General features: G+C 29.6%; 6 protein-coding genes across 25 annotated transcripts; 3 read left to right on the top strand and 3 right to left on the bottom strand.

The window, feature by feature from the left end:
- Positions 1–760: 760 nt before the first annotated feature.
- On the top strand, positions 761–3,901 carry LOC111300287 (RAF-like serine/threonine-protein kinase 20). Its single transcript, XM_022895922.2, has 4 exons — positions 761–877; positions 993–1,140; positions 2,991–3,113; positions 3,551–3,901. Exons 1-4 carry the CDS (start codon positions 834–836, stop codon positions 3,680–3,682), a joined length of 447 nt encoding a protein of 148 aa, XP_022751657.2. The 5' UTR covers positions 761–833; the 3' UTR covers positions 3,683–3,901.
- Positions 3,902–14,874: 10,973 nt separating this feature from the next.
- LOC111299003 (homeobox protein knotted-1-like 4) lies at positions 14,875–20,029 on the bottom strand. The gene is made up of 5 exons (XM_022893841.2): positions 19,490–20,029; positions 16,755–16,875; positions 15,764–15,957; positions 15,560–15,691; positions 14,875–15,462 (listed from the first exon to the last, which is right to left on the bottom strand). Exons 1-5 carry the CDS (start codon positions 19,808–19,810, stop codon positions 15,328–15,330), a joined length of 903 nt encoding a protein of 300 aa, XP_022749576.1. The 5' UTR covers positions 19,811–20,029; the 3' UTR covers positions 14,875–15,327.
- A 20,058-nt stretch (positions 20,030–40,087) lies between these two features.
- LOC111299002 (uncharacterized) lies at positions 40,088–40,666 on the bottom strand. Its single transcript, XM_089747035.1, has one exon. It carries the CDS (start codon positions 40,529–40,531, stop codon positions 40,223–40,225), a length of 309 nt encoding a protein of 102 aa, XP_089603161.1. The 5' UTR covers positions 40,532–40,666; the 3' UTR covers positions 40,088–40,222.
- Positions 40,667–42,299: 1,633 nt separating this feature from the next.
- LOC111299001 (uncharacterized) lies at positions 42,300–54,808 on the top strand. 3 transcript variants are annotated; one of them, XM_022893838.2, is made up of 9 exons: positions 42,300–42,485; positions 42,567–42,767; positions 43,082–43,215; positions 43,973–44,924; positions 45,963–46,054; positions 52,161–52,235; positions 53,506–53,567; positions 53,648–53,717; positions 53,899–54,808. In XM_022893838.2, the coding sequence occupies exons 2-9, from the start codon at positions 42,569–42,571 to the stop codon at positions 54,631–54,633; spliced, it is 2,319 nt and encodes a 772-aa protein (XP_022749573.2). In that variant the 5' UTR covers positions 42,300–42,485; positions 42,567–42,568; the 3' UTR covers positions 54,634–54,808. The 3 variants fall into 3 exon arrangements, with proteins under 3 accessions (XP_022749573.2, XP_089603148.1, XP_022749574.2); XM_089747022.1 differs by lacking the exon at positions 42,300–42,485 and having other exon boundaries at positions 42,516–42,767; XM_022893839.2 differs by lacking the exons at positions 42,300–42,485; positions 52,161–52,235 and having other exon boundaries at positions 42,516–42,767.
- Positions 54,809–56,912: 2,104 nt separating this feature from the next.
- On the top strand, positions 56,913–59,476 carry LOC111299000 (transmembrane 9 superfamily member 11). Its single transcript, XM_022893837.2, has 2 exons — positions 56,913–57,037; positions 57,171–59,476. The coding sequence occupies exon 2, from the start codon at positions 57,192–57,194 to the stop codon at positions 59,154–59,156; it is 1,965 nt and encodes a 654-aa protein (XP_022749572.2). The 5' UTR covers positions 56,913–57,037; positions 57,171–57,191; the 3' UTR covers positions 59,157–59,476.
- Positions 59,477–60,775: 1,299 nt separating this feature from the next.
- On the bottom strand, positions 60,776–66,725 carry LOC111298998 (putative E3 ubiquitin-protein ligase RZFP34). Of its 18 annotated transcripts, none has more exons than XM_089747024.1 (14): positions 66,541–66,725; positions 64,278–66,438; positions 63,887–64,164; positions 63,547–63,802; positions 63,352–63,439; positions 62,986–63,045; positions 62,829–62,861; positions 62,535–62,612; positions 62,325–62,368; positions 61,886–61,926; positions 61,703–61,785; positions 61,523–61,614; positions 61,320–61,431; positions 60,776–61,100 (listed from the first exon to the last, which is right to left on the bottom strand). In XM_089747024.1, exons 4-14 carry the CDS (start codon positions 63,756–63,758, stop codon positions 60,990–60,992), a joined length of 954 nt encoding a protein of 317 aa, XP_089603150.1. In that variant the 5' UTR covers positions 63,759–63,802; positions 63,887–64,164; positions 64,278–66,438; positions 66,541–66,725; the 3' UTR covers positions 60,776–60,989. The 18 variants fall into 18 exon arrangements, with proteins under 18 accessions (XP_089603150.1, XP_089603151.1, XP_089603154.1 ...); XM_089747025.1 differs by having other exon boundaries at positions 64,278–64,766; XM_089747028.1 differs by having other exon boundaries at positions 66,569–66,725.
- Positions 66,726–72,089: the final 5,364 nt, after the last annotated feature.

The raw sequence follows: 72,089 nt of genomic DNA, 5'->3' as shown, positions 1-72,089 counted from the left end.
AAAAAAGGAATTAAATATAAAAAAAGAATTAAAAAGAAGGAATCCAATGACACGTGGTATACTATTGATATTAAGTAGCTCTCAAAACAATTAAAATCTAAAAAAATATTTATAAGATATGTGAAAAATTAGAAAAGAAAAAAAAAGTAAAAAAAATGCAAATATGTGGCATACCCATAGTATCAAATGAGTCTTAAAAAAATTTAAATCCCTGAAAAATATTAAAAATTAAAAAAAAAAAGCCAAGTAAAAAATAAAAGCAAAAAAAAAAAGATGTTTGGTATTAGTGGATCTCACACATAAAAAAGCAAAATTATTTTTAAAATATTTTTTGGTATTTTTTAAAAAATTAGTTAAATATTGAAAAAAATAAATAAAGGAAAAAACCATTTTATGCGATTTTATGTTTTTACTGTTAACCTCTATTGCCCATTAACTTAGTTAAATGTTCATTTGGCAGATTATAAAAAACAGTGACCTTGAAGAGCTGCGAGAGCTGGTTTCTGGTACCTTTGGTACTGTTAACCGTGGGAAGTGACGTGTTACTGATATTGCAATAAAACGAATCAATGATAGATGTTTCGCTGGAAAACCTTCTGAGCAAGAACGCATGGTTTGGCTCTTTCTTTTCCTTTTGCAAGCTTCTATTTTCTCCATATTAGTTCCACTTTGTAATTTCACTTGCAAACAACTTGTTTTGTGGTAAATGCATATGATCAGATAGATGATTTCTGGAATGAGGCCATTAAGCTTGCTGTCATCCTAATGTTGTGGCTTTCTATGGTATTGTGCTCGATGGTCCTGGTGGCTCTGTGGCAACAGTGACTGAATACATGGTTAATGGTTCTTTAAGAAATGCTTTACAGAAGAATGAGAGGTACTAGTAATTCTAGTTTTGTTTTCTATACTGTCTAGTGTATTACCTTTCTCCAATAATTGTGTTTCAATTGTACATTTATCTGAATAGTTATTGACTGACCTGCTGTTGCTAGGAATCCTGATAAGCGTAAGCGACTCTTGATTGCCATGGATGTGGCCTTTGGAATGGAGTATTTGCATGGAAAAAATATAGTGCACTTTGATTTGAAGAGTGACAATTTACTTGTCAATCTTCGAGATCCTCACCGCCCAATATGCAAGGTTAGTTATTGGGCCTGAGCTTTATTGCAATCTCATACCAATGCAAGTTCTAGGGTGGGAAAGCTTTTGATTATTTATTCCAAGCATCCTAGATGAAACTGGCGTTTCTTTAGATTCACTCTAGATATAAATGGATAGATACGTAAATTTGATTCCTTGTTGGAGCATGTTAAGTTGGCATATTAACAAACTACCCTTGTCTTGAACTCTGAAGGAGATTAATTTCGTAACTGAGTTGATTGATATATAAGATATTCAGTTACTATTGGCTCAGGATTTAGGGATGGGATTGAGGTTTACGAAGCTTTTATTGCAGATGCTCGTAAATTATGCTTGGTTTAAGAATAGCAGTCATTAATAGGATATAAGCAGAGCAAGTTCTTGTGTGGATATTTATTAACTTGGAATGAATGTTCCTGAGATCTTTAACTTAATCTCTAATTTTAGTAGTAGCCTTTTAATTTCAACCTGCTGTATAACCTTAATGGAAAGTATTATCTCAATGCACGAGCCTTAATTAGTCATTATAGTAGTTTGCTAATTGCACTCCATTTGCCTGTGGTTGTCTATATACTTTATAGTATGGGATTAATGTCTAACAGAAAATTCTACTTGCTTCAAAAACAATCTCATCCAAGTTTTATACCTTGATTGATATTCGTTAATAAATCAACATGAACCATTTTGTTAGTCGTTATTTTCTTTGCCTAGTTGTTTCATGTTTATCTATTTCTTAAAGGTAAGCTTCCGTTTATTGTTTGTTTTTGGTTGGGGAATCACAAGTTGTCTATTAGTTAGAGATCAGCTTGCTAGAAATTTTGGGTCTTTGTTGTCCATGTTAATCTACCGTTTTCTAAAAATTCTGGGCTTCTTTATCCTGTGATTTTTTTTTTTTCCAACTTTAACCCATGAATACATTTTATAATTCAAATAATATGGAGTTTTGCTCTCTTGTTTCTGTTTGACGCATGTTTAATGGCTATAATAGAGTGAGCTGAAAGCTGTCCTCTTCCATTTGAGCATCTTCCCTCAAAGTAAAAGAAATAATTTCCTTATGGTTTAATGAGTTATAATCTTTTATATTTACAGCTTACCACTAGCTTCTTTATTATTTGTTTGCTTTCAACTTGCTTCTCTTAATGTGAGGGTGGTAACTTAGAATCTGTATTCCTTTTCAGATGTTTACTCTTTTATATACTTGTAAAATATTAATAAGATATGACTAGTGCCTAGTGATTGATTTGAGCATTTCTGGGGTTAACTCAAATCAGTTTCCATATATTGGTCGATCATATTTGAAAATACTCCTTTGCATTTTCTTCTCATTTTACTGCAAAATACGAAGCATAATATGAATTATGGATTTGTAATGAAGCATGAAAGATTTTATTCTACAGTTCTACTCTCTTTTATAAGGTCCATTAGATGTCATCTGCAAACTTTCTAACAAATTGGTCTCAATGCACTTTCTTGTTGAGTTATAAATATGAATAACTGATTGATTTAGACTTGAGACATTGACTGGGAAGTTTCAAATGGTTTTATAGAAATATTAACCCTTCAATATGTGCAAAGACTGCTTATATGGATTCCGTTTATTCTTGAGTTGAGGACCTCGATTGTCTCAACATAAAAGTATGATATATGATATGATCAACTGTTGAGACAAAAGTGAGCTGCCAATTAATGGGTGATTGCATGGTACTGTAACCTCTAAGATATTGCTGTTATACATTGTTTCTCTTGAACTGATACCTGAAGGTTATCTTGTTTTTGCTTATTGGTTTTATTGTTTTAATTTCTGAACTCATTAAATGGATTCAGTTTTCACACCTAGTTTTTGCTACCAGGTTGTTGATTTGGGCCTATCAAAGGTGAAATGTCAAACTCTGATCTCAGGTGGCGTGCGCGGAACACTTCCATGGATGGCATCAGAACGTCTAAATGGCAGCAGCAGTCTTGTCTCAGAGAAGGTTTGTGCTTTGCACATTTTCTAGTACCCTCTATCATTTTATTTTGAGATAATGTCACGAATGGCTCTAAACTATAATAACATGTTTAATGTGATACTTAAATTTTAAAAATCTCTAATGTAATATTTGAATTATGAATATATTAATTAAGATGTTACTTGAAGGGTTGTCTAGCCACCATTTGTCATCATTTGGAGCTAAGTTAGGGATAAGTATCATATTAGTTAATAGACTTGATAGTCCTGATAACACATTAGAGATTTTTAGAGTTCAGATATCAGATTGAATATTTCATTATAATTCAAAAGCCATTCATAACATTAACCATTTTATTTTCTTACCGCCTCTCAGTTATTTCCTTTATAATCATGAAACTTTTTTTTCTACTATATAGTTAATCATGAGATTTTATTGTTTTGATGTTTCCTCTAACTTAGGTAGACGTGTTCTCATTCGGTATTGTGATGTGGGAGCTTCTCACAGGAGAAGAACCATATGCAGACTTACACTATGGGGCTATTATAGGCAATTGTGTTATTTGTAAATGTAATCATGAATTCTGTTTTTGATGGATCACGGTTTGTCTCACTGATCATTTGCTTGGAATTCCATTCAGGTGGTATTGTGTGAGTAATACACAACGCCCACCAGTTCCAGAATCATGTGACCCTGAGTGGAGATCATTGATGGAAAGATGCTGGTCATCTGAGCCATTAGAGAGACCGAACTTCACTGAGATTGTGAATGAGTTACGCTCAATGGCTGCAAAAATTCCACCTAAAGGACAAAACCCACAGTAAACAACCCAAAGTTTCAAAATGATTTTGGACAATCTGGTCACTGTTGGCATCTCCTGTTTCATTTGCATGGCAGTTGGGATATACATGGTAAATGTGCTTGGCGTGAATATAACACAGGGAACTAAGGTTTTTTTTTTTTTTAATTTAATTTCTCCCCACTGTTAATAGAAATTATTCTTGCTTGATTGTGTTGCACTTAAAATTCCATTTCCATAAAAATGGTATTTATAAGCAATTTATTGGTTAATTATTTTGAAATCTTACATCACCTGTCAACCAAACAGCCTGTTGAATTGTTTGCAATTCCAGTTTCTTCGACCTAAATTCTCTGTTCTCAAGCTTATAAATGTGCAGCATGGGGGGCGAAGGGGGTATGGTTTTGACAAACCAATGATTCTGAAGATTGGCATTTAGTTTAGGACATCATGCCAGGAACACCAGCTGGCTCCAGTGGCGTATGGTACACAGCTAGGTCCTAGGGGGATCTTGCAAGCTGGTTGCTAATTTATTAACCAACATATAATTGATTTAAAGGAGTTATATCTACTTTTAGAAAAAAAAAAAAAAAAATAAGAGATTAGAAAAAATTGGTTTTGAGACATAAAAATATTTTTTAAAGGTAATTTTATCTTTAGAATACCATAAAATTTAAAAATTTTTCAAGCAAAATTAGTATAAATGATTATGCATAAAGATCTTTATTTATAGTTGATAAATAGATTTTTTTTAATAACCATGTCAATTTGTTTAAATAGTTATAATTCATTTTGTTATATAACTACTATAAATAAACGTTTTTATTCAAACATAATTATTCATTTAAGAGTTGTATTCTTTTGTTTCATAACTATTTTCAACAAATGTTTCTTATTCAAATATAATTATTTAAACTATAAATAATTAAAACAAATACTAAATCTATTCACCAATGCACAAGATTCTAAACTATCAACAATTTCTTACTAATTTGAAATGTTAGTACATAATTTTTAATCTTTTAGATAAATGAATATTATAAATCAAGAAGGTATTTCTTAATTTAAACTTTCAATTAACATATATACTTTAGAATTCTAATGAAGTTGATGGTGTTTATATACTAAACTTCAACTCTTAGTATTAGAATTAAAGATATAATACATATACTACTTATTCTTCTTTCAAAGGTTTATAGTCGGTTTGATATTATTATGGCCATGTGCTTATCCTAATAATAAATATTTATAAGAGAGACTGCAAATTTTTTTATTAAAGCGACACCACTTTTATGTTTATATAAGTAGAGTTTTTATAATGTCTCAATTGTTTTAAACATTTAAATAATAAACTTCATTAAGAGTATAAAAACCCAACATCCTCATAAAATGGATTACACTAGCTTTTAAATTTTGAATAAATTTTACTAATACTTGACAGGCACATAATAATAACTTGATTTACGTATTAAACTTTGTAATTGGAGCTTATTAATTCACAATTGGGTTCTCATTATTGTTGTCTAATAGTAAGGTTTAAATCCATTCTACTTGTTGTACTAATAACCAAAATTTTCTTTTATAATAATTATCTTCACTTGAGATTGAATTTTTAATATAATCACTTTCTAGGCTAATATGTTTAAACTTTTTATTTTATATATAATTTATATGCTCTAGACAGGACCAAAGCCAGGTTTTTTACTTTTGAAGGCTATATAAAAGTAAGGTGAATTTATAAAAATCTAATAAGAAAAATTAATGTTAAATAAAATAATAATGTACTTAAATAAAAAGTATAGATTTCTTTTTATAATTAAAAGAAATTTTTTGGATATTTAAAGAATAATTAAAATCTAATTAATAATTTTTTGAAAAAAATAAAGAATAAAAGTAATGTAATAAAAGGTTGAGTTTTAGAAATGAAAAGTTTGGTAAAAATAAAAAAAATTATAATATACAATTAAATTTGTAATTTTATGTGCACAATATATATAGGTAGTTAAATTTTTTTGCCTATATAAAAGATATTTGATATAATAATTAATGTCAACATGCTTGTTTAATTAATTGAAAAAATTTTATTTTAAACAATTAAAAAATTCAACGAAATAATAATTATTACATTAAAAAAGATAATTTTTTTATCGAAAAAGAAAAGAATATCGAATTATTTATTGCATTTACAAGTAACGTTTATAACAATTTATGAAATTTATCATATCATTACAATTGTTCCTATGCAAAATATATATATATATTTTTTAGAATATGATTTTATCATTTTTTGGATGAAAATATACTTATCGTAAAGTAATTTTAAGGAACCAAGGGGCTAGGCCCTACCAACCCCTCTCTAGATTCGCCTTTGGCTTTAGATATTGTTGTCTCATTTTTTGTTATTTTAAAAAATAGTTAGTATTGGTTGGGCCACAACTCTATACTCATTAATATAAAATTTTCAATTATTTTATTTCTATATTTTTATTTTTATTTAATACAATTATTTTTCTAGTACAATTGAATAAACTGAATGGATAGACCAAATTATTTTAGTACTTTAAAGATATTTAAGGATCTTTTTAATGATTTTCCATTAATAAGTTGTACTAAACTTATTACCTTATATAATTTATGTATAGTAAAATTACACTCAAATTTTACAATATTATGATGATAATTTTTATTTCTTTTATTTAAAATTTATAAGGAATTATCACCTTACGATGTGCAAATATGTATTTTTTATTAAAGAACTAGATGGATTACCTGTACATTGCCACGGGTCAATTTTTTTTTTTTGTTTTATGATTTTATTAGTAAGTTTTTTAATTTCTTATAAAATTTATCTAATTAAAAGTAAAAAAAATAAAAATAAAAAGTTAAAAAAAAGGTTAAATGGAGATGACATGTGCACACCTTCATCAGCCTATTTTCCTCACAAAATTTATTTAATTAAAAAATAAAAATTGAAAACCCAAAAAGTTTTAAAAAAGAGAAAAGAAAGTAAAAAATTAAAAAAAAAATTGAATCTTATTAGGGTGGCTATGTTGGAGTGGTGAAAATGAAAAAAAAAAAAAAACACAATATGAACGTTTTATTTTCAAATCATTTGATCTAAATGTATTATTTTAAAATCAATTAATAGATAGACTGATATATTCTAATAGATTGAAAGAGTAAGAATAAAAAAGGAAAGAATCTATCAATAAGAAGGGAGAATTCTTTTATTTTTGTCTATCAATTTAAAAATAATCTCTTTGTCAATAATTCATCGATTTCAATCCAATGTGCATCTTGCCTTTTTTTAGATTACTTCGATGCCTATTTAGCTAGCAAGACATTAGTAAAAATCGAAAACTCAAAAAATTGAAATAAATGAAAAAATATAAAATAATTTATTTAATTAAAAAATAAAAATAAAAAAAAACAAAAACAAAAACAAAAAAAAAAAATATGAAAAAGAGCTTATAAAGGGTGGGATAGGGATATATCTATATATATATAAACACACACACACACTTGAGGTTGCAACAATTTGAACCCTAGTCATTGGAACCAAGAGTTCTATCCAACAAACCACATGATTGTTGGCCACACAAACATTTTCATTGAGTTTTAAATACTAATTTCTAAAATTAAGGTATTAAATAATAATTACTTTATTAATCTATATATGAATACAAAATTAAATTAATAATAAAATATATTTTTATATATACCCTAAAATGCATTATGACAAATCACTCTAAACACACTTTTGACATAATCTCTTTTCTTTTGAAAATCTGACTTGTCTCAACTCAATATGTAAAAGATTAAAAAAAAAATCAAAATAAAGAAAAGGAAAAAATGAAACAAAAACAAAAAACAAAATATGAAAAAGAACTTATAAAGGGTAACACATGACCACACACACACACACACACACACACATATATACGAGGTTATAAGGATTTGAACCTTGGTCATTGGAACTAAAAGTTTTGGCCAACAAACCATATGATTGTTAGCCATGCAAACATTTTCATTGAGTTTTAAATATTAATTTTTAAAATTAAGGTACTAAATAATTATTATTTTATTAATTTATATATGAAAATAAAAAAAAACTAATAATAAAATTCATATTTTTATATATACCACAAAATGCGTCATGACAAATCACTCTAAATATATTTTCGATTCAATCTCATTTCTCTTAAAAACTTGATTTGTCTCAACTCAATATGTAAAAAATTAAAAGAAGTATAGAAAAAAGTAAACACATGGCATATTGTTGGTATTAAACAGGTCATATAAAAAATTTTAAAATCTAAAAAAAAAATTATTAAATTTTGTAAAAAAAGAAAATTAAGAAAATAAAAGAAGGGTAAAAAAAAGGACAAATTTGGTATAAGTGGGTCTAACACAGAAAAAGTAAAATTATTTAAAAATATTTTTTTAAGTGGTAATATATTAAGAAAAAGTAAAAAAAAAAGAAAAAAAACTATTTCATAAAAAAATATAAAAAATATTTATGATATATATATAAAATTAGAAAAAGAGAAAAGTAAAAAGAAAGAAAAAAAAACACACGTGATATACCTTATATATCAAGTGAGTCCAACAAAAAAATTAAAATCTAAAAATAATTATTAATTAGAAAAAGTAAAAGAACGGTAAAAAAGCAAAAAAGGAAGCATTTTGTATAAATGGGTCTCACATAAAAAAATACAATCTTTAAAAAGATTTATTAATTTTTTTGATAACTTTTAGGAAAAGAAATTAAATATAAAAAATTGAAAATGAAAAAATTAAATATTTATAAAATCTTTTTAAAAAATAAAAATAAGAAGAAGTATATATATATATATATAAAATATAAAACTAAAAATTAACAATAAAAGGAAAAATGGGATTGTGCAACTAGGCACAATGAAGGGGGACTCTTCACCCATTCATGAGTTACTTTTATATTATGGATGGATATCAAATAGGATTATATGAAAAAAAAATTTCAAATATATAAAAATATATATTAAATAGAAAATAGAAAAATGAAATAATAAAAAATATATTTTTAATAATAATATCAAATAAGCCCATATGAGAAAAATGTTAAATTATTTAAAAATATTTATTAAATATAAAAAAGAAAAAGAGAAAAATTAAATAGAAAAAGAAATAAAAAAAATAAAAAGAAGGAATTAAATGGCTTGATACATGGTATACCATTGATATTAAGTAACTTTCAAAAAAATTAAAATCTAAACAAATATTCATTAGATATGTGAAAAATTAGAAAAAGAAAAAAACTAAAAAAAAATGCAAACATGTGGCATACCCATAGTGTCAAATGAGTCCTAAAAAATTTATATCCTCAAAAAATATTAAAAATTAAAAAAATAGCCAGGTAAAAAATAAAAACAAAAAAAAAAAGATGTTTGGTATTAGTGGATCCCACTCATAAAAAAGTAAAATTATTTTTAAAATATTTTTTGGTATTTTTTAAAAAATTAGTTAAATATTGAAAAAAAATAAATAAAGGAAAAAACCATTTCACAAAAAAGTAAAATCTAAAAAATTTATTAAAAATGTAAAATATTAGAAAAAAGGGAAAGGTAAATAGAGTGAAAAATGCAAACATGTGGCATATGCTTGATAACAAATAGATCCATAAAGAATTCAAATCTAAAAAAATTTATTAGTTTTTTTAAAAAAAGGAAAGTAAAAAGTAAAAGAATGATAAAAGAAGGAAAAGCAAAAAAGGAAAATTTTGGCATAGGTGAATCCCACACAAAAATATAATCTTTTAAAAAATATTTATTTTTTTATTAAGTTATGTTTAGGAAAATTAGTAAAATATATTTAGAAAGTAAAGAAAACAAAAATGCAAAAAAAAAAAGAAGAATTAAATATTTGTAAAATCTTAAAATATATATATTTATAAAATTTCAAAAGGATTTGAAAAAATAAAATTTTGGAGTTTTTAAAAAATATTTGAAAAAAATTTTTATAAAATATTTGTTGGTATTTTTTTGACAAAATAGTTAAATATTAAAAAGAAAATGTAAAAAAAAAAAAAACGAAGAAAATGCATTTTCACAAAAAAAAAAAAAAGTAAAATAAAAAATTGTTAAATGTATAAGAAATTAGAAAAATAAAAAAGTGAAAAGAAAAAAACAAACACATGACATATGCTAAGTATCAAGCAAGTCACAAAAAAATAAAATCTAATTTTTTTTTAATTTTTTATAAAAAGAAAAAAGTAAAAAGTAAAAGAAATGTAAAAAAGGAAAAGCAAAAAATGAAAAATATTTATAATAATATTTATTTTTATTGGTAATTTTTAGAAAAAAATAATTAATATTAAAAAACAAAAAAATTAAAATTAAAATATTAAATATTTATAAAATCTTTTAAAAATTTTATAAAATTAGAAAAAATCTAAAATAAAAAATATGAAAAAAAATGTATAAATTTGGAAAAAAAAAAAAAAAGAAACCCCATGTGGCATCTTAGTGAAGAACTATGGCCGTAAAAATTTATAGTTTGGATGTCCTATTCAATTATCTAAATATATATTTTAATCAATTTATTATTTCATTTATCTTGTCACTATTTAATAGTTTTTTTTTATATAGTTAAAGGCCTCAAAATCCACTTTTAATAAAAGATAACTAGTAAATATTTTATATTTTACTTTTTTTTCATAAAAATTTTAAAATTTTATATATTTTAATTCAATATGAAAGTATATATCAATAAGTACGATATCAAATATAATCATCCTCAAAATTATTTTCTTTTAATATACGCATGCTTTAAATTGCCTCATTTTGAAACTTGCATACCAATTCATGGATACTTATAAAATTATTTTATCATGGACACTAAAGTTATATCCACCTTGTTTCATGTCATTAAAAACAACTATAATTTCATGTATAACAACGCAATATTATAAAATTTGTGTCCAAATTATCAAATACATAAAACTTTTCACCCAACAAATAAAAAGCATTTTAACTAGTTATAAAAAATGATATAACTTCTTCAATTAAATTGAAGTTATCTTAGATAATATTTTTATTTTTTGTATAACATAAACAAAATCAACAAGAAATAATCACTGAAACAATATTTTATAAATTAGATAATATGAATCTAGCATTATTCTCTTTTTAATAAAATGTAATAATGGAATATGAATCATAAAATATGATTTTGTGATAAGAACAATATTTACTTCTTTTTCAAAAAAATTTACAAATTCACAATTTTTTTAATACTTTAAAATAATTCTCAAGAATTTTATCATTTTGATTTGATAATCATGGTTTTCCCAAAATATAATAAGGCTATAAAAGATTCACAATCAAAGCTAACAAGTATTCCATGCATATTTTAGGCTTATAACCATTCAATGTCATAATCAAGAAAATCCATATTCATGAATCATAAATTAAATAATTTACTTCAAAATTGAAAAATTAAAAGAATATATAGTTAATATAAAAGTAAAATTCAATAAGACTCAACATCTTTTATGAATTATTAATCATCAATTATTTTAGTAGAATATAAAACTAGAAAGATAGTAACAAAAAACTTATGTTGTGTTTAGTATTTATTTTATCAAGAAACCATTTGGATTATTAAAACTTTCCATGAATGTTTTAAAAGTCAATTTTATCAAATTTACTAATTTTTCCTTAAATTTTTTTCATGCTAAATATGAATTTTATATAATTATCTTTAAATTGTTAGAAAAATAAATAAGAGTATAGAAATATTAGAAATGAATTTTGATTTAAAGATGTGAAAAATATTTTTTAAAAAATAATTATATTTTTAAGATATAATAAAATTTTATAACTCTTCCTGTAAAAATAGTAAAAATGGTTATGTATAAATATTTATTTATAGTTGATAAACAAACATATCCTTTTAATGAATAATCATATCAGTTTATTTAAATAATATAATTATTTTTATTATATAATTATTATAAACAAATATTTTAATTCAAACATAATTATTTATTTAATAGTTATAACTTTTTTGTTAGATATCTGTTTTTAACAAATGTTTCTCATTCAAACCTAATTATTCAAATTATGAATAATTAAAACAAAAAAAATTAAATTTATTCATCAATACACAACATTCTAGATGATCAATATGTACTGAATTATGCAAGTTATTGTTAAATGGTTAAGTCAACAGGTTAAAGTAGATTACTCGTAGCACTGGTTTTGGTGGGTATACAATTAGACTTTCGTATTATATAAATGCCTTTTTTCCTGTTGCGTTGGGGTAATGATTTTATTATTAAATTTTTATCAAACATTCAGTGGGATTCTAATTAACATGTTTATTAAAATTCGAACCTACTTAATTATCGATTCCATGAAGATAGATAATATTTTTTTTTTAAGAATTACAAATTACGAGATAACTTTATTTCTAATTTTCTTCTGTTTTTCATTTTTTTAATGTAAATTTATACATTTTGTATGGAATTGTTCTTTGGTCTATAATGTGGTTCTGATATTTTTGACCGTAGCATTTTCTTGGTTGCCTAACACCCTCACCTCACACCATTTGCCACTTTCCAAGAGCGTGCTTCCCTCCAATGAGATACCGCGTAGCACTGGGCCGGCAAACTCAAAGTCTCTGAGCCCATAATTATCCACTTCCCTGTAATCTGTAATTGTTACGTGTCTTTGATAAATGACCAATACAAATGAGCCACGTAAAATAGTAGAATGAAATATTCTTTTCTTCAGACAGGTGGCAATTTGACATTGGGTCTTGATGATAATATATCCTACTTAAGCCTTCTTACCCTTAGTGTTTTCGTTTTCCACGTTCCCTGACGTTTCCTGGCTTGTTTCTCTCCAACTTGCTCTTAACCTCTTCTAAAATTCATATAAAAGCCTACTTTTATCCCACTCCAAAGCCATAAGCCTTATTTTTCTTTCTTTTGTTTGTTTTTTTTTTTTTTTTTTGGTTTTCTTTTCATTACAGATTCTGAAGAGAAACCAATCTTCATGGACAAGTATTCACTATTAAAGCATCAAGACACGCAAGGAGAAGATGTTGATGACCAAGAAGATGAAGTTTGGGGTAAAGGGTGCGATTGGTTTGGCCTCTTCTGCCTCAAATGGCGGCCAAACGACATCGATGAAACTGATCAATCCTTATTGCACCAGAGAAGAGAGCACAGAGAGACATGGTGTAAAAGTAAACTGAAGAAACTGAAAGAAGTCTCGGAAAAACTAGCAGGACCAAAGTGGAAGAATTTCATCAGGAAGACGAGTGGATATTGTAATAAGCGGAAGACTCAAAAGAACAGGTTTCAGTATGATCCTTATAGCTATGCTCTCAACTTTGACAATGGTGGTAAAGAAGGAGATGATTAGCTTCAGGATATCTCGTCCAGGTTTGCTGCTCCATTTGCAGATGAGAAGCAACGAGCCGGGTCAAGAATGTAATCATACTGGTTTTAGTGATAATTTGAATATCTTTCTATTAAATCCCTGTTAAGCATAGTAATATTCTTTGGTTTATTTTGATTCATTCAAACATGGAACCTAATTATCGTAAATTTAATATCAAGGTGTGGGTGTAATGTCAATTAATTGGTATACATGTAGGGCCTCTGAAATGAAGTTTTAATTGAATCTGTTTTTGTTTGCACCTTGAGCTATGCCTTTCATATATGGAAAACCCGTTTTCAGGCACGGATAAAACTCCAAGCATTCAAGATTTCAATGCAAGATGTAATTAGCAACCTGGCATAGGGGACAAAATGTTAAACTAGACATTCTATTATTGGTAAGGTCTTGAATACTTAGCTTGTAAGATCTAGATTTGAAATTCGCTGTCAGCAATCCCCCTATTAAGTGATCTATAAAAGGCATATATTCATATATACACCTTTAGTTACTTTGCCTGGTTGAAAGATGGCAAGAGATGAGCGATACCTTGATTGCTTGACATAAGAAATGAATATTTTACAACGGGAGACATGAAAATTTAGGAAAAAACACTGGTTTTTAGAGGAACCATATTGGCGAAACTAAAAAGTAGACAACCATGACTGGTCTGTTTACAACTAGGCAACTATAAAGAAAATTTTGAACCATGATATTTCTTATCTTGCCTTTTCCATGGTTTTTGCTCAGCTCTAGTTTGAAACATAGTTCTGCAAACTAAGCAGAAAGAGGGAGACTCTCTCCTTTTGCTTCGGCAGCCAAAGGCTTGGTAAAGTTGATCAATAAAAAAAATAGAGGCATGCAGATTGTGTTACTCAGGGCAAATTGTGTTATTTTTGCTGCATCAAAGAAATTATGTTACTCAGGGCAAATTGTCTCTCAACATTTGAAAATACTTTGCATAATAGACATTTATGTATGCAGCTGGAGACTCCAGGAAAGTTTTGAAGCAGCATTCTGTCTTTTCGTGTTGGATTTTATACTGTATTGATTTTGACTCTACCTTTGATTTTGTTTCTTTGTACTTTCTGCCAATCTTCTCTGTCAGTTTGGTCTGATTCTGCAACACAAACAGGATTTCTTGCTGGCTTTATGATGAACGAAATTTTGCTTATTAAATAAATGCCTGATAAGTACGGTTGCGATCACAAGTTCCATTGCTGATACCCATCGGTTTCTAATTTATTATTGTTGCTTTAAACAAATTTTATCGACCTTGTTTATCCTTATTCTGTCAGACAAACTAATTTAAAAGTGGCAAATCACTGATACAGCACATACAAAGTACAAACAGAACCATGGATCCATTCCACAAAGCACCTGCATCATTTTTCCTTGTCCCTATACTGCGGTCTCCCGTGTATCAAACAAATTTTGACCAATTGAAAATGAGACACCTCAAACCTCATGTCTCTGCCTACAAGTTTTTACACGTGGATGAACCTGAAACCGTCAATCACTTAACCGGTTGAAACATTTTTTAGTATGAACAAGTAGATAATTACATTATAAATACATGACTTACAGTCATTCTTGTCCATAGTTATAAAAGCAAGAGCCGAAAAATTACAGAACGATCTATCTAAGCTACAATAATGCAATGCAGAGAAACTTTTCTTCCAGTCTTATATGTTCTAATTCAAGCATCTGAAACATAGTTACACAGATATCATTGCCTATCAGCAGCCAATCATATGAACAACATAAAACACTTAACCAAAGTTGTCTTATAGCTAGATTTTCCCATTGCAATAGCCTCTCCCTCGGTCAGAAGCGGAATTTCCACCAATATGGACAGAAAGCGAAATATGGAGTTTTCTATGATAGTTTCTTTACAAACATTAAGTGTTCACCGCAGGTTTAACCTGCATTACTTCTTTTCCAAATTAAAAGTGGCAACCAGTTCTCGAGAAAAGCTCCTTTTGATCAAGAAACACATACATCCACAAGCAGCCTACCTCGTACGTTTGCTCTTCATAGGAGTAGAGAGGTTACTATGCCAATTCCTTTTTCTTTGGTTTATAAACCAATTATTAATCTGTTTTAATTGCAATCCTGTTTCCTGCACTAATCTTGCTTTGTCTTCCTCCTGAAACGACATTTAGAAGAGAACTCTTCCTCAGAAAACTGTTGAAAGAACATATTTTGAGGTCATCAGAGTTACCTAGGAAGCATATCACACTCACCGTTGGGTAAGGCCACTTAGAATGTGATTGCCACCAAGCTTTTAAGAAGGAGGTGGTATCACCTGGTAGTTTCCCAGCTCTTCTCTTACGCAGAATTTCCTCTCTAATGTCCACAATTTTCTCCTTGTAACCCTAAATGACAGAAGCATATTTAGCTGCAGTGTACATGTCAAGTCATTTTACTACTAATTTTAAAATTCATACCTGTTTCAGCTCATGCTTCAGTTCTTGCCTAACACGCTCCATTAAGGATCTCTCAGTTTCAGATGGGACAAGAGGACCAAATCCCATGCTGTCAAACCTGTCCAAACTTCCATCAAACAAGCTGGTATCACTATCTACAACTTCATCTTCATCATCAGACATGGTTGCACCAGTGCCTTCACCCGGAGATACACCTGTTCATGCTTCATAGTTTATCTCTAGGTTTTGCCACTTTAATCCTTGGTTAATGCAGTAATACCAAAACAATAAATATAAATAGGGAAGGATAAGTTCATTCTTATGAATTACAGTAGGCAGGAAAGCTAATGTAGAATTCAAAGACTGAAAACGACTTCTATGGATTATGCATGGACCTCTTTTCCAGTTCCAAGTCAATAAATGTGACAAGATCCTAGTTATTGGTATTGCTCTACATTGGCCACAACTGTCTAATTTGGGATTGGCTTAACAATCTACAGCTTATAGCTCGGTAAATCTCAATATAAGGTTCACTAGTAGAGTGCTAACAAACACAATTGTGTATACAATTGATTGAACTCAGGACCAAGAGGAGCACCCAACTCTAAAAGATAGTCAGGAGAAAGAAAAAAAAGCAAATAATAAAAATTATCTAAAGAAAATAAAATTTGTAACACTTAGATATAGAGTGAGCGAGGACCTAGGACCTCTTAATGCATATATTTTGATCTAAATTTCCAAAATATCTGTCGATAGAGAAAAGATAAAACAGGGAAGATTTAAGTAGAATGGATGTGACATGAAAGCATGGAATACTGATCTTACTATCATGGCAGTCATACTTGAATAGTTGGAGCATCATTTACAAACCAGGGACAGGAAAATACATAAATAAATAAAAGATGTAATGATTACCGATAACATAGCTCCGGTAAAATACAAAAATGCACTTGGATGCTACTTTTACATTCTGCTCTGCTACCAAAACTGTTGAAATTAAGGTGAACAATACCTGTTAAACTTTGAAGTAATTGCTCAAGATCCCAACAAGCCATAACTGCTTCCATTGCATGAACACGAACATGTTGTTGCAATTGTTCTTTAAAGAAACCAAGCAGTAGAACATAATTTGTCTACATTAAAGGGAAAAGCGAGAATACTAAGATGAAAGAGGTGTCACTGATCACATATAACATGCCTATATCAGATAGCTTAAAAGAAGGCAAAAGGAAATAGACCATCTCATAAACCTCTTAAGTACTAAATAATCATTCAAGAAATATAATAGCTTATAAAAAACTTGTGGATTGACATAGTCTGTATGCAACTATGGGAAACAGAAGTGGACAGGGAAAATCTGATATCACTTATTCCACAGATTACATAAGGCACGTCGACACTTAAAGATATCTCTAAATGATTTTTAGCAAAAATGGACAATAAACCACTATGAGTTATCATTTTATGCAACACCAACAGTGACATATATCATATCTCATTGACAAGTACTAACCCAGGCCTGATTTCAGATTCACAATTAAAACACCAGCTGAATGCCCCCCACATTTTCCAGGACAAGACACTGTCAATGACTAAACAAAATTTTAATTCAAAAAACTTCATATGAAATAATATCTTCTATCAATTTATGCTAAAACCAAATACCTTAGAATAGGAACGATGCTTATGCAATTACACTTTCATAAAAAATTAACGTGATGGTTCCAACAGTTTCAAGTTTGATAAGATCTTTAATACAATTGTCTCTTCAGCTTTCTTTCTCTTTAAGAATTATCTACATGATTCATTTTGCATTACTAACTTTCAAACGCATTACATATAGTAAAATCAAGGTTCAATGTCCTATCATGAAGTCTAAAAGTATAATCCAATAATCGCCAATTTGAAGAACCAAAGAGGACTCTCAAATAAAAATTCACCCCTGTTATGGAAATCAACCAAGGATTTCACTAGGTGTCAAGACAAGCACATTAAATATTCATGGCAATGAGATCTGAAGCACAACCAATTAGTTTCTGCATGCAATTTCATAGCGATTATCCTCTGTTGAATTCCATAATTGAATAATCCTAGGCCTCATCATAAAGATAAAGATTATAGTGTCAAATATCTTGCTTTGTCAAATTTAACAGATCACTTCCTTTAATTTACATACATCATGTTTAGCTTTTCTTAAAAACAATGCCAGCTCTTAATAAATGGATTACCTCTTGCCCAAACCTCTCTCTAGTCTAATCTAGTGTTATGTCTATTTTCAAATATGAAGCGTGAAATCAACCTTACATGTCATAATTACAAATGTTTGTTGTGGTTGAAACTTTCATTGCTCAGTTAGCATTAAGTTCCTATACCACATAACACTTCCCATTCTATGTAACAATTTACAGAAATGAACATGAACTTTACAAGAATTGTAATGGTGGCTTGTAGGAATGCTTTCTATTGATGATTAAACTCAATATACTTTGAAAGTCTTGTCCAACACCATGAAGGCTGATAAAGGTACTATCCAAGAAACAAAAATAGTTCTGAATAATTAACAGATTTCTAATACTATCAACACAATTTTTTCTCCATGTTACTTGAACTGAGTTAATTTGTTTAGCTGGATCTCCGCAATACTTAATGGAATCATAGGGAGGATATCTGCTATTAAGAAGACCAAATGAGAAATATAGAAGCTTGGATAAAGAAATTAGGATCATTATCATCTGGAGTTGAAAGCAAGATCATGATTCCAGCTACCTCCAACAGCAATTTCATGATTCCAAATTATATGTGAAAAAAGTAGTTGAAACATCAAAAGGTTATGAATTCAATTAAATTTTCCTCACACCATTAAAGGGAAAAAAATTGAACGACTAGATTTCCATTCATTGCTGGTTGGGGACTTGCATATATACAATCTTGATGCTCATCCAGAATCCAGATACAATATGGAAACAGAAATTTACCCAAAATAAAAAAATAAAAAAAAAGGCAGAAATGTGAAGGTTGGTTCTTCACGCAAGAACAAATTCCAGAGCTAGGAGAGAGATTACGACAATCAACAAACAAAGATTCTAGAAAACACTCCAAAAGTTCATTTTTTAAGGCTCTGATGAAAAGCATCATTCCACCAATGATGCCACAAAAGCACATTCTGATTCACATAACAAGGCAAGCCACACCTTTAAGTACCATCCTCCACTAAGAAACTCCTAAGCCTTTTCAATTTACATCATCTTTTTGCTGACACTTATAACAACACTAACATAAAACAACGCAGAACTCCTCTCTTTCTCTCTCTCTCTCTCTCTCTACCCTTTTCTTTCACTAAATTAACATATAGGAAACCACAAAAAATAAAAGGTTTAGACACTTTGATTTAAAATTTTAGCTTTATTGAGCACCAGCAGCATCTATCAGCTAAAAGAACAAAAATTCTTTAGCTTGAAGAGAAATCCATGCCTGAAATAGTTACATACTGTTGTAAAATAAAACCTATATTTAGTAATAAGATCCAACTACTCATTAAATGCAAAATAATTGATAAAAAAATTGTATACTACAAAATGAAAATCAAAACAAAAAACTTAGAATAACCACTGGATCGTAACTAAACAAAGAAAAAAGAAAAAAAAAAGAAAAACCAACCGGTCAATGATCCACCAAATAAGAAGATAATCAAGGACTGAACAAAAAACAAAAAACCCAAATCAAGAAACAAGATAAGAAAAAGGTTACCATGAAATGATCGAGTTCTTCTTCAATAGCAGCGGCAGAAGCAGCAGCGGCAGCGGCTGAGTACTTAGCCAAGACTTCTTGGGACCTAGCCAACTGAGCGTCGATCTTAGCAAGCTGGTCAACAGGCGTGGCAACACGCAGACAAGCCACGTGTGCTTCCAACAACTGATCGTACATGGGGTGTCCCATTATCTTGGCCTTGCATTTGGCTCTTTCCCAGTGGTCGACGTCGGCGGCTGAGGCTGAAGCTGATGCGGGTTCGTTTAAAGCAAGGGTTTGCATATCTATGGTGTGGTCGGAGACAAAACCATCCAAAGCCATGTTTAAGGAAACTGAAAAGAGCTTTAAGTTGATTTTTAGTAAAGAAGAAGATAAGGGGAGAGACTGTTTTGGGTTTGGTGAAAAAGGAAAAAGGCAAGCGCTGTTGTTGGAGGATTGTGTAATAAAGGACAAAGAGGGATCTATGATGCAGGGGAACAACCATTGACGTTTGAGTTAAATTTCTATGTCTTTGGTGGTTGATTTGGTTGGCTTTTTTTTGTCTCTTCTGTTTCACCACTTTACCTACTTTTTAAATAAACTTTAGCTCATTCTAATTTCATCAAAATCATATTAAAGAAAAACAAAAATTACCCCCTCAGTCCTTTTTTTTTTTATTAAGTATCTCAAAAATATATTTTTTTTAATATTTAATATTCTTTTTTTATATTTTAAAATTATTTTTTAATTTTTTTATTTATTACATTAAAAATTATGAAATTTTAATTGTATACAAAATTTAATTTTAATATTAAATATATTAAAGTCGAAATTTTTTTAATTTTTGTAAAAATCAATACATTTCAAATATTTTAAAACAAAAAAAAAATACGTAATTACTAAAAAAAGTAGACACAAAAATTTAAAGTTCACTAAAGTTGATTTATATAATTATTTTAAAAATATAACGGTCATTTGTTTAAATTTTAATAATGTAATTTTTTATCCTCATATTATTTTTTTATATTATTTTTTTTATAAAAAAATACACAGATATCATGTTTTTAAAAAATTTTAAAATTTTTGCTTAAATCGTACAATATGTGGGTTTATCCTATATTTGGACCATGATGAGACAAATTTATTATCTATAAGTACATATAAATGTAACCTACCATTAAAATGACAAATTTACCCTTCTAATTTTTGACTAATTGCTTGATATGTATCCAAAAAGATGATAATATCCTCTCACGTAATCGATAAAAATACTCTTTTGAATGTAAATTACTATAACTTCTTCATTTCTTAAATAAAAATATCTTTGTTATAAATATCAAATTACTATAATATTTTTTATTATTAAATAACAAAAATACCACTCTTCTAAATATAAAATTACTATAATACTATTATGTCATAATTATAAAGATATCTATTTTATAGTATTGGATTGAAATTATTATAATATCCCTTCAACTATAATTATAAAAACTACCTATTATCATTATAAAAAAAAATTATTATAATATTTTTTTATCATAATTATAAAAATATCATTTCATTAAAATTAATCAAAATAATTATAATATTTTTTATTATAATTACGAAAATATCCTTATAATTAGTTCAAAAAAAATAGACGTTCGCCATTTTATTTAAAAAATTATAACTATATAATGAAAATAAACTCATTTTAAAATGATAATGATACCCTTCCAATCGTTTGCTTATTGCTTGACACGTGCAAAACTTTAATGCAATACCTTTTTTTTTTATAACAAACCAAAATTTCATTATAAATAATCATAATGTATTTTTAATTACTCGACAATAAATGCACATGTACAAATTTATTATAATACCCCTATTATAATTAATTAAAATTATTATAATATCTTACTTTTTATAATTATTAAAATATTACAGTATCATAATTGATCAAAATTATTATAATATTTTTTTAGCTATATTTACAAAAATACTTTCCACTTATTATTAATCAAAATTATTATAATGACCTCTTACTATAATAAAATTATTGGTTTTTTCTTTAAAAAAATTAAGTTGAATGGGTGATGATATTTGTGGCCTTTGATTTTGGGCAAATGATTTAAATTTGATAATTAATTAATATTGATAATAGATAAATATTATGTCAGTAAATTGAATTGTCATGTATGTATTATTGAATTTAGATTTAATTTATATAATTTTTTAAAATAATATTCATTTTTAAAAATAAAAGCTAACATCTATCCAATTGTAATTAGATGACACAATTAGAATATCAGTTTTTTTATTTTTTTAAAAGATTATATTTTCTAAAAATAAAAAACCAACAAAATACTAAAAAAAAAATTAATTTATATTTTAAATTAAAAAAATGTATATTCCATCAAAATAAAAAAAAAATTGCAACCCCGGCATGACCGGGTAATTTTTCTAGTATATGTTATTTTGGTCTTTTTTTTTTCCTTAGAAAAATATAAGGAAAAGGAAATATATATAAATGTGAAATTATTGTAAATTCCTTTAACGTTGCAGGGGCATATGAATCTTTCTGGATTTTTTTTTTTTTTTGGATGGTAGAAGAAAGAGGAATTCTTAAAAGAAACACTTGATTTATAAATCTATAGGCGGATATGCACATGATTTTTTTTTTAATTTATTAAATTTATTCATCAAATTAAAAATGTACGTGTGTTAATATATAATGATTTATAACTTTTTTGTGGATTCATATTAAAATTCAATAATTTTAATCAACAAGTTCTTTTTTTTTTTTTTTAATTTGGAAATTGGGATGATTTGTCATTCTTTAAATGAGTTCACGCTTTAAATGCCAAATTGTAAAGTTAGAAGAAAAAAATTTAGAGGTTAAATATAAAAATAATCTTTAAATTATATATTTTTTATCAATCTAGTATATAAAAAATAAAATTGTCAAATTAGTATTTAAATTTTAATTTTATATCACGTTGATACTTCAAACTAACATCATTAATCCAAAATACTAATGTGGTATGAACATTTGATATATGTAAAAAAAAAAAATTAATCAGCTATATATAAATAATACCATGTTAACATAAAAAGAAAATTTCAAAAAAAAAATAAAAAAATTGAAAAAAAATTGTAAAAAATTCAAAAAAATGTTAAAAAATTTAAAAATTGCAATTTTTTTTTAAATTTAAAAGATTTAAAAATTTTAAAAACAAATATTAAAATATTAAAATTTTATAAAAGTCACTAAAAATTTTTTAAAAGATTTTTAACTATATAAAAAATTCAAAAAATTTCAAAAAATACTAAATTTTTTTTATCTAATAGATTTTAAAATTTTCTATAAAATGAAAAAATATAAAATATTTTTTAAAATATAAAAACTATGATAATTTTAAAATTCCAAAAATTATGAAAGTTTTAATAAAAAAATCAAAAATTTTTGAAAAAATGAAAATGTTAATAAAAATTAAATTTTCATAAAATAAAAAAAAAAAAACACAAAAACTTAAAAGACTGAAACTTGAAAAAATCTAAAATTGTTTGAAAATTTTTGAAAGATATAAAAATTTATAAAAAATATGACAATTTTTTAAACAGCCATAAAATTTTTAAAAATTTCTGAAAAATTAAATAATTTAAAAAATCTAAAACAATCTAAAGTTTTAAAAAATTCTAACAAGTTAAAATTAAAAAGAAATAAAATTTATAAAAAAAAATTCAAAATTTTTTTTGAAAAATTCAAAAATTATATAAAAATTAAAATTGTTCGATTAAAAAAATTTTTTTCTAACTTTTTAAAATTTACGATTTTTTAAAATTTTGAATATTTAAATAAAATTTTACACTTTTTTATTTTAAATATTTGTAAGTTTTGTGATTTTTTTTATTTTAATAAAATTTTATTTTTATTAAAATCTTCATTTTTTGAATATTTTAAATTTTTTTGGATTTTTACTAAACTTTTGAGATTATTTCAAAATTTTCAAGTTTCTTTAATTTTTTTAGAATTTTTATAAAAAATTTAGAAATTTTAAAAAAAATTTAGAATTTTTTAAATATTTTTTGAAATTTGAATTTTTGAATTTTTAAAATTTTCTTCTTATTTTTATGATTTTTTTTAAATTATAAAAATTATAAATTTTTTATAATTTTTATAATTTTAATTTTTTTTAGATTTTTAAAAAAAAATTAGAATTTTTTAAGAATTTGTTGATTTTTTTTTTAATGTTGACTTGCCATTGTTGATGTGGTATTAGCTACATTTTTTTACATGTTTCAGTATCTTATAAGATATTAATGATATGTCAATAAATTGACTGATAACGTTAGTTTATACTAAAGTGAATGATGAAATGGAAAGTAGAAATATCAATCTAATTTTATTTCTTTAGGTATTAAACTAAATAAAAGTATACAATTTATAAGTCATTTTTATATTTAATCCAAAAATTAAATAAAATTATTTAGATAAAATTTATGAAATTTTTATTAAAAATTAATAAATAAAAACTAAAATTAAAAGATTTTATTATATATATTAAATGTGTAAAATCTGAAAACAAAATAATAAAATTTGATATATTTTTTAGGTAAGTTTTTTTTTAAATGAAAAAACTTATTATTAAATAAATATAGATTATATTTAAATTAGTAATGATATTTTTAATATTTTTACATATGATTAATTTTTACATTAAATTTTACTAATCTATTAATTTAGATATTATATTTAAATGTTTATTAAATCAATTTTAATTAATAAATAAAATTTATAAATTTCACTTAAAAGGTTTTGTAAAGTTTTGTTCAAATTAAAAAGGCAACAGTACCTTTTTGTTTTTTTAGTTTTGTGTTTTAGCAGATTTAATTTGCCAAAGAAAAAAATTATATATAATAAATAAAATAAAAGCATTTATTGTTTCAGTGTTGAAAAAGGTTAAAAAATTCAGCACTGCAAAATTAATGCAAGCTTTTGACCAGGAAAGGAATCAGCAGCTCAGAACCCAAGGCAAGGTCACTGTGAATTTCACTGCCAGAAGCCAAGAAATACTATGATGATACCATAGCCCATATTCTCCGTACAATTCACACTTGTCGCCTTAGATTTCATTGGACACTGGGAGATCGAACTTCATCTGTACACGTGTCAGTTGCAGGGTAGCCAGGGGACCACGCCACGCAAGCATAAGAAAATGAACAAACTTTTTTTTTCTTTTTCATAGAATTATTACTGGAAGTCAAATTATGAGATTGGTTTATTTATTTATATAAAAATTAAATTTTAATTTTTAACAATAATTAGAATAAATTTAATTATTGTACAAATAACATACTTAAATAAAAAATAAAAAAAAAATTGCATTAATCAGTTGTTCTTATATGTTGCCACGGTCAAATAGAATGAAAAAAAATCATCATTATAGTAGTATATCTCTCCCTTTAATTTTAAAGTATTAGATGCATATGTTATAGATATTAAGTAATTTGACATGATTAAATTTGTAATTTGTCTGCTAGCAACAAGAGTAATAGTATTTTCTTTATCAATTACTAGAAAAAGTAGTGGTGGTAATGGGAATCATTCAAAATTGGACTGGCATTTTCATGTGTTTGCAACAGATAGTGCAGAAATTTATGATTGAAAGAAGCCAAAATGGATTGACAGAAAAAATATATAAAAAATAGGGCAAGGTAAGGGGAGGAGCCAGCCAATTAATCATTCCTTAGTTGGAAACATCAATAAAGTTGATGCAATAAAAAAAAATGGACCCAGCTTGACCTCCGTGCTGTTACTCAAGCTATATAATTGAAACAGCATTTTTGCTCCCAACAACATCCATCAATAATTAATGGAAATTAATTCTATGTATCTTTCGCTACAAGTCGAAGAAAGTATCAGATACACCACCTTCGAATTTGATATACTCAAGATTTTCCCTTTTTAAAGTAAGGGATGACATCCTATCCAATCGTATGTTGGAATGGGACTGGAGAGGCCAGTCCATATTTGAGATACCGTCACATTTTGTAAGATCAAATCAAATAAAAAAAAATGTCTCTTGATTTGAGTTGTAAAATTGATTTTAAATTTTATGAATAAAAATATAAGTTTGAGAAAATTTATTTTTTTTATGAGATTTAATTTAATTTGATTTTGAATTAATCGATGTTTAAAATAATTATCAGATATCAAATGATCTCAAAAAAAAAAAAATCAAATCAAAATAGGACCGGAGAAGAGTTGGATCTCTTGTGGGTAAACATTCACATTTTCTTACTTAATTTATCTTCTTTAAGTTCCCAGTCTCCTTTTGAGATAGATAGTTCAGTTGGATAGAATTTAGATATTAAATTATCTTTTCCGAAGTTATTAAAATAAAAAAATTACAATTATAATAAATATTATATATATATATAATCACTATATACAATGTACGTAAATGCACAAGCCATTTAGTTGGCGAATTCCTTTAGAAGAAACATATACAATGTGCGTAAATGCACAAGGACAGTGAAGAGGGAATATATAGCAATTGTTTCCAGGAACAAATGCCAGTTCCTGTTAAAATCGGAGGAATATGAAAAAAAATGTTAAAGAATTCTTCAGTTTTTAAAAGGCCAAATAGTTCTAGATGTTCATACGGCACTACAGATACCGATCATTATGACAGTAATAGGCAGTTTGAGGTTTTCAGCATTGGCAATATATACACAAGTGTGTTGCATCTGGAAGGATAAATGCAGAACCACATGCTAGAAATGGTATTATCTAAACTTAAACAAAAAATAGAGACCAAAACCTTACCTTCAAGCACTGTCCCGAAAACAATGATGTTATTGTTCAGCTGAGGGCAGGAGCCAGGCCCTGTAGTGATCAAGAACTCATCATTCTATAATCAGAATCGAGCTTAACCCCACCATCATCACCATCGTTCTCTGATAAACAAAGCGACGCTAGCCCTTGAATGTCTAAGCCACAAGGCCTTAGAGTCAACCGTCTCAGTGTTACGAGGCAAGTCCAAGGCATGCATTACTGTAATTTTGATGCATAAGATAATAAATAAGATATGATGATAATTATTTTATGTCAAACATATCATATATGTCTAAAATATTTTATTAAAACTTTGATTTTATTTCAAATAATATAAAAAGTAATTAAATAAGGATAAAATTGTAAAGTGAATAATTTTCAAAATTCAGCATTTGCCGTTATTAAATAATATATTTATATTCAATACTTAATTTTTAACAAATTACCAAACATTTTTTATAATTTAGTACTCAAATTTTAAAATTTATATTATATACTAATAAGTTCTATTTAACAATTTGAATAGAGGTTAACTCAAATAGTTGATGGGATCACTCTTAAGGTAACATTTGATATATTTTGTAAGATCACTACAATAATATAATTATCGAGGTGATCTTATTAACAAAATAATTTTAACATTCGTGATTTAAAATTACTTTATCTGGTTAACAATGATTAATTCTTATGAATTAAATATCACTGTATTTGGTATTACTAAAAATCAAATATTATTTTGTTTAAATGTAAGAAAATAATCATGAATATTGTAGTTACACAAATAACTTTAAGGTTGTTTGAAGATAATAATTTGTAAAATGTTAGTAATATTTATTTATTTTAATATAATAAATATAATTAAATTATCAAATTAATAAATATATTTATTAATAGATAAATTTATTTTATAATATAAATTGTGTAAAAAAATTTAAATTACAAAATAAAACCAATTTATTAAATTTATAATAAAAGAAAATTTAAAATATTATATTATATATAAAATATTAAAAAAATAAAAAATACATAAATTATTTTGAATTTGTTATAATGAATATTAATTTGAAAATATAAAAATTTATGGTATAAAATAATTACAATTTTAAGATGTAACAAGTTTTTAATTTACATATTAAATGAGTACAATTGATTATTGTTAATTTTATATATTAGTTCACCTTGATAATAAAATGTTTCTCACTTTTTTGTATAAAATTAAATTATCCTTTAAAGTAATGATCTAATCACTTTCAGTGATCTAAAATCGCCATCAAATAAGATCATCGAATATTAACCAAACATAGTAATCCAATCACTATGTGAAAATCATCATAATTTTTAAAATAATCATTTTATATTAAATATTAACTAAGCGGTAGCTTTCAACAAATTTGAAATTTGAATGTTAACACCTACGATCTCTTTTCTTATCCTCAAGTTGTGATCACTTTTATAAAAAAAAAAATATATATTTAATAATTTTGTAACATATAAATTAAGGCACATTTTTTATTTATTTCATAAACGGGTATTTAATAAAAAATACAAATTATTTGAAATAAAATAATTTGATATTTTCAAAGTTATTATTTAATAAAATATTAAAAATTATGAAAACTATCTAAAGTGTTTATAAGTATAGTAAATCAATATCAAATTAAAACCTAAAATAACTCCAAAAAATCATGTAATATCCCAATTAACCCCAAAGTCACATGTCAAAGGGCAAAACAAACCCCAATCAAATTATTCATTACAACCATTGACCCCAAAATCATCTTTATGCCTCATATTATTTGACTCAAAATTATGCATCAAATTTAGCGAATGGCTTAAAAGGGTAGGTTTAAAAGAATGAGTTGAGATAGCTTTTATATATAAGTATCGATGTAAAAAATTTTATTTTAAAATTGAAATCGATAACAATTGGAATCCATACAAACATCCGTAAATTCCAAAGGACACTAATAATTAGAATTTAAAATATTTTTTCATACAAAAAATTATAATTTGAGAATATAAAAAAATTTATAAATATTAATACTCAAAATTTAAATTTATTAGATAAATACAAAACTTGAAAATTTATTTTAAAGGTTTCGTTTGAACCTTAAAATGAGCGAGTTGAAGCCAATAGATGACAAAAAGTCAAAACAACTCCCCTTCATTGTTTAGCTAACCAACAAAATAAACAAAATATGGAAGAGGTCATAGCTCAAATAAAAACTCATACAGCCCATATATAATTACACGTGTCGATAAAGGAGAACAAGAGACTCAAATTTCAATTTACCTTTTTTTAGTAGTTCGTCTGTTCAAGTTTACAAAGTTTTTCGGATTTATTTATAGATGGATACGGGGTTACAACCAATCGGGTATTTTCCTTGAGGTTTCTTCCATTTTCTCTCCATTGAATTTTGAGATGCAGACATGAATTCTTTTATCTGCATTCCACATTTCAGGGTTTCCCTTTTGATTTCCTTGTAAATGGGAAAATGGATAGGAGACTGAAAATGAGTGATTCCATCCTTTTGTCCCTGTTGGGTCCCTAAATCCTAATCACATCATTATGCATTGTCGTTTTATGCCGACAATTGTAGTTTATTTATTTATTTATTTCTCACGAACCCATGTAGAATCAATATATAACAATAAGAAATCAAGTGAACCATGTGACAGATATTTTTTGGAAATACTAGTAAAAACTATTCTTAACATGAATTTATCATTGATCTTGTTTTTGCTATATCTATTAATTTGTGTATTAATATTATATTTATTTTATATCTAATATGTAAATTTTGAAACATTTTTATTTTTTAATTCATATTAACATATTAAATATAAAACATATTTTTTTAATTTTATTAAATTTATATATAATTTTTATTAAAATTTTATATTATATTATTTTTATATCGTATTACATCTAGATGTTTAAAATTACTGGTTCTAATTTTTTCCATGACAGACAAAGAAAGAAAACAAGGAAACTCTTGCCGCGATTTATAGTTACCGTCCTTCATGTTCTCGAGTGCTACAGTACTCCTAAAACTATCAGCTGCATCAGGATTCAGGAGTCTACCAATGGCATGGACTTGCATGTTCAGCACATTGGTAAAATTGGAATTTGACCCGAAGATTTGAATTCTAAACTCTTATGGCTACAGGCCGAAGAGAATTTATATTTGCACCAAAAGATACAGAATCTGAAAATACAAGGTCCTTCACTCCTTAATTTGTAACAGACAGGCAAAGGAAACAAAAGCAAAAGGTAGAAAGGTCTAGGTGACTTGCCCTGTGGCCTGTGGGTGTTCAGAAAAAGAGAGGGAAGTAACTTTGTTGTAGGCACTTGTTTGTCATAACTGTCAACAATTACTTTCTTTTTTTAACGTAGGAGACCGTAGCCTAAGATATATATATATATATATATATATATATATATATATATAAAGTTTGTAACAAATAAATGATTTAATTTATTAAGATTTATTTTCATCAATAAAAAAATTTTAGATTCAAGTCTTGTTGATGATTATTTATTAAGATCATTTCGAATGTATAATTTATAATCATTTATTTTTAATTATCAAATACAATATATCTTGATTCGAAGAATTAAGTAATTTATTTATTCTTGAACTTTTTTTATCCAAAAAAAATATATAAAGAGATTGTAAGGTTGAGATTTAAGGTCCAAATAGCCACAGGTTAAAGTTGGGTACATGAAAGCTAAGCTACAGCTTCCACAATTACATTAATTGGTATCTGATTAGCTGTATTTTGGCTTTTAGTTGCCTGCAACCTCTTCTAGAGTACAATATTGCAAATTGATCAATGAATCATTGATCTCAGCCTTGCTAAACTAGGAAATACGTGAATTTTTGAAGAAATGTGGGAAATACTATTTCTGAAACCAGATCCATGACCTCATCGGGCACATCACAAATAACTTTTGTGAACTAAGTGCAAAGAAACTAACTCAACACCTGTTTCACATTAATTTTTAAAGACAGGTAGGGAAAATAATTGATACGAAAGTTCTTGAATCCATCTGTTGTCTTCTTTTTGAATTCGATAAATCTCACCAAAAGATTAAAATGAATGCATCTGAGAAGTGATGTACCTGAACCATGGAGGTTTGATTTGACATATATTGTTCAGAACCATGGAGGTTTGATTTGACTACAGTTTGTTTACAATACAATGAATTCAATAGAATTTAAACCTGAAAGAATTTTGATCTAATTCCCCTATCTAGATAATTTCAATATCTTGAGAAGTGATATAGACTAATTTCTCAATCTGCTAACCAGCTTTCTGGTTTCTGCCAAATAGCTGCAATATCAAACCTCTGACAACTTTTCACCATCTATGTAGCCAAACCCCCTTGATGTCTTTGAGTCCATGGATCTAATGAAAGACCCACCAAGAAGAGAAGAATGAGAAGAGAATTGGGAAGTTGCCATGGATAAGGAACAATCAGTCCAGGTTCTTTTCTTGGAGAAGGATATATTCCTTGTGCGAGAACAAGCAGAAGAGCAAACACCCTTCAAGTTGTGCAGAGCACATTTGCAGTTGCGATGATATGGCCTCCACTCGACCTCAATTTCTTGCATCACTAGGCTTCCTTCGAGGACATACCCGAGCATCATCTCAGCTGCTGCTCCAATGGCCATTCTCTCTCTCTCTCTCTCTCTCTCTCTCTCTCTCTCTCTCTTTTCTAAATCTTCCTGTAATGAATGGGGAAATGAATAGCTTCGTTAGAATATTAGATGGCACAATGGCTCGTTTTGGGAACCTTTTATTGCATGAAGTTGGGGTAATTTTCTCATAGATTTTTCCGTTGGTGTGAAAATCGTCCCTTTTGACTGGTGGTTATGAACTGAAAATGAAAATTTAACGGTCTTATTTTTTTGTTTGTGTCAGGCGACTATTTCTATGTATGCAACAAAGTATCCAATTTTCAAGTCTATATGTAATTCGAGGAGGCCTAATATTGTTCAACCAATTTGGTTTTTGTTTTTTATTTTATTTTTTACTTTTATTTTATTCTAAAGCTGACAAGTAAGATTTGATAATTTTGATATGACGATAACAAAAAATAATTAAAAAAATATAAAAATGATATTATTTAAATTTTAATAAAAATTATATATAAATTTAATAAAATTAAAAAAATATATTTTTATATTTGATGTATTCATATAAATTATTACATAATAATTTTTATATTTTATATATATTTAATGTGAAATAAACACCCTGATTATTAAATCTACCGAAAGAGGTGACCTCTGACGGTTTCTATTGTAAATGCTGCATTGAGTTTTCTCGTATTCATGCAACAGACAACAGGTTCAATTTCCTTGGGGCCTTTCTGGTTTTGCCCTAAAACCATTCGATTACGAAGGGGTTTTATATGTGGATCCCTTTTTGAATTACAAAGAGATTCGGAAGATTATGCTAGCTGTAGGAGGGCCTCGTATTGAAACTTTGAAACCCTGAAGCTTTCGATCTCCAAATTTTTAGTCGTTAAAAACATTTGAAAAGACATCAAAAGACTTGATTTTGAATTAAATTTTTTCATTTCCTTTTACTTTTACTTGTACTAAAATTTTAACTTTTGATATAAAAAAAAAAAAAACCCCTGAAGCTTTTGATGTTTTGCCTTCCTCTTTTCGATGGTTGGCACAGACAATCTGGCATATCATCACATGATTGGGTCTTGAACAGTCATTGTCTTTTTGTGTTCTGCCCCTGTGGGCACTGCAACAGCTAAGCGATATGTTTCTTGTCATCAGCATTTTATTTCTTCCCCCATTTTTATTAATTATACAAAATGCTATAAAAAAAAAAAAGTAAGAACTACAGAGCTGCTTATCACCAATCCCAACAAATTGCTTATAGAACAAATATATTTTGTGGCTATTCTCAATCTAAGTAAAATTTTACCAAATTCACGAATTTTGAGAATTGGTTAGGCATGGAATGTTTTCAGCTTCGTGGTAGGAGATAGTGAGCTACAGTTGAAGTATCAATACCGAGGCTGGTTTGGGAATGGAGAACATTGACAGCTGGGTTTTGGATGTATTATGATAAAGCACACGCTGGCTTTAGTTGAATGCAATACCTTTTTTTCTAACTTTTTAATTTATTTTGGGTCGGCTAGGAATCCAGTATAAAGTTAAGAGATAATGAATAGAAATCAACAAACACTTAGATTCATCTAATTAATGTACGATACGCATATATATATATATATCCTGATTTTTAGTATGGTGATGGTAATTGAGTTTGATCTTATCTTCGATTCAATCGTGCCTACTGATCGATGCGATAAAGCATCTTTTTTATGTAAATGCATTGCAGATTATTGCTTAGGCAACAAAGTTATAGCACGATTATGCTAATATGGCACTAGTGAAAGCTTGATTGTCCACCGCTGAGGAAGAGGCGTGGTAAGCCATCAGACCTTCTTTTGGATTCTTTTGTGCTCCTAATATCCTTTTATTACCATTTTACCAAAAGTTGATAATTCAATATATATTTTAAAAAATATTTTATATATTATTATTTTACTAATTTTTAATTATTTTATTAAAAATTTATTATTTGTATAATTTTAATATTTTTAAATTATTTTTATAAATGTCAAATAATTAAAATTTTTTACTACATATAAATGTCAATCTAATGTCTTTAGTAATTTTTTTTCATTATAATTCACCTCATCGTCACTATTACGTTTGCATTCAAATGCATGTTTTCACCATTAATTTTTATCTCACTATTACAATAACTAATTTTATCACTATAGTAATTAATCTCATTTTCACCGTTATTTTTAATCTCACCGAAAATAATTTTACCCATCCAAATAAACCCTTAATCTTAATCTATAAAATTACATGTAGCTATAGACTTAATCCTAATTTATAACATTACAACAACTTGAGTTGAATTACATTTAGATAAGTGATATTACTGAGTCAACTATGGGATAAGATATTGTTGCTGCTGCTGAGGTTGATCCTTTGTAGAGGATCGACTTTGGTGTTCATGGTTTAGCTGCTGGTGAAGTTGTTGTGTTCTTACAGCTGCTGTCACAAGAAATGTGGTTACCTTAGGTAATTGGTGTGAGTTAATAACTGCTGTTTTAGTTGTAGTAGCCACTAATGTGCTGATGTAGTTGATACAATTACTGTTGTTGCACCTGTTGCAGCTTCTGCTTTTGTTGAGTAGTTGGTGTAGTTGATGTTTAGTCTTAATATGCCCTCGCAAGACAATGGAGCCATCATATACACCAGTCTTGGATCGAAGAAGCCAGAAACGTTGTCGAGCTAGTGGCTCTATGATCCATCAACTAGCTGGTCCTTAGAGGAGATGTATGAAACTTGCAAATTACCAGACTGGACTTGTTGCCTGACAAAGTGATAGTCAAAAGCTAGATGCTTCATTTTGGAATGAAAGATAAGATTAGCACTAAGATAGGTAGCACCAATGTTGCATATAGTAACATGGGTTTGTGTTCAAGTCGAAAATGAAGTTCTAGCTGTAGGTTCTTAAGCCAAAGAATCTCAGCAGTTGTGTTAGCAAGAGCTCTATATTCAGCTTTTATTGAGGACTTAGCAACTGTTTTTGTTTGATTGACTTCCAAGAGATTAGATTTTTTCCAGGAAATAAGATATAACCTGAGGTGGAGGTTACGTGATCCAAGTTTCTTGCCCAATCAGCATCACGAAAGGCTGTAAGATTGAGAGATGATGTTTTGTAGGAAATTAGACCATGGTTAATAGTCCCTTTTAGGTATTTAAGAATCCTTTTGAGATTTATCCAGTGAAATGCTATTGGTGCGTGTATGTATGGTGACATCTTGTTGATTGAGAATGCGATATCTGGTCTTGTTAGAGAGAGATATTGAGGGATCCTACTAGTTGTCGAAAAGTAGTGGCATTAGCAAGCACCACTTTCTTGTTAAAGCTTGAGGTGATTACTAGAGGACGATAGTGTTGTTTCCTTGGCATTTTACATCTTAAATCTGCGAAAAAGATCTTGAATGTGCTTGTGTTGAGAGAGGAACAAACCTGATGACACAGAAATGACTTTAATTCCTGTGAAGAAATGTAGATCACCTAGGTCCTTGAGGGAGAATTTGTTAGAGAGCTGAATGACAAACCTATCAATAATGCATTAGTTGTTGCCTGTGATGATAAGATCATCCACATAAACCAAAAAATAGATGAGGTCTGAGTTCTTAGCATATACGAACAAGAAAGCATCCAAAGTAGAGCTGTAAAACCAGACTGAATGAGGAAGTTGCTCAATTCTTGATATCAACCCCATGTGGCTTGTTTCAAACCATTGATGGCTTTATGCAATTTGCAGACATGATCGGGATGGTCTTTGTTGACAAAACCAGGTGGTTGAGCCACATAGACCTCATCCATTAAATTTCTTTGCAGAAAGGCATTATTCACGTCAAGTTGTTTCAATGCCCAACCAAAGTGTAAGGTAATACATAGAACTGTGCGAATGGTCGTTGGTTTTATCACTGGACTAAATGTTTCATTAAAATCTAATCAAGGCCTTTGATGAAAATCTTTTGCCACTAATTGAGCCTTAAACTTGTTAATAGTACCATCAGCCTTTCTTTTGACTCGAAATACCCATTTATTGCCTATGACATTTTGTGATGATTTGGGTGGAACCAGTGTCCATGTACCATTAGTAACAAGTGCATTAAACACATCTACCATAGCTGCCTTCCATTTTGGTAGTTGAATCGCTTCAGTTGTAGAAGTACGGTCAAGTGAAGAGGGAAGGGTGTGTTTAGAAACAAGGTAGATTTTTTTGGGTTGTAAGATATTATTTTGTGAGCACTGAGTGGTCATTGAGTGTGTTCTAGTGGGCTGTGTGTACGTGTCTGAGTTGGTTTGCCGTGAAGGTGATGAAAGGTCTAGTGATGAAGAGGATAAGGCAGTTTGTGGACTTGTGAGTTGTTTGTTATTGGTGTGAGATTGAGAATCATTACTTGATAAGGGATCGACTGAAAGAGTTCCACTGATGAAAGGGGATGGCATAACAGTATCATTAGAACTATTAGTGGCAGGATACGGAATAGAATTAATGACTGAGTCAGAGATATATACTAGATGCTAGACAGTGTCAATAGCTGGTGATGAGGGAAGCACATTATTAACTTTCTCAAATGGAAAACCATACTCAAAAAATCTGACATGCCTAGATATGAATAATTTATCGGTAGATAAATCTATGCATTTGTAATCACTCAGATTACGTGAGTCAACTATAGGATAAAATATTGTTGCTGCTGAGTCGACCCTTAAACTGATATTGTTGTTGCTGGGGCTGATCCTTTATAGAGGATCGACTTTGGTGTTCTTGGTTTAGTTGCTAGTGAAGCTGTTGTGTTCTTACAACTGTTGCCATAAGTAATATGGTCGCCTTAGGTAAATGGTGTGGGTATATTCTTAGCGTATCATATAATATCATCTCATTATAATAAAAATATATAAAAAATTAATATTATTTAAAAAAATTTATTCATTAATGAAATAATATAATCGGATTTACATAATTAATAAGATTATATTATTTGATTCACTAATAATACATAAAAATCTATAATATGATAATATATCAAATATAAACTTATATTAATTTACCTTTTAATATCAATCCATCATATAAGGGTCATTATTATTTTGTTTAATTACTGTTCTTATTTTGGTTACTGAAATTCAAATGTGATTCCCTTTTTATTTTTTAATAAACAAGATAAAATATAACTGCACAATTTTGGAGTTTGTATGCAACTTTAATACCACTTTTACCACCATGTAGAGTATAAAATAAAATTTTTTAAGTATAAAAAATCTTTGAATTAAAATTAAATGATAATTCAAGTTGTTATTATTTTAATATAATTAATTGATTCCTTAAATATGTATTTATGCTCAATTGAACGAAAATTGATTAATTATCAATATCTATTTTTATTTAATTTAGAATTTAATTAAGTGAAATATATATGTTTAAAAATTTAATTGTATGAAAACAAATATTTAAATGTTCAATTGATTATAATAAAATGATAAGGACTTATATAATTATTTATTTTTACTTCAAGAGCTGTTTTTATATTTAAGCCAAAATAAAACCATTTTACTTAGGTTTAATTTGGACTTTCCCATCTAAACTTTAAATTTTACTTAGGTACAGATATTTCCCCTCCCTTCCCTTATGCGTGCCACGTGGCACAATACTTGCTTTTTCTTTTTAAAATTTTTAGATTTTTTTTTAGATTTTTAGATTTTTTCAAAATTTTTGAAAATTTTATAAATATATTTTTAAAGATTGCAATTTTTTTAGGTGAGATTCACTTTATTAATCTTTTTTTATAATTTTTTTTTAAAATTCATTAATCCATTATATAAATTTTATTCCCACACAAAGCTTAACTACCACGCGGCACTCTTCCTTCTTTCTTAATTTTTTTAATTTTTAAAAACTTTTTATTGCTTTTTATTTTTTTTTAATTTTTTAATATTTAATAATTTTTTCCCTGTAATAATTTTTTAAAAGCAGAACTTACTTTATGTAATTTTTTTTTTTGGTTTGCGTTGCTTTTTCTTTTTTTTTTTTTGTAATTTTTTATAAATATTTTTTTAAGATTAAAAATTTTTTTTATGAAACCCATGTGATATAAGAGTATGCTGCATATTTGTTTTTTTTTTTTTTTTAACTTTTTTTGTTCTATCATTTTTTTATATTTAATAAATGTTTTAAAATTTTTAAATTCTTTTTTATGTGACCCACTTTATATCTAGATATGTCACATGTCAAGTCATTTGCTTTATTTTTTTTTTTTAATATTTGATGAATATTTTTTAATATTATAAAATTTTTTTAGTGATGCCCATTTGATATTTATTAAAAATATTTTTTATTTAATTTCATATATATGTTTTATATTAATTAAGTTATTATTTTATAACTTAATTTAAAATATTAACATTTTAAACTTGATTTAGATGTTCATTTTTCATTACAATGATTTCTGTTTTCCTTTTTCTATTTTTTCTCCTTTTTCTTTGCTTATTTTTTTCCTTTTTTCTTAATTTTTTTTAAATTAATAAAGTTATTATCAAATACGTTAATTTAATATATTAATACTTTAAACTCAATTAGAATGTCATGTTATGCATAGATGAGCTTCATTTTCCTTTTTTCTTTTTTTCTTTTTCTCTTTTTCTCTTTTTTTCTTTTTTTTCCTTTTTTGTTTATTTATTTATTTATTTATGGGATTTTAAGTTAAATTAATTTTGTGAAAAAAAGAAAGCCAATAAAAATGTCCACATGGCACCTTCAATTGGCTTTTTATTTCTCATATTTTTTACTTTTTAATTAAATAAATTTTAAAATAAAAATATAAATTCATAAAAATGTTAAAATAATTCGTATTCAATGAGTTTTGATCTATTACGATTCGATAGGGGATGATTTTTTTAAAATTGAAATAGTTGAAACAAGGTTAAGGTTTTTGGAAGAAATGAGATGGGAGCATAAATGTATTTAAAATGTTATGTCTAAGCTTATTTTTTGCATATATAAAAGTATATATATTTTATTTTTAATTTTATTATATATATTTTATATTAATAAAGTTATTATTTAATAGCTTAAGTAATTAATATTTTAAACCCAATGAGAGCATCGATATTGCACCCTCTATACCTTTTATTTTTTTTTTGTTTTTGTCCTTTTTATTTTTTTTTGTTTTATTTTCTTAATTAGATAAATTTTATAAGAAAAGTGAAACCAATTAAAATATCCACATATTACTTCATTTAGCTTTTTTTATCTCCCGTCTTTTATTTTTTAATTAAATAATTTTTATAATAAAAATTAATAAATAAAAATAGAAAAAATTTCGCAACATCGCACAGGTATTATGCTAATAATATATATAAAAGGTAATAGAATTTTTTAGTTACACAACCATACAAATCCTCTTTGATTTCAAAATTTTTTGGTACAAAAAAAAAAAACTTTTCTTTTTAAATAGTGGGTGCACTTTGAAATCTGAATTCTAACCAACAGAAATGTAATTTATGTGTAGAATATTAAATTTTTAATTTTAGTGTTAAGAATTAAATTCTACTAATTCAAATAAAAAAAAGTTTGGATTTTAGCCAAAATGAAATGATAATAAAATGTGACAAAATTCGATGTAACATCCACCAATTTGTACTTATATTATTTTTAATTTGTAAATTTTTTTTATAAAATAAAATTATAGGGTTTAATAGACTAAAACAAATAATAACTCATAAATTGATATGAATTATAATTTTGATATCAAAATCAATTTTGAGGATATTTATGATATATCATTAAAAACGATAAATCTTTATTAAAGTGAGAAAAAATATCATGATTTTAAAAAAATATCATATATCTTACATTGATTGTATATTAAAATTAATTTTAAGATATAAATATTTACCTTCAATTTATAAGATATTTTTAATAAAATAAATACATAATCAATAAATTTATGATTCCTCTCTAAAATCATAACAGCAAACTACATGCTGCCCATATTTTAGTAAGAAACAAAAATAGAAAACAAATTTTCAATTAGTGGGTCATTTGCCTTTGTTTTTAATTCCGTATTGAACCACTCACTCACCCACGTGCCCACTGCCCAGACAGCCCAGCTACACTTCCGTTTTGATTTTTCTTTTGACGTTTTACCTCGAGCTGCGAGAAAGAGAAAAAAAATTTATACATTAATTAATAATTAACTATCAAGAAACCAATTTGTTTTGCCATTATTTAATTGGAAAAAGGTAAATTGAGGAACCCCACTAAGATTTATTTTAGTAGCCTTTCAACTTATGTTCAAATAACATATACACGTCGTTAAGTGGTCAAGGGATGCTTCGAACTAAGTGACTAGGGATCGCAATTAAAATTTGGAGGCAACCATTTTAGTGAAAATTCTCCAAGATACACGCTCTCTTGTTTTCTTGATGCAATTTCGTGATCAACTTGCTTAACTCAAAAGCAAAAAACGTGTTTTAGATAGATTTGCCCACTTGGAAACAACTGCCACGTTTGGTGGGTACTTATCAAATGTCAACACAATGGCAAAAAGATGCTTAAAACTTTAATCAGTTTAGATCTTTATTTAGAACTAAACTTAATTTTGAGATAATCAATCCCTTAACTATCTCCTTAACATGCTATCAATATTCAAATTGAATTGAAATTTTGAATGATTTTTTATTTTATTTTGTGAGTTATTATTGAAGTTTGGACCCAAAATTTTTAGTTTTAAAATAAATTTTAATATCATTAAATTAACAGTCGTGAATTATTAATTCTTTTTTAACCTAAGAGGGAAAACTAGAAGAGTAAGATTTTTTTTTCTAATTAAAATAAAAATTCAAGATTTCTTCTCATATTCTAAGGAATTACTTTCCCTGATAGATTAAAGCAAAACCATGATCAAACATTCAAACCCAACAAGTAAATTAGGAAAAAAAATGATAAGATGTTGTGTATACTCTAAAATTACATTGATGAAAGGATTTTATGTATGAACAAATTTTTACACCCAAGTACAGAGCAGCCAATTTTGATTTAAGACATCCTTAGTTTTCGCAACAATGGATTTACAAGGCCAATTTAATAAAAAAAAATGGCATCAATCAAAATCCTTTCAAATTTTCAATCAACAACTAACAAAATTTTCTTACCTCATCACCCTATGATCTGCAATTATTCTAAAACCAGAACAAAACCATGATGCCAACATCACAAAGGAGCCAAAATTTATTGATTCCCTTTCATATTCATTTTCACACCATAGCCGTTATGGCCAGCTGATTGTCTTCCTCCTATTCTTTATATGATTCCAGTTGCTGCTTCCCAGCCTCATGAACCCCGGCCAAAGCTGGTGACGAAGACGGAGAAGAATGACAAGAAGCTGCTGCCATAGCCAAGCATCCCTCACTCCAGGCTCTCCTTATAGGATAAGACACGTTCTTGCTTTTAGGGAATGCATGGGGACAATTCCCGCGTGACTTGTCATGTAGGGCACAGCGGCAGTTCCGGTGGTATGGCCGGCGCTCGATGCCTTTGTCACAGCCGGAGATGCACCCTTCGTATATCGACCGGAAAAGTCCATCAGCAGCTCCTGCGGCCATGTTCCTTAATTACCGCAACCACAACCTTGGTCTGTTTTTTCTTGCAATGTGCGTAACCATTCAATTTAATGGAAAAATGGTGGCATTTTATAAAATGTAGTTATGGTAATTATATAGTGGGGAAAGACAAAGGGCTAATTTGTTGGGGAGCGGTATATGCGGCAATGGCGTGGCCATCAGCGTTGTGGGAGCCGTGTCTTGAGGGGTCGGTCCATGGATTAATTTTTTTGGCCTTGAATTTGGTGTTAGGGAAGATCAGAAGAACAAAAATTAGGAGAGAAGAATGAAGTACTGGGAAAAATAGCAACAAGAAACATCATAGGTTGCCACAAAATGCAGGCTTTACTTTATTGACTAAAATTTTGTAAGGGAAATGTTTTGGTATGATTCTATAGGGATTATTATGCTATTGAATGTGTGTTCAGTACACTGATCGGTTTGTCCTGTGAATTTGATGAGAATTCAAGGGTTAAACCAATTAAGTTTTAGGATGATTTGGTCGGAGTGGGGACATTAGGTTTGGAATGAATTAATTGGACTGGGTCGTAGGCCTGATTAATTTAATGCAGCCTGGTCCTGATGAACAAATGGCTAAATTGACTGCTTCCTGGTTATGCTAAATATTGTTTGATAGGGCTCCAAACATATTAAATTACAATAATATTAAATTAAATTTTGCATCTCATAATTTTAAAATCAGTTATATAAAAAGTTAAAAAAATATCATGCTATATCGTAATTTTAAATTTTTTTGTGTTACTTATTTTATAACAAAATAATTAATTAATTATTTTTTTAATTTTCATATCATTTTTTATCATTTGTATCTAAACTAAAGTATGAAATTAAGATCTCACATAGTTCATTTGATGCTAATGAGTTACAAATAACATCTAACAGTCTTTTAATCCGTTTGCAAATTAAAACTTCCTGGCCAACACTTCTTGACCGAGTAATTAAAGAAAGATTTGCAACATGCTGTAACGTTTGTGTTCGAGTACTAATCCCTACCTTCAACATATATATATATATATATATATATATATATATATAAAAGAACTCCTGGAAGGAGTGGTACTCCAGTAAAGCATTAGACGTCAAGCCTTAAAAGACCAGATTTTAATGATTTTGCATGATTAAGAATATTGCTCTTGAACAGAAAGATAATATATTATTGTGGTGTTTTCCAGGTTTGGGCTTGGGAAAGAGGGCCAACTTACTTGAACAGCAAGATAAGATTACTTATTTACTTGTCGTTTGAGGAAATAGAAATGTGGGTATCTTCAAACTCAAGATAAAAGAAAAGATATGGGATGAAATCAAGAGAAAATCTGCTAAAGTTTATTGCTTCCATGAAATGCATGGCAACTACATGTATATTTATCTCCTGTTTTTGCTGCTTACAATATTTCATACCTGCTTCACCAGCAAGAGATTGCTTGATAATTTTAGATTCTAGAATTAAGACAAGCATGATGGTTTTAACTTGAATTTATATATCAATTTTCATGACTATAAAAAGAAAAAAAGAAAAAGAAAGAGATTCACTTATAAAAGGTATAAAATTAAAAATTTTATATTTTTAAATCATTGATTTATATTCATGAAATTAAATGGTTTTTTTAATTGAAAAATTAATGTGATTTGACTTTTATAATTATCCGCTAGATGATAGTGAATTAATGAAAAAAATATAAAAATTTTTAATTTTACAAAAAATCTTATATTTCTTGAGATTTAAATATGACATCCAATTTTATTGGGGAAAAAAATTACATCGCTCACTAATGAATTAATCCATTGGCTTGGCACTTGGGAAAAAGCATAAAAGAATCAAACCCAACCGAACGATGATATTCGGTTCACCACGTGGCAGACCGATAGCAGGTACAGCTAACCTCCATTAACGGCCCAGATTGATCGTGGAACACTAAATTGAAAGACCAAAGAGCAGGTAAAGGCTCTCTTCAATTTTCCGTTCCTTGTGTCTTTGAGAAAAAAAAAAAGTTGATTTGATCGATAGGCTTAACAGCAGCCATGGGAGGAGGTGGAAATAAGAGAAGATCAAATAACAATAGAAATAAAAACAACAGCTACAACAACAACAACAACAATAACAAAACGAAGAGTAGCAGAGGAAGATCAAGAACAGACCCCAAATCTTCATCTACTCGAATCAGGAACTCTCTTTTTGTGGAGGGTGGTCTTTTATCTGATTGGCAGTTGGATTCTCGAGGTCCCTTCTCTTATTTTCCTTCAATAAATTTTCTAACTGTATGTTTGGTTGCTAGGAAAATGAAAATGAGAAAAACAAACTTAACTTGTTTTCTTTCTTCATCAAGAATTGTTATTGCACTTCAGAAATAAAATTGGTTTTTTATAAAGTTCTATGAAGGTTAGTTTGGTGTTGTAATTGTAAAAAAAGTTGCTTTTGGGTGTTGAGTTGGACGAAGGAATCGAAGCATCAAACCGGTTGTCTTTGTATTAGTTAATTTCTTTGGATGTAGGGGTGGAATTGTGAAAATTTTCTTTTGGAGTGTTGAATTGCAGGCAGGAATAGAAATGGAAATTCAAATTCTGGGTTGAATCCCGATAGAGCAAAGGCTTCTGCTTCTAAAAATGGATCATCAATGAAATCTGGTGGGAGTTTTATACGATATGAGTATCCTTCACTCGATATTCAAGTATGTTCCTTTGCATATCAAAAGTTTGTTGCTTTATATGATTCGAGTCTTTATAAAGTTGAGTTTTGTACACGTATGTAGTATGTTCCCCTCATTTTATCAGTGTCAAACTGGCATTTTTACTGGGGTTGGTTCTGGTTTCTACTGTATTCAAGAAACTTGGATTTCTGTAAGAGGTTAAATATTGGTTATAACATAATTTTCCTTTGCTAGTTATTTGAACTGAAAGAATCTGTTGCAGAAGAAGATTCACTGGAGTATTTTTTATTGGAAGTAGTTCCAAAACATCTCTCAATAATGCCCTCGTTTTTGAGGATTTAAGTAGGAAAACTTAGTCTAATATGAGCCCTAATTACTGAAGATATCCTTGGCAAAAAAAAAAAAAAACTGTAAATATCCGGTTCAACAGCATGATGAACCTTTCTTTTTCACATTTTTCTTTCCTTTTTTTATTTTCTTGTGAAGGTCTTTTTTTCCCCTTTTTGCTTGTTTTAACTTTTTAGGAGTTTTGTTTTATTTGTTACTTTACTTGAGAATTGAGACGGATGATTAACCTTGATATTTGACAATCATTTTCTCTTCCTTGCCCCTGGTATAATGACGGTAAATGATGAAGTCTTCCTACTCTGCATCGTTAGTTTTATCCTTAGAGCATCTTTCTCTTTTTCTGAGAAATAACTTGCAATGAAGCCAAAAAACCCTAGTCATCTATGCTGAGTAGATTCTAATGATAGTTTTTTATGTGGATTTCTAACAGGATCCAGAATCAAGTGTTCAGGTACATAGGGGAGATAATAAAGTGGATGAGTCACATCCTATTGTTTTGGTTGATTCAAAGGAGACTCAAATCATTGCTTACATGGATCAAAACACACCTCCAAAGCCCAGTCATGTAAATTATACTTATGAATACAGTTCAGATTTTGTGCTAGGTGATAGCTCTCATGGAGGATTGGGTTTTGATGTCGAATCAGAGGCAACCCCCAGTGGAACTGAGTCATGTATGAAGCAAATGGAAGAACAAAAAGGAGCATGTTCTAATTTATCATCCTCTGGGAAGGAAATGGATGCTGATGATAATCATAGTAATAATGGCAAGTTGGATGATGACGAAGAATTGTTTTCTGATGAATTGTCCCCAAAGAAAAATTCAGGGTTTTTGTCAATTGGAGGTGTGAAGTTATATACTAAAGATATGTCTGATGGAGAAACTGAAGAGGACTATGATAGAGAGTCACTAGATGATGAAAGCCCTGAGACAACTGATCAGGAGCAGCAAGATGGAGTATATGGGAGTGATGCCTCCGAAGTTTTGTCTGATGATGATTCAGATATTGATGAAGAGGTTGCAGTTGATTACTTAGAAGGAATTGGTGGGGAGGATAGTGTTTTAGATACAATGTGGTTGGTAGGTCAGCCTTTGGATGAATTGAATGATGATAGTTCTTCTAGCAGTTCTTTTGATGAGACATTAGAGAAGCTTGGTGGGATTGCTCTCCAAGATGCATCTAGGGAATATGGCATTCAGAAGAATCAGTCAAGAAAGAAATACTCTGGAGGTGCTAAAGATGCTAGGTCACCAGCTTTGGATGGTCTTGTGCTAGCAAAGGAACCAAGAACTGTGTCTGCTAAAAAGAAGCATGTTGCCAGGTTTCCTCGCTCTTGGCCTTTACAGGAACAAAAGAGTAAACATTCCCAAAAATTTCCTGGTAATGATTGTTAATATATGGTTATCTCAATCAATAAGTATTTACTCTACACTATGACTATATAATCAATTTTTAAGTGCTTTCTTCATTGTGTCTAAAAAGTCTTTGGATGTGTTTGGAATTGTGGAAAACTTTAAATGAAAGGAAATAAGGAGTTCAAGGAAGTTGAATAGATAGAAATATAAAGCTCCTTTTTTGCTTTTATAGTTACTGCTTGTGATAAATTATATTCTTTGTACCTCAACTACTTGAGGTATGCAAAAGAGAGAGTATTCCAACTTTTTTTCTCATTTACATTAAAGTATTGCTTCCATCTATTTTTCATGAGTTAAAAGAAGATTTAGTTTCTTTTTAAAAGTTGGAATATGATGATATATAGTTGCTTAGATCTGCTAGGATCCTTATTGTGACATGAACAGTGAGCTGGTCCGACTATGTGAGTCAACTACTAGATATTCAGCCACTTGCCCGTGTGTAAATATTTGCTTAACAGGTTATGAAGAAAACATTTTCTGTTCAACTCTTGCTTCTGTTCTAAATGAAATCAAAATCATGTGAAACCCTAACAATTAGAGCTTTGCATTTTAAACTTGAAGGTCTCAGGTTTATACCTTGATATGTGAGGGTGGGGCTTTTGGGAAGGGAGAGGGTCATCTTTCTTTCTGTAGCCCACCTCCGTGTGTAAAAAAAAAAGAAAATGAAATAAATGACAAATTATTTTATATCATGTTTCAGGTACACTTTCATAGTTTCCTTTGTTAAATTTTCTCAACTTATACTAACAGTGTTTTCTCCTTTCACTTGTGGGGAACTGGCTTTTGAAAATTTTCATTATGGGACATTTAATTTGGTAGATGTTAATATCTATTATTTTCTCTTTTTTTCATTTCAAATGAGGAAGTAATTAAAAGTCAATGTGTTGGCTGCTGCAGGCCTATTTAAAAATACCTTGATTTTGCTATCATTGTCTTTGTGGTACATAAATAGATGTGAAGTGCAAATCATGTTATATGTTCTTATGACGCGGTCACTGTTCAGGGGAAAAGAAGAACCATCGTAAGGAAATGATTGCTGTGAAGTGTCGTGAAAGAATGCTTCGTCGGGGTGTTGATCTTTGGCAGATAAATTCGGTAAAACAAAAAACTTTTAAGAGATTTAACAATCTTTTGTTTCCTTTTATTGTAACTCTGATGATTATTGACACAATATTTTTCCTCATAGGATAGTTATTGTGATTTATTTGCATCACACTCTCTAATAAGTTATAGGTTACGCCATGGTGTTAATTTTCGTTGTCTTTTTCCTCCACCGTCTTGTTTTTCTTATACTATAATTTAAAATTGAGATTTTTCATTTAATATCTTAGATATTTCTTAACATTATTACTAGTTATAAATGAATTGCCTTATCCCAACTTGTGCTGCCATTTAAAGATTTAAATTAGGTTAGAAAAGATTTGAAATATGTGGAAAAACTAAGAAATAAAACTGTGTGAAAAACTAAGAGTAAAACTGAATGTATGTGGAAAAACTTCTCTTTAAGAATTATATAAGCACATTAGGTTTATATACAACTAACTAGTGAGTAAACTAAGAAACTATATCTTCCTAAAACTGCTCCTATAATTGAGGGATTGTTTATTCCAATTTTTTGTCCTTAATTCTAGGGATACAAATACTTAATTTTAGAGATAAAATATAAATATACAGATTACAAGATTACAACCAGCTATAAATAAGTGTTTTCCCACATGACCCCCCTTAAGCTGGTGAGTAGGTGTTTTTCATTCTCAGCTTAGAAATAATTTCTTGAATGTAGCACTACCGAGACTTTTAGTCAATACATCTACAAGTTGACCCTTGGTTGATACATACGGTGTGCAAATTAACCATCTAATTTCTCAAAGTGCCGGCTACTTCAATGTGTTTTGTTCTGTCATGTTGCATAGGATTGTGTACGATGCTTATTGCAGACTTGTTATCATAGTAGAGTCTCATTGGTCCATCCCACTTGATCTTCAAGTCTTCTAGGATAATCTTTAACCATAGTAGTTCACAAATTCCTTGAGCAATTGCTTTGAACTTTGCTTCAGCACTTGATCTTGCCACCACATTCTGATTTTTACTCCAACAAGATTATCACCTAGGAAAGTGCAGTAGCCTGAGATTGATCTTTTATCAGTTACTGAACCTGCATAATCTGCATCTATATATGCCTCTAGACCCAGCCTCTAATTTCTTTTAAACAAGATACCTCCCCCAGGATTGGCCTGCAAATAGTGTAATACATGGTAGACAGCCTATAGGTGCACTTTAAGACTATATAAATTGACTTATCACACTCACAGCATATGCTATATCAGGTCTAGTATGTGAAAGATAAATGAGTCTTTTAGCAAATCTTTGGTACATTTCTCTATCCACAGCAGTATCTTCATTAGCTTCTCCAAATTTATGATTAGGATTTATAAGGGTATTTGTAGGTTTACTTGCAAACTTCCTAGTTTCCTTCAAAAGATCCGTCAAATATTTCTATTGTGAGATGAAAATACCATACCGTGAGTAAGCTACTTCAATTCCTAGGAAGTACTTCAATCTCCCTAACTCTTTTATCTTAAATTCTCTAGCCAAACACTATTTTAGAGATTCTCTCTCTTTTTCATCATCCTTGGTTACAATTATATCATCAACATACACTAATAGAACTGTGACTCTCCTTGAATCCGAGTACTTGATAAACAATGTGTGATCTCCTTGACTCTGCTTATATTCCATTGCTAGCATCACTGTGGCAAATCTCCCAAATCAAGCCCTAAGAGACTATAAAAGGCCATATAAAGCCTTTTTTCGCTTGCATATTTTGTTTGCTTCTAGATGACCTCCAAATCCCGGTGGAACCTTCATATTTATTTCTTCTTCCAAATCATCATGTAGAAAAGCATTTTTTACATCAAATTGTTGAAGCTACTAATTGTAATTTGCAGCCAAGGATAACAAAATCCTAACTGTATTCATCATGGCAACTGGAGCAAAAGTTTCTTGATAATCCTCTCCATAAGTTTGAGTGTAGCATTTAGTCACCAACCTAGCCTTATACCTTTCAACAGTACCATCCACATTGTATTTTACAGTGAAAACCCATTTACACCCAACTTGATTTTTTCCTTTAGGCAACTTTATCAGTTCCCATGTCTTTTTTTTCTCTAAAGCCTCCATTTTTCATTGGATAATACCTCGGATAATGTAGTTGGAATAGAAATAACGTTTAAGCTCACAGAAAATTTTTGTGGGATGGTGAGAAATTTTCAAATGACACAAAATTAGAGATTGCGTATAGTGGATGCATAGTACATTCACTAATTCATTTTTTAATAGCAATAGGCAGATCATAATTGCTAGTTATAGTTTTAGGAGATTCATGCACATTTTGAGAAATTGAGTCAGAGACTGTAGTTATCTCATTTTTGGAGTTAAGATCAGGTTCTTGAAGTTGTATCGGTTTAGGGTCTGGAACTTTCTTTCTTGAGTACACTTATAATTCCCTCATAGAATCAAAAAATAATATTATTCTTTGTCACATTTTTTGTGTTTGGAATGGGTTTAGACTCAAATTCAATGTTTGACTTGGACTAAGAAGAAATAGGTTTAGACTCAGAAGAATTAATGGGTGAAAATGTTGAAAAGGAGGATAAGTTAACCAAAAAGAAGTCTTTATCCTTATCTTCCATGAATGAAGTCTCCCCCTGAAGATAAGATTGAGTAAAAAATAGTTTACTTCTTTCAAAAGTGACATCTGTTGACATATAAAATTTTTTGGTTGGAAGATGATGGCACTTATACCCTTTTTGAGTTGATGAATACCCCACAAAAATGCATTTAACTGCTTTAGGATCTAACTTCTCCCTATTATGACTGTGAACATGAACATGAACAAATGATGTACAACCAAATATCCTAGAAGTGAGGTTGGGATAGAATTGTGAGAATAATTCCATAGGAGTTTTAGATCCCAAAACCCTTGAAAGTAACCTATTTATAATGTGTGGGAGTGAGAACAACCCTTGAGTAGGATTTGGATATGTTTGCTTGCAAAAGTAAAGCTCGGGTTGTGGCTAGCAAATGTTTGTTTTTCCTCTCTGTCACTCCATTCTGCTGTCGAGTATTAACATAAGATGACTCATGGATAATCATCCTCTTTTGGAAATAAGTAGATAGACTCTAGTTGAAATAGTATCTTGCATTATTAGACCTAAATCTCTTGATTTTCACTCCAAATTGATTTTGGATTATGTTTTGGAAGCTTAAAAACACAACATTCATATCATATTTAGATTTAAGTAAAAATATCCAAAAGATCCAGGGACAATAATCTATGAAAGAAACAAACCACCTTGCACCTGAAATATTAACAATTGTAGAGGGACCCCATATGTCACTATGAATCAAGTAAAAAGAAGTAGAACTTCTTTTATTGCTAACTGGAAAAGACACACATTTATGCTTTCCAAGGTCACAAACATCACAATGAAAATTTTCGGCATTTAATCCTTTGTACAAAGAATAAATTTTTCAAAGTTCCAAAAAAAAGATGTCCAAGACGAAAATGATAAAGCCAAAATTTGTCTTTATTGGGAGATTTTTCAAAAAGAAATGACAAAGGTAAACTATTCTTGATATTACTTGTATTGTTTGATGTCTCAAGATAGTATAGTCCATCATTCTCTTTGGCAAGTCCAATCCTCTTCCCCGAGCTTTGGTCTTGAAATTCACAATATGGGGGTAAAAAGTCACTTTGCAGTTCATGTCTCTAGTAAGTTTTTGTATAAATATCATATTAGTAGACAATCCAGGAACATGAAGAACATTTTTAAAAACAAATGAGGGATTAATTTGAACATCTCCTAATCTTACCACTGTAGTAAGTGAACCATCTGTAACAACAATTTTCTTATTACTAGGACATAGGGTATATGTACTAAACTTTTATGAGGAATGTGTCATATGGTCTATGGCTTTTGAGTCAATGAACCAAGAACTCGTAATAGGCTTAACTAAGACATTTAATCCATGAGAACCAGAAGCTTTACTTGAACTAAAGACCTTACCCAAAGAACATACCCCAGTAGGGTTTTCAAGGGTCAAGGTTTCTTAATTTCTCAATCTCTTCTCTATCCAACTCTCTTTTTTCCCAATACTTCTGTAGTATTCCAGTGGTTTTACTAGTTGTCACTTCCTCAAATCGGGTAGTAGGGCAGATCTTGTTATCTTTCTCGAGACTGAAACGAGTCTTGATAGTAAAGGTTTAATCAGAAACAATTCTATGCGATGAAGGCCAAAGAAGAAAAAAATAAGATTGAAAGATTTAAGAAGATTTTGCTATGAAGGCCTGAAATAGAATTCAACAATTAATGCTGAAAAAATTTTCTTCCCAAGAAGAGCCTAAAGCTTTGATACAATGTGGAAAAACTAAGAAATAAAACTGTATGGAAAACTAAGAGTAAAACTAAATGTTTGTTGAAAAACTTCTCTTTAAGAATTATACAAGCACCTTAAGTTTATATACAACTAACTAGTGGGTAAACTAGGAAACTAAATCTTTCTTAAACTGATCCTATAATTGAGGGATTGTTTATCTTAATTTTGTGTCCTTAATTCTGGGGATGCAAATATTTAATTGTAGAGATACAAATATAAATATACAGATTGCAAGATTACAACCAACTGTAAACAAGTGTTTTCCCACAAAATAGATTCAGAAAAGTTGCACATTTGAAGAAGTAATGAAAGAAGGGCACTATTTAAGTGATTCATTATTCTCTTCGTACAAGACTAAGAACCAAATTGTTACAGCCTTAAGAGGAACAACTGGAAAAAATATTTTGCTGGTTTTGACTTTTCTTCTATTCCACTCGCATTAACAAATTTAACTGATTGTTCTTTTTTCGTTTCTTTTTAATAGTTTACATTAGGAGAGGTGGTTGTAAGTTTCTGAATAAACACAAAACAACTTAATAAAAAAAGGTGATAGAAAACAAACAATCTATCAATATTATATATTAGGCATAGTGGATGTTGAGAAGGCTGAGAAATTGCATCAAAAATCAGTGAATAATTGAGCAACTCCACTAACATGCACATATTTGCTTCTCATTGCAATCTAGTATATAGGTGTTTTGCACTCTTTGGAGGATTCAAGTAGTAAGCTGAGGTAATTGTAGGTGGTGGAAGATGCTACAATTTTGTTTAAATACATTATCAATATCATGATTGAACAATGGAGAGGAGATGGACAAAATTTAAAAAGGCAGAGTATCTTGTCAGTGGGTTCATGGTATGCACATAATATCTAGATTTAGCAAAAAGTTGTTTATAAGATAAAAAATTGTGAGTCTTTTTAATGCTTTCATTAGAAAAAGAAGGCTTAAAAATTTAACTAGTGCAAAAATGACCTTGCTCTTGATAATCTTACTCGAGATATGATATGGTCTGAAATAGGACACAAAGGCAAAATCTGTAACTGACTTGACATACTTGGTTCGTTCTTGTTGTTAATTAGAACAGAGAAGGATCATGAATGATGATTGGTAGGCTTGATGGAATATTTTAAATAATTCTATTAAAAGTGGATAATGCACCATAAATGTGAGATGGAGGGTAAATGACAAGAATAGTTAAATGATATAAGCTTGTCCTTCTGTATTTATTGGTTTTTTTTTTAGTAGTTGCAGAAATCTTGTGATATTTGTAGGCAAGACTAAGTGTTATTGATGTTTTATATAAAAAAATGAGTAAAGAATTTGTTATGCAATCAATGTGTACATTTAAATTAGATATACATCTAATGTGAACGCTGAACTAGTGCACAAGAAAATAAGAATGATTACCATGAGATATAAATGTATGAGAGGAATCTGGAGATTTGGGGAAAGCTTAAACTTTGACTTTCACTCTTTAGCTTGGAAGAGTTTTCAATGGAAAGTATCTTATAATTCATTTTTCAATTTTAAAAGGCTAATAGTGTAATTGACAAATAAAGTGTGATAATATATTTATATAAATTATTAAATTCGAAGATATGGAATTTTGAAGCTAAAAGAGATGACCCTTATCCTTTCTTATAGAGTACATACAGCAATGCTCTGAGATGAGAGAAACTATTGAAGGAATTATTAAATGAATATTGGATTATCATGGCTGGTTCAAGACATTAACTGCTCCATATTTTGATGACTTGTAGAAATTAGAGCAGATTGTTTTGGATGGGGTCGATATGTTTGCTTTTCAACCCATGCATCATTGGGATTGTTCCCAGGTATGGCCCTATGGTTCACCTTATGCAGTTCAGAATTGATTTTCTTATTCAACCTCCCTTCCCCTCTTGTTTGCTGTATAATTTTTTTTTCCTCCTATCTTATAGGCATGGATCAATTTCTGCTATGAGACAATGCAATGCACTTATTATATGACAATTTTAATTTAGTGCAATTGAATGGCTTTTTTTCATTATTACCAAATGAGGGATGAGGTTTATTTGGTTTTAAACTAAGGCTATGACTGGGAAGAATTTTAGTATGAACTAGAGAACAGATTATCCACCAGCTTATTCGAAAAAGCGGACTTCAGTTAGGATATGAGTGAGAATATTCCACTAATTAGAGACATGTTTTAAAAAGTTCATCAAAGTTTAAATATGGTTGATTTGCCTTCCTGTCATCTTGAGTTTAGTAATTGGGAAGTGAAAAACAGCTTCCCTTATTTAATTGTTGTACTTTATTCCAGTAAGCCTTAAGGCCTTAGGGTAGATGGTGCAGGATAGCTTTTAGCCTGCTGGCCATGAGATGTAACATTTTGGATCTTCCAAAGCATGAGGCAACTTTGTTTCTTCTTCTTAAAAATTTCCTCCAAAAAAATATGCTAATGCTAAGGAGTTAGAGGTGTTGCTTCATCTAACAGTGGTTAGGCATAAATCTTCTTTTTTTTTTTTGTATTTTATGTTGCACCAATAAAATGTCTATATGTGTGTAAGTAGTAGCTTTGCATTTATTGTCTGGTTGTATCTTGGAAGAGTTTGCTTATTTTATGGTTTACAAATGTTGTGTTGATACTTCAATACTCCCAGTGGTGATTTCCTTTATGTGTGATTTTGGCAGCCTTATTTACTCATCATGATGGTTCCTTATCTGAAGTTCTCATTCTTTTTTCATGAAGTACATTTTTGCATTTATAATACTTCTGCAATTCCATATTTCAACTTAGCCCAAAATATGAGTTTTGATTAATTTTAAGTTTGGAAAGTTAGTTTATTCAATCACTACTAAGGCCAATCAAGGAAAATATCATCAGCAGCGTCAAAGAAGATGAATTGTGGGATGGAAAGTGTTAGTTAGCTGTTGAACTCATGTATTTAAAGGGAAAAGGCCGTGATTATTTTGGAACGCTTCTTAAAGAATCCTGCTTTGAAATTGAATGTGGAGCTCTGACATAAATCAACATCAAAGAAAGGCTTTTATCTTCTTTTTTACCAAACTGATGACTAATTTGCTGCTATTGGAGTATATTTGATGTGCTTTAGGTCTCTGTAGGTACGAAGATTAGCTGCAATTTACCGCCTGTCTAGCGGATGCCAGGGTTCTGGCAAGAAAAGGTAATTAATATGCCTGCTGCATGAGCAATTGTGCATGATGTAGAAATGGAATTTGATGTTAATGCTATTTCCCTTTACAGGTTCGTGACAGTGACACGCACACAGTACACATCCTTGCCATCTTCCAGCGACAAACTTCGCCTGGAAAAGGTTCCAAATTCCTTTTGAAATATATTCTTAAGATTATGCACTTCAAGCAGAGGATTCTGCATTTGTTTTTATTCAACTTGTATTATTATTATTATTAGCCCTCTCTAGAGTTTCAGTATGTAATTGGACAGTCTCTTAATGGCAACTTAGCAAAATTGTAACCCTTTTTTTGGGATTTCAGCTAATTGGAGCTGGTGAGGGGGATGCAGATTTTGCTGTTAATGAAGGCTTTAATATTACAGCATTGGGTGCTGGTCGAACAAGAGCACAAAAGGTTGCTGAACGGAGTGGCATGAAGAAAGTCAATTCTAGTACCATTGATGAATCAAGTGAGAAAAAGCGAAGTGGAAAAAAGAGTTCATATGCAAGTCAACCTATCTCATTTATATCCAGTGGCCTCTTGCCGTCAGACGCTGTTGAGATTAGAACTATGGATTCTGAGGGTACGACAGAAACTTCTGAACATAAGGGTATCATTAGCTCAGCAAAGTTTGGTGCATTTGAGGTACACACAAAGGGTTTTGGATCCAAAATGATGGCTAAAATGGGATTTGTTGAAGGTGGAGGGTTGGGAAAAGATGGTCAAGGTATGGCACAAGCAATTGAAGTCATACGGCGGCCTAAATCACTTGGGCTGGGTGTGAATTTCTCCAACGCAAACAGTGATTCTGAGAAGGTTCATGGTAAAACCAATGGAGCCTCTGAAAATTGTATGAAAGGGTTTGGTGAGTCATCGAGGGGTCAGCACAAATCTTTTGGAGCTTTTGAAAAGCATACCAAAGGTTTTGGATCCAAGATGATGGGTAAGATGGGTTTCGTTGAAGGTATGGGCTTGGGCAAGGATTCACAAGGCATTGTTAATCCTTTAGTTGCTGTTAGGCTCCCAAAATCGCTAGGATTGGGTGCTAACCGATAGAAGTCATGCCTCAAATGAAGATACAAAAGGCCAGGCACAGCAACATTTGGATACAACGGTTGTAAGGTTCATTCAATGTATTTCTAGTTCCTTACTACCAAATCAGAACATTCACCTCACTTATCATACGTCTAAATTTACTTACAGGTAATAAAGCTTCTTGCCTTTTGGATACTTTCATTTTTCTCATATCCTTGGTTTCTTCCCTTACTAGGTTTACAATCTGTTTCATGAGTTGTGGGTGGCTTTCTGGCCCTTCAATTTCAATTAGTTTTTGGTGAAAAAAATCCATGATTTAGTAACCTTTATAGGATTTTTAGATGTTCACATAAAAACACAAGTTGCCTCAACGGGATTGGTTGAATTAATAAGGTTCGAATACTTAGTTCGAATCCCATTGTTAACAGTTTTCTAGGTGGGCAATTTGTAAATTTGTTGCAAGTTTTCTTTGAAATCTACGGTCTGTCTTGAATGGGGAAGTCCCTTTTAACTCAAAACTTTTTTTTGAAAAAAAATGGTTACGAAAGCATTAAAAGACTTTCTATATGCGGAAGGAGCCCTTGAAGCCTTCTTTTGTGGCATGGTTTTGACTCGAAGGAGCTGTAAAGAACTCTAGTTGGGTGATTACCCATTTGACATAAGTCAGAAAATGTGAAAAACGGTTTGATCCAATCACATAAACTTCCTTCGTAAGGCTTTATCATGCCCTTTATTTTTGTTTAGGTGGCAAGGCATCTGCTTCATTGCCCGTATGGAATACCTTTTATTCCTTTTGACATTCAATCAGAATATTATTTCTAGGTAAGGTGTATGATTGGACAAGTTGTTGTACATTAACAGCTCACTTAACTCTAAAAATGGAATCTTGGGTAGGGTTCCAACTTCCAAGCCATTTGATTGTAGATCATCTTCTTTTGGTACCTGTGACACATCAAGTTGTTTAACTCAAAACAATCTAATTGTTTTTATTTTGTTTGTTTTTCTCCGAGTTTCATTGTTAATTTCAATGTACGCCCATTTACTTTGCTCACGGGTATAAAGGTGATAATGATTCAGGTTGAGTTTTTGCTTGATTTGATATTAGAATATTATTTTTCATTTTCTTTGATTTATATATTCATAAATTTGATTCAATTTAAAATTAATTAAATAATATAAAATATTATTTTGTATATAAATTATATTTTAATTATACATAAATATAATATATATTATTAAATATATTAATATATAAATATAAAATTAAATAATCAATAAAAATATATTTTTACATATATTTGATTTTAATCGAGATAGTACCATTTAAATTTAATTTTGATTCGAATTCGATTCAACTTTTAATTTAATAAAAAAATCTAAATTTATCATGTTGAGATTAATAAAAATTTATTGGATACAAATTATTTTATTATTTTTAATAGAATTTGATATAAGCTTAGCATTAATCTCGTTGAAAGTCATTTGACAAGGTCTCAAGAGAAGTAAAACAAAAAAAAAAAAAAAAAAAAAAAAACCTACTCATCCATTTCACCAATAGCAAGAAATTGATCCAACACCAAAGCCATGACATCTTTAGTGTCATTTACTCTTTTTGTACTAATTGTCATCCCAAGTCCCAAAGTAGGCTCTAAATGTTTGAGTTGGTTTTTATTTTCCAAAGGAGTTGGGGTTTTTTAAAATTCATTTTCACATGTAGAAGGAAAAATTTTGGTCCACATAAGATAACTAGGTCAGCCAAATAATTATGTAATTTATTAGTAAAATGTTAAATTTTTTATTTTAATTATCAGATTTATATTTTAATAATCTTAATTATAAAAAAAATAAAATTTACCAACATCCTTTGGTCTCTTCTAATTTTTATTGCTTTCATTTTACTTAAAAACTGGTAACGAAAATAATTGTATTAAATGTTTCATATAGATAAATAGATATCATAAGTAATAAAAATTAATTAATTTTTTATTACATCATTTATGTTTATTTTAAAGTAAATATTTAAATAAAAAAATTTATTTATATAACTTTTTAATTCTACGAATAAGATTAAGATAATAAGATATATATTTTATTATATATTAAAAAAATTATAAAAAAATATATTATCACTTTAATATCATTTTAATTAGTCAAATAATTTTTTTTTAAATAAACAACTAAGAAAGCTTCAAAATTTTTAAAAAAATCTCAATATGGTGTCGGTGACTCGTTTATGGTTTAGCAGAAACCGCACAAAGCCAGGCCAATCATATAAGCCCATTGTCGTACATTTCACTGCTACTTTCTTTCTCTCGAAATTTCAGTTTCGTTGGAAAGAAAAAGGAACATTTTGAAGATCTCTATGTTTGGACTTAAAATTTCTTCGTAGAGACTCTCTCGGGCTATTCTAATTCTTCTTCCAAAGGTTAGTCAGATCCATTCTTCCTTTACATAATTTCTTGAATATTACATGGACTGCTAGCATTTTGCTATAATCCACATCGAAATTCACCTAATTCTTTGCTTATAAACTCATTTCTCAATCTGGGTTTTTCCAGATCTGACAGAATTTGGACTCAATGGGTAATTTTGTGATCTGGGTATTGACAATTTGCTTGATATTTCAATCTGGATACGGTTTTTATCTGCCTGGTAGTTACCCTCACAAATATGTGGTCGGGGACTATTTAGCTGTCAAAGTGAATTCCCTAACTTCCATTGACACTGAAATGCCCTTTAGCTATTACAGTTTACCCTTTTGTAAGCCTACAGAGGGTGTTAAGGATAGTGCTGAGAATCTTGGTGAGCTTCTCATGGGAGATCGGATTGAGAACTCGCCGTATAGGTTTAAGATGTTCACTAATGAGACCGAGATCTTCTTGTGCCAATCCGATAAGTTATCTGCAGATGATTTTAAGTTGTTGAAGAAGAGGATTGATGAGATGTATCAGGTCAACTTGATTCTTGATAATCTGCCTGCAATAAGGTATACTATGAAAGAGGGTTTTATGTTGAGGTGGACTGGGTATCCGGTTGGGGTTAATGTTCAGGATGTGTATTATGTGTTTAATCATTTGAAATTTAAGGTGCTTGTTCATAAGTATGAGGAAACGAATATGGCACGTGTGATGGGGACTGGGGATGCTGCTGAGGTTGTCCCTACTATTGGCAATGGGGGATTGGATGTGCCTGGGTATATGGTTGTTGGGTTTGAGGTGGTTCCTTGCAGCGTCATGCATAATGGCAACTTGGTTAAGAACTTGAAAATGTATGAAAAGTATCCATCTCCAATTAAATGCGAGTCAACTACAGTGTCAATGCCTATCAAGGAAGGTGAGCCGATTGTCTTCACTTATGAGGTTGCCTTTGAGGAGAGTGATATCAAGTGGCCATCTCGTTGGGATGCTTATTTGAAGATGGAGGGATCCAAAGTCCATTGGTTCTCTATCTTGAATTCTCTTATGGTTATCACTTTCCTTGCTGGTATAGTCCTTGTGATCTTCTTAAGGACCGTTAGGCGGGATCTGACCCGGTATGAGGAGCTTGACAAGGAGGCCCAAGCACAGATGAATGAGGAGTTATCCGGGTGGAAGCTTGTTGTTGGTGATGTTTTCCGTGCCCCATCCAATCCTGCTCTTTTGTGTATTATGGTTGGGGATGGAGTTCAGATCCTTGGGATGGCAGTTGTGACAATATTGTTTGCTGCTCTTGGATTTATGTCACCAGCATCCCGAGGAACTCTTATTACAGGTATGCTATTTTTCTACATGATTCTTGGTATTGCAGCGGGCTATGCTGCTGTTTGTCTATGGAGAACAATTGGATGTGGCGATCACAAGGGATGGGTTTCTGTCTCTTGGAAGGCTGCTTGTTTCTTCCCTGGTATTGCCTTTTTGATTCTAACCACTTTGAATTTCTTGCTGTGGGGAAGTCACAGCACAGGAGCTATTCCATTTTCTCTCTTTGTTATTCTACTTCTACTTTGGTTCTGTATCTCGGTTCCACTCACCCTTGTTGGTGGATATTTTGGGGCTAAGGCACCTCATATTGAATACCCTGTTCGAACCAACCAGATCCCTCGGGAAATTCCCGCTCAAAAGTACCCATCCTGGCTGTTAGTTCTTGGTGCTGGAACTCTACCTTTTGGTACCCTTTTCATTGAGCTTTTCTTCATCATGTCTAGCATCTGGATGGGGCGAGTTTACTATGTCTTTGGGTTTCTGTTCATTGTTCTGATCCTACTAGTTGTGGTTTGCGCTGAAGTATCTTTGGTGTTAACTTACATGCATCTCTGTGTGGAGGACTGGAAATGGTGGTGGAAATCCTTCTTTGCTTCTGGTTCAGTTGCCATATACATATTCTTGTACTCCGTAAACTATCTCATATTTGATCTTAAGAGTCTGAGTGGACCTGTCTCTGCTACTCTCTACTTGGGGTATTCTCTCTTCATGGTTCTTGCAATCATGTTTGCAACAGGCACAATTGGTTTCCTTTCTTCTTTCTGGTTTGTGCATTATTTATTCTCTTCAGTAAAGCTGGATTGAAAAAGCTTCTCCAAACACAAGAATTGGCACATTGAAGAGGTAATTGGTTTTTAAAAAGGCTTGAGCGAAAAGAATTCAACCCTTACATTAGTAAATCATCTGTTCCTTATTACTCTGAGCTCTACTTTGTTAGGAAACTTTGGTAAATGTAATAACAATAATTTCGCCAGTTTTGCATAATTCTTTATTAGATGTCTATGATGCATGATAATGAAGTACGAGTTTGTATTTGGATTCTGATGTATTGTTGGCCTATTTAGGTTGTACTGGTAACTTCATTTCGGTACTAATACTATTTACTTCGTTATTTTCAATTCGAATGCAATGAGTACGGTTCATCACGTTTTTCTTTTGATCTGTTTTTACATTTCTTTTTACTCTCAAAAAATGCTTTTAGTTATACAAGGATATGTTGATGGGGTTCTCAGCCAGCCCCATTGTTTTTGAAATTTGGATACCTTCCTAATTGTGATACCATGACCATGGCCATGACCATAATTACTTGGTTGCAATTTCACCAAACGTAACCTCCTAGTCCTTGACGCATATTGAAGTAGAACTCTTACATACAGAATTGCTGTGCCTCTATATTAAAGGATCTGCACCAAAGAAATCACTGAATTCTAACTGCTTGTGTTCACATCTGAGTCTATATTTGTTGCAGATATTATACACGGTCATATAATAACATTTTATAAAAATTAATTTTAAAATTCTAAAATCAAATATATTTAATTTTAAAAATATATTTTAAAACTAATTTTTATGAGATTTAATATATATATATATATATATATATATAAATTCAAAGCTGAATGTGATTTTCCTTGTCAAGTTTGAAATTGCACATCCCTATAAACTAATTGGTTTAATGATTGCTGTTTATAAATCCTAAAGAAACAGCAAATGACTCTCTGTAACCTTTATGTCCAAACAAGGCAAATCAAAGATAGGAAAACTGCTTTCTCGTTGATTCATTAATTATTTAGAGGTAAGAGCAAAAAATAACAGACCACAAGAAAAAGTGTACCGCTTCACTATTCTGGTAATATCATCTTATCTGCTCCCAGCTTTATACTCGATATCAGTAAATTCATCAATGCCAACGACTATTTGTCTTATTGTTAAGGAGAAATCTTAAGATCAGGTAAAATTACAATATATTCAACTGATTTTGTAGTTGATTATATTGCTTGAAGTAAATGAGGGAGTATTCAAAGGTGCAGTTGTCCCCTAAACTAGTAAGACAAGGCAATTAAGTTTATATTAACCTAACAACTACTAAAAGCCGCAGCCTGGGAATCCGGAGGAATCAAAATAACCAGAATTCAAGTCGGACTCCTGCTGACCTGCTTTGAATTCTTAAAATTCCCAGAATCATTTACCAAAATTTTCTGAGCCTAAGATTTAGAAATAGTCCATGACAAGAAGCCCTCCCATCAGAGTCACATAAAAAGCAGCTCGCACACAACAATAGAAAAATTCGAGAGCCCTTTGGAAGAAGATTAAGACGACTGGAACAGATCAACACTGATTCCATGGACCACTAGCTACCTAAAAGGATGAAACTGCCATGTGTCCTACAAAATGGAAATCCAAACGAGGACAAAATGGAAATATATCGGAAATGATGCTGTGAATTATCTACAAAAAATTAAGCATACAAGCAAATACAGTGGCAAGATAAGTAAAAGAAAAAAAAAATTAAAGACCACAATGGAACGCAGGCCCAAAGGACAACAATTATCTCCATCAGTGTATGCTTAGCACGTTGACGAGAGCCCAAGGCATGATGATATCACCAAGTCATTTCCAGTTTCTACTCTTGACATTTTAGCCTCTTGTTTGCCGAGTATTGTATGACTTGCAATTTGGGCATTTTCGAGCTAGGACATGGAACCGAACTTCTGACTTTTTCCCACAATCATTGCAAAGGATTGAAACCTGTTAATCACAATTAAAATTTGTAAACAAACAAACCTATAATAGGAGATGCTTCCATGGAAATGAATCCCAACTAAACTCATTTCAGGTTTGCACTCAAAAATAGATAGATACTTGTTTTTGTATAATACATGGTTTGTCAGTAGGGCTCTCAGCTCTCATAAAAATACACAAAAGGACAGAATAAGTAACATAGAAGAGGAGATTGAGATCACAAACCATTTTATTTTGATACAGTTCTGACATTGGTGTAGCTGCAATCTCCTTGTCAAATTTCTCCCAAACCTTTGACATGTCACAGACTGACTTGGAGCACAGAGGACAGGCATATCTGTTGCAGTAACCGGCATAGCGGTCAAAAATATTGAAATATTGCAAATAACATGAAATAGTTAAACCTGAGATAGAACAGAAGCACTCACTGGAAATGGTTCCTCATCTCTTTCAAGCAATCTGTGTGAATGGTATGTCCACATGGCAGAACAGTTACATCATATCTTGACTCAAACAAAAACTGCACATCCAAATTGTAGTTCCCAGTTACGTATATCAATTTATTAATAAATTTGATGGTAAATAGGAGAATGTTTCATTAAAGTTACCTCAAAGCATATAGGACAGTCATGATGCATTGCTCCTTCCACACAAGGATGGCTGTTTTTCGGAAGAATTGAATAGCAGCAACCTTTATAACACAAAAGGAAAAGGATACAAGTATTGGTAATCTTCAAATATATAACAAGCTCTAACACAAAATTATATAAGATAGATCCAGATTAGCTTACCACACTTGTAGCAATGGAAGAAGTTCTCCCGTCCTCCAATTCTGGAACAAAATATCGTTATTATTTATTAGTGACAAGGACAAGATCAATGGACAAATGCAGTGACATGATAAAGAAAAACATAAGTGAACAGGGAATAAATAAGGAAAATAATTTCATAAACAATACTAAAACAGTTGGAAAAAAATATGTTTTGTCGGCAAAAACTAAGAGTTGTAATAAGACTGTCGTTTCCCAAAAATTGAAGGATATGAAGAAAGCAATGCCAATTTGAACTTAAAGAGATACATCAGTATCTGCCAATCACATTGAGGTTCTACAACAATTTCAAATTTTGGATAAAAATTCATCAATATAACATATGATAACGACTTTCTTGGAGGATAAATTGGTTTGCAGAAAACCATTACAGCACAAAAAAATTAAGGCAAAACCATACCTACAGATCCCACAACCGTCACAATGATACTGTCTCTTTGATGTCTGCAAAGTAGAAACAATGTTAGTATGCCAGTAAATGAATTCTGTTTAATCTTTGTGCAAAAATAGAAAGAGCAGAGACAAGAAGACAAAAGTCACAAAAACATAAAAGATGGAAAACCCAAGATTCACATTCTTAGGCTACATTAGAGAATTGTTAACCTCTTACATCATCATCAAAGAGTTTGCAGGCCTTACAGAAATATTTCCCCATGCATACACCACAGTTAATGCAGACTTGATGGACCTGTTCAGAATGAAATCAAAAGCAAATATGCTTAGGGGAAGTCCTACTACATATAAAGCACTAGATTATGCTAATTAACTTTTCCCTGTCATCAAGAAAACTATATTCCTCTTAGACATGCATACCTTAAAGGTTCCAGGTTTAATATTGACATCTTTCCTCTCAAAAGAAAAATGATTAATGGAACACCCATAAAAATGAATTAGACTAATTTACCTCTTGTTCCGTGCCACATAGTGAACATATGACCTGGTAAAAGTTAAGGGGAAAAAAATCAAATGTCACCAATATGAAGCATTATTACAATTGACATGTCACCCAATAAAAAGAAAAAATTTGCATTTTACCACAGGGTAGAAAATGGATATAATACCTGACTAACTTGATGGCGTGGAAGATCATGCCTCAGCTTCTGGTCAACATTGATATTGTTCTGCACATAATCAATAATTAATTGAATGTTAATGTTATTAAAATTAATAAAAGGATTTTTTTTTTTTTTTGGATGATAGGATGAGATAGTTCTCAACTTGCCAGTTCTATATTAGATTTGTCATAGCTACTGTTAGAAATTTTCAATAAAACCAAGCACATATTAACTTCATGAACCTTAGAAAAATGCAAGATAAACACTCACATGAGCTTTAAGTGTTCTCCTTAATAATAGCATTCTCAAACAACCATGTGAAATCGAAACCAATTTATGTTAACCATTAAATATTTAAGGTTAAGAACCAACCTTGGACTCATTATGACAGTGGCGACAATCAAAGATCTCACCACAACAAGGAGCTTTAATCCGGCACCTTCTTCGATAATGTGAGCAACTAGAGAAAAAAAGGAGGAAAATAACAGCACATGATGTTAACCAAGAAACAATGGAAAGAAACCTGAATGCAAATAAATTTAAGTGAAGCAAAAGATTAGAGCTTACCCATACTCCACAAACCCCTTCTCCAGCAATTCAGTAACTTCTGCCTCATTTGATTCTTGTTTGGGCATGGTATCCCCACAAGATTGCTGTGAGTATGACCCCTCTGACTCTTCATCATTTATTTTGCAGCCTTCATTTTGTTGCTGACAGAAAAGCTCTAGTTCTTTGGATCCAGAATGCTTAATTTCCACTTCCTCCATTGGAAATGACATCTCCAGATCAAACCATATCTATCTAACAGCTGGCAATAAGAAACCTGCAAATAGCAACACATTTAGCAAAGACCTAAGATTTTAAACACATCTAGTGGCTTGAACAAGACAGGCAAACACTCCATGACATTGTTGCTTTCTTCTATACTGCTGCAGACCAATTGAAATCAGCAACAAAATAATCCAAGAAAGGTCGAACAGCTCCAATCAGCATTACTCCAAGAGAACGATTCATCAAAATAAGTAGAACTACTATAATCCCACACAAATAACAATAATGCAGCACTGAGGAACTCCAGAGCCTCCAGCAGTGAATAGAAAGCAATAGCATTGCATGAACACTTGATTGCTTGAAGTTCTGAGCCCAAATCCAACTATACTGGAAACGACCAATAGATGTCCCAACCTATGGTAAGAGCAATAGATCACAGAATCAAACATGTTCTATAATGCAAAATAAAAATAGCAGAAAGACTGATTGCAATTTGGCTGTGTTATTGTCCACAAGGACAAGCCTACCTCCATCAGCATTTCTGCACCAAGTCTCCTCTGACAATTGTACTTACCCATCACTTAATACTTTCACATTAGGACTTGAGGAGGTGTATCTTCATATAGAATTGAGCTCATTTCAACCTAGTTATTTCTGTCCCAAAATCAAGTTCAACATGGGAAATCTCCAAACTACCAGAAGATTTGCAGTCATGAGTAAACCAACCTGGTAGTTCACCACTCAATAAGGTAACTTATATCTAGGAAGATAGGAAGATTGTAGTCAATGCCCAATTAGCGGAGATTCTTTTGTTTCTTGTTGGTTAAGATCGACCCTTATAGGGATTCTGGAGAGGAATTTTAGCTGGGTGGATAAAAAGGCTGACAGCATAATTTTGGACACGGACACAAAAGTTACCTTGTCTATATGTTATTGCCACTCTTCAAGAGATTTGAAAGAAATCTAAGTTCATTTGGAAAAAAGAACCAAGAATGAATGCCAAAGGGATGATAAACCTAGAAGCAAGAGTTTGTCAGCAACAAAATCATGCTAATGTGGTAAAAGGTTCAAATGTGATGAAGAAATGAATAGACAATTGCTACTTGGAGAGTTATCTATCACTGATATATAAATTACAAGTTTATCATCCCACACGCTTAAGCCCTTGATTGAGTAGATTAACAAATTCCACAACCTGTAAAGATAATGAAGTATTGCAGAAAAAAGGCAGGCAAACCAACTAATCCTAAGGGGTTCACCGACTTTTAGCATCTTCAACACCTGCAGCTAACGTTAAAAAAAAGGTCTGCACGAAAATCCCTAACAAATTCCCATTATAAGCTGCAGGAGCAATTGAAATTCAAAATCACGAAGTCAACTTTGTGGTGTCCTTGGTTAGCTGACAATCAACCACACATTCCAAGTGTTGAAGTAAACATAAGTTTTATATAGTTTCCCACATACAACCAGGTGTTGCAATCTCGAAAGTCTCTTCTATGGCATTTTCTTGTCCAGAGAAAGATATCACAACATGTCACAAGACCAACTTGCCAAAGTGACCCCTAAAATGAGATTGTAAATTGATTATTATTCTTTTATATTCTGCTCAAGGAGGACATAAAAGTTATTCAAACCCCCCCCCCCCAACCAAAAAAAAAAAAATCTAGTGTTAGACAACAGAAAATTTGGCTGCCAAGCAAAAAGCAGACCAATTATAAAACCAAGCTGTAATATAACTTTGTTTTCGCCATTCTACATTTGATTGCAGAGGTATGGCACATTACCTAAATTTAAAACTGTTAGGTTAATACTAAACAAAACTAATCATTTTTTTATCATTTGATCCATGAACATGCCTCGATGATGCATCACGTAGGTTGGCTGTATACTCCCATGAACAAATAGTAACACAAAAAACACCATAATTTGATAGATAAGCTGTGGAATTGCTTAGCAACAAGCAATATCTAAGATAGTATCCTTCACAATACAAATGCAACTGACATGCAATGCTTATGCCAAAGGCTCTAAACAGCAGGTCACATAACTCATAATATTAGGAAACACTTAAATAACCACTACAAACAACTACATCCTCTAATGGAGTGAACTTTAATAAAAAAAAAAAATCCAATAAGAAGATTCAATCAATAAAGTAAAAATAAAATACGTATGAATTAACTTTCAGGCCTAAATTAAATTCCTACCTAGAATTGCAAACAGAAATTAGCAGCAGCAAGGAGACAAACAATAACAAAACAACAGCAGCGGAAGCAAAAAGAACACAACCATGACCTAAAATCAATCAGGCAAAAAACGAATAAACAATTTTTTTTTATATCACACGCATTCTTCTACGCACAATCAAATTCCATCGAAGTTTACAATCAATCAGTCAATCAAAAATTCGCGATCTTATGCTGAATAGGAGCAATTGATTCAATCATCTATCATTTGTGCAACACGGTTGATCATCAATTAAATCATATAAAGCCAATCAGTTCTCTTCAGTCCTATGCCTCCACTTGATTATTAAGTACTCTCAAAGAGAACGATAAAGAAACTTGAAACTATAAATTTCGTCTATATTTTTGCCGAACTAAATCTTTTGAACACCTCAGGAGGTAACGCATGATCTCAAGCAACTTTTCCTTCTCTTTTGTTCAATTTTCTCAGAAACTAAATCGCCTAACAAAGAAAATCAACAAATTACCACTTTCAACAATAACATTGGCCTGACACATTACCTAAACAAATAATTCAACAACAATCAAAAATAAAATTACTAACTTCAACAAATTTTTATAGAATAACGAACTTTCAGTCCAGGAAAATAGCCCGATCTGACTAACAACAACAGCGTGATCCCGACGAGAACGCCTGATCGCAAAGATATCCTTTCAGTTTCTCAAACAGAGTTTTTTTTGGGTTATAACAGAAATAAATGATAATAAATTTTTATTTGTAAAAAAGGTGCAGATCTAATCGAAGCACAGCCATTTTATAGCTGTTGAAAGAGAAAAGAGAGGATCGGTTCCTTCGATTTCTCGAGACTTCGAAAATTTTTGCCCTTCACAACATCCAGAAAACGAAAGCTGTTATCCTACAGGTGTCGTCTTTATCATTATTGTCAAAGCTGACAATTTACACGCCATTTTGGCGTATTCACCCTTTTACTTCCTTTCAAAATATCTCATTACACGTTCATAACTTAAAAAGCGTTATAATCCTCTGCAAACGCAAGCATTTTATAAACCTTGCACCCTTATTATGAAAAGTTGGATAAAACAAAATTTGATCGGAACGAGAAAAGATCGAGACTTAAATTGCTTATTCTGAGTTTGAGCGTAGAATAATGTGTTTGACAAAAAGTCGGTGACGTAGGACGGTCCAATTATGGAAAGAAAATGAACGGACAAGATCTGATGTTACGGCAACAAAATTGAGTACGACACGTGTTGATAATCTGGATGAGATATGAGATTGAGGACACGTGTATATTCTGCCCGACAACTAGGACTGGTTGTGGGATGCGTAGGCTGAAAATTCGCGTTGGCTGACGTGGAGGATTACTACGATATTTATTTATTATTGCAAAAAATATCTACTAAGACGTAGTAGTAAGAAAACGTAATTTATTACTTAAAAAAATTTTCCAATTCTTATCCTCCATAAACATGAGAGATTCTAATGTGATACGGAGCATTGATAATATAAAATATTGAAACCACTAATGAAAATTCGACACGTGTCCACCTGAATGATAATCAAAACCTCATCAATTATTGGGGTTCTTGCCCAGACGAAACAATATTTCACGTGGTAGATTAACGGCTTAATCCAATTTTTTCACATCATTGTCCGGACTTTAATTTTTTAATAAAAAAGATGAGCTTTTAATTTTAATCAATTAGATTATTTTTTTAAAGATGAGTTATAAATGTTTTAATTTGAATTTTAAATATTTTGTATGTTATTTTTAAAATAATTAAATAAATTAATTGAATTAAATTATATTTTTACTTTAATTTGAGCATACAAAATAAGATTTTATTAAGATATTATTAATTAGAAGGAAATTTAAAATTTAAGAAAATGCTACGTGGACTGTGCATGATATTTGGGGTTAATCATAATTTAGTTCCGTGAAGCATGAAGTAAAGCAACAAGTTATAAAAATTGATTAAAATATTAGTAAGCTTTTCGTGATAATCATAAACTTAAATAGAAAATAAATAATATATATGTGTATTTTTAATTAAAAAAATCAAATAATAAAAGATAATTTATAAGGAAATTTATGAAAAAAATTATGTTTGAAAATTTTAAATTTAAATAAAATTATTTGTAAATTGATTTGTGATTGTAATGTGTATTAGATTGGATGTTTATTTTAGATTTTTTAAAATTTAAAAATAAATATTAACTTTTTATTTGAATTTAAAATATATCTTACATGTCATAAAAATAAGTTATCCATGTAGAGATCCACATCTATATGTTTATCTGATAACATACTTTGTAAAAATATAAATATATAATTATTAAAAAAATATGTCTTAAGAGATAATATATCATTACATTTGAAATTTTTAAATTTAAAAATAAATCTAGATTATTCTAAAATTTATTAAGAAATATAACATATTTATATTAAATTTTGTTGCCAACAATTTAAAAATTATTACATAGGATATAAAAAAAGCAAATTTATTAAGTAATTACTTATATGTCCAAAAAAATAAAACTTAAAAAGATAATGTATTATTACATTTGAAAATCTTAAATTTTAAAAATATATTTCTAGATTATTAAAAATTCATTTAATTTAAAAAGATAATATATTTAAATTAAATTTTGTTGTTAACAATTTAAAAGTTATCAATGTAAATATCCACACAAGTAAATTTTTTAAATAATTTCTTATGTGTCAAATAACAAAACTATCCACATAAGCTTTTATATAAGCAATACTTATCATATACTTTTGTATTATATAATATAATATTATATATTATTTAAAAAAGCTATTAAAATTAAAATTAAAATCAAATAATTTTTTATACAAAAATTATAGTTTTAAAATAAAAAATTAGATATATTAAGATTTAAATTTTAAATTTTTTAAAAATCACTTCTTAAACGATTGCATAAACTAATTTTAACAAAATTAAGAGTTAAAAGACTAATTTTATTCCTCATTAAAATCAAATAATGGCTAAATGATAATCTATTTTTTATTAACATTGAATTTTTTTATTTATAAATGTGAAATTCCGTATAAAAGTAAAAGAATGGCCGTTTATTTGTATGATTTTATTAAAACTTTACATGAGAATTGAACATTACCAACACTGATATCTCCTGAAAATATTAAAAAAATAATTTTTTTTGGGGAAAGACATATATCAAATCATATATCAAATATCAAATAATTTGAAAGGATTATATTTGAGTTGACTTCTAAGATTCGTGCGCGATCTGTGACACATGGGCAATCTCCAACGAACATTAGTAGCCAAAACGAGAAGTTCCTTTTTTTTTTTTTTTTTTTTTTTTTTTTTAAACAGAAAACGAGTACTTCACTCTTTTAATATTTTAAACTAATAAATTTTAGGAAATTTTTTATGGATATAATTTTTAAATTTACCTATTATTCATTTAAAAAAAATTTTAAAAGAGGCTCCATAGATCGTTCATTGTCGCTCACTTTTAATTAGGTGTTTTAAAAAAAAGAAAAAAATCAAATATTAATTTGAATTTGTAATATTTAATTTGATTTAAATCAATTTTTTTATTTGATTAAAATTAAATTTGAATATTAAATTTTTTATATTTAGTTCATATTAAATTTCAAATTAAAAAATAAATGGAACTTAATTATATATTTTTATATATTTTTAAATTTTTATAAAATAAAATATATATCTAAATTTATTTAAAATAAATTAAATATTATATTAAAATAATATATAAAAAATAAATTTAAAAATTTAAAAACAAAATTCGAATGAATTTAAAAAAAATTAATTCATATCAAATTAAATTTTAAATTTTTATAATATTATATATTTTTCAAAAAATTCAAACCTAATTTGATTTGATTGATATCATGACTCCCTTAAATCACATGCTTGAGTAGGTAAGAGAATTTAAACTTTTACTTTAGTAGCCTTGCTTTTCCTTCTTTTTTAAATGTAAAGTAAATAGAGCTTATAGATCGTTTATGAATATATTTGATTTTTATTTATTTATATTTATTTATTAAATTTAATAAACGATTCTTAAATATTTCTTAATTTTATCATATCTTAGCAAACTCAGGCACAAGCTTGCTCTTTTCTATTATTCCTTTTCTTGTTTTTTTAGTCTGGCTCTTGAGAATCTTTTTCTTCTCTCACTTTTTTTTTTTATTTCTCATTTTCTCTTGCATCTCTTCGTTATTATCATTTGTCAAGTGCCTACAGAATACCTTATTTGTCTTTCTCAAACTCTCATAAAAACAGATATCATTTTACAAAAATTTTGTAAAAAAAAAAAAGTTAAATTTTTTTTCTTACTTTTTTTTATCTTGATTATTGATAAAAAACTTAAAGCTAATTTGAATTTGAGTAATTTAAGGATTGAGCTAGGATTGCTGTCAAAGTATCAATTGAATTGTTGATAAATAATTTATCTATTTTTTAACTTATTTTTAAATTGATTTTGATATTGAGTACCTAAGGTTCTAAGTTTTTTTTTTTATTATTTTTACTTTTATTTTTGCAAACTTATTGCTTTATTCTGATAGTGTTGAAATTTTTTTTTTCTTATAACATGAGCTAGTGATCCATGAGTAGGAAAACAGAAATAGTGGCAATAACAGTTTGTTATTGTCGTTATTTTTCGTTACACTATTTTTTTGTAACTATTACACACCATTTTGACAGCGAATGAATTTCTCAATCACATTTTTTTCAATAGCGGTGATGAGTGGTAATGCTTCCACAATTTTACGACCGCTATTCTGCTATTAAATCACTATTTGATTCTCTTATTTAAAGATCAAAGAAGATATTAAGATTTTGAATTTTATACTTGTTGGATGTCACCTCTTTACACTAATTGCATAAACAAAATAAATTAATATTGATTCGTAACAGGAGATTAAGAAAATATACCCTCCAATTTCTAACATTTGTAGCATTTTTCTTCAACATCAGATTTGTGCTTCTATAATTCATATTATGCAGCTTGTATGAATTCCAATTAACAATGTTTCTCTGATCTCTGAAACTATGCATATTTGATGATAACAGGATCTGCAAAAGCACCAATGGTTAATAGTAAGAGATAAAAATTCGGACGAGCAGAGCAGGTGGTTCTCATCCCATAAAATTACATGATCCAGTTGTGTCTTCGTTGGCCAAGAAAACCAAAACCCAAAACTCAATTTAAAGACAGCATTCAACATTTCTTGTTTTCAAAAGGAAATGTTTTATAATTAAGGCACAGAAATCAAATCATTCCTCGAGTTAGGTGACATATAATAAACCGAGGATTTAAGTATCAACAGCCATTTTCATTCTTGAGTTAAATTACTCAATTGAATCAACTTGCTCCGGATAACGTGGAATCTTTGAACTGCTGATTATTTGAAGACTATTTTGAGAGAGTTATAGCGTATCACCCTATTATGTACAAACACAACTTTGAAGGAAGGAAAAAAGGTTTGATTTTACCCACGGTATTACATATTAAGTCCTTTTCGTCTCCACTTCCGACGATCCTCGCCACATTCATCTTTCCATCTATAACAGATGTCAGAGAGAATGATAAACTGAATCAAATACAATGATAGAAGTTAAATAAAGCATCATTTAGACATATACTTGAAAACAAAAGGCTTACATTGGTGCTAAATTTACTGCAAATAGCTCGGCTCTCCCCATCACTGAACTCAACAGATCACTGCCATATTTTTCCAGGGCTGTGATCACATCACTGGAAAACATATACCATGTAACAAGGTCAGATGGTCAGTATATAAAAAGCTCAAACCTGCAGAGGAGAATAGCACTAGTTGAACGAATTATTCCATTTTGTTAGTTTCTTACATGCACAGAAATTTTTTTACCTAGGAAAAATAGAATTAATTTGACCATCCTGGAAAGAGCTCTTACTCGCAAATTTGCCAATTGCAAGAAAAATCTTTTACCAGCTTTTTGCAGGAGAAAGCCAGAAAAGGGTATTGCGAGCAGATACTTAGGACTAGTGATTACCGTGTCTGCAAGCTTGCATGGATGTAATGGCATATTTGCCTAGTAATAACTAATTAGAATGTGCTTGTATTCAAGTGC

The sequence above is a fragment of the Durio zibethinus genome, chromosome 18, assembly GCF_047325235.1.
Source record: "Durio zibethinus cultivar Kanyao isolate XHJ-2024 chromosome 18, ASM4732523v1, whole genome shotgun sequence".
NCBI classification, from domain to species: domain Eukaryota; kingdom Viridiplantae; phylum Streptophyta; class Magnoliopsida; order Malvales; family Malvaceae; genus Durio; species Durio zibethinus.
This window is presented reverse-complemented; position numbering and strand designations above follow the sequence as displayed.

What these genes read in the sequence shown, in the direction of transcription:
- LOC111300287 (XM_022895922.2), top strand. Translation starts at nt 834, where the DNA reads ATGGTTAATGGTTCTTTAAGAAATGCTTTACAGAAGAATGAGAG. An exon ending in CTCACCGCCCAATATGCAAG is followed by an intron (nt 1,141 to 2,990) that starts GTTAGTTATTGG and finishes TTTTGCTACCAG; the next exon opens with GTTGTTGATTTGGGCCTATC. An exon ending in GCAGTCTTGTCTCAGAGAAG is followed by an intron (nt 3,114 to 3,550) that starts GTTTGTGCTTTG and finishes CCTCTAACTTAG; the next exon opens with GTAGACGTGTTCTCATTCGG.
- LOC111299003 (XM_022893841.2), bottom strand. Translation starts at nt 19,810, where the DNA reads ATGGCTTTGGATGGTTTTGTCTCCGACCACACCATAGATATGCAAACC. An exon ending in ATTACTTCAAAGTTTAACAG is followed by an intron (nt 15,958 to 16,754) that starts GTATTGTTCACC and finishes AAGCATGAACAG; the next exon opens with GTGTATCTCCGGGTGAAGGC. An exon ending in CTAAGTGGCCTTACCCAACG is followed by an intron (nt 15,463 to 15,559) that starts GTGAGTGTGATA and finishes ATGTCGTTTCAG; the next exon opens with GAGGAAGACAAAGCAAGATT.
- LOC111299002 (XM_089747035.1), bottom strand. Translation starts at nt 40,531, where the DNA reads ATGGCCGCAGGAGCTGCTGATGGACTTTTCCGGTCGATATACGAAGGG.
- LOC111299001 (XM_022893838.2), top strand. Translation starts at nt 42,569, where the DNA reads ATGGGAGGAGGTGGAAATAAGAGAAGATCAAATAACAATAGAAATAAA. An exon ending in ATCCTTCACTCGATATTCAA is followed by an intron (nt 43,216 to 43,972) that starts GTATGTTCCTTT and finishes GATTTCTAACAG; the next exon opens with GATCCAGAATCAAGTGTTCA. An exon ending in CAGGGTTCTGGCAAGAAAAG is followed by an intron (nt 53,568 to 53,647) that starts GTAATTAATATG and finishes TTCCCTTTACAG; the next exon opens with GTTCGTGACAGTGACACGCA.
- LOC111299000 (XM_022893837.2), top strand. Translation starts at nt 57,192, where the DNA reads ATGGGTAATTTTGTGATCTGGGTATTGACAATTTGCTTGATATTTCAA.
- LOC111298998 (XM_089747023.1), bottom strand. Translation starts at nt 63,758, where the DNA reads ATGTCATTTCCAATGGAGGAAGTGGAAATTAAGCATTCTGGATCCAAA. An exon ending in ACTGTCCTATATGCTTTGAG is followed by an intron (nt 61,615 to 61,702) that starts GTAACTTTAATG and finishes TTGGATGTGCAG; the next exon opens with TTTTTGTTTGAGTCAAGATA. An exon ending in AACTGTATCAAAATAAAATG is followed by an intron (nt 61,101 to 61,319) that starts GTTTGTGATCTC and finishes TGTGATTAACAG; the next exon opens with GTTTCAATCCTTTGCAATGA.